Source organism: Rhinichthys klamathensis, unplaced genomic scaffold, assembly GCF_029890125.1.
Source record: "Rhinichthys klamathensis goyatoka isolate OS25496 unplaced genomic scaffold, OSU_Roscu_1.1 h1tg000603l_1, whole genome shotgun sequence".
NCBI classification, from domain to species: domain Eukaryota; kingdom Metazoa; phylum Chordata; class Actinopteri; order Cypriniformes; family Leuciscidae; genus Rhinichthys; species Rhinichthys klamathensis.
The window spans coordinates 1,481,946-1,554,034 of NW_026607058.1; the positions used below are offsets into that span (position 1 = coordinate 1,481,946).

At 38.2% G+C, this 72,089-nt stretch overlaps 4 protein-coding genes across 5 annotated transcripts in view; 3 read left to right on the forward strand and 1 right to left on the reverse strand.

The window, feature by feature from the left end:
* Positions 1-12,849: 12,849 nt before the first annotated feature.
* Positions 12,850-14,865, forward strand: bdkrb1 (bradykinin receptor B1). Its single transcript, XM_056240532.1, has 2 exons — positions 12,850-12,944; positions 13,760-14,865. The coding sequence occupies exon 2, from the start codon at positions 13,760-13,762 to the stop codon at positions 14,837-14,839; it is 1,080 nt and encodes a 359-aa protein (XP_056096507.1). The 5' UTR covers positions 12,850-12,944; the 3' UTR covers positions 14,840-14,865.
* Positions 14,866-17,887: 3,022 nt separating this feature from the next.
* LOC130075803 (ovarian cancer G-protein coupled receptor 1-like) lies at positions 17,888-27,002 on the forward strand. The gene is made up of 3 exons (XM_056240567.1): positions 17,888-17,895; positions 18,393-18,426; positions 25,949-27,002. The coding sequence occupies exons 1-3, from the start codon at positions 17,888-17,890 to the stop codon at positions 26,906-26,908; spliced, it is 1,002 nt and encodes a 333-aa protein (XP_056096542.1). The 3' UTR covers positions 26,909-27,002.
* Positions 27,003-30,611: 3,609 nt separating this feature from the next.
* LOC130075767 (psychosine receptor-like) lies at positions 30,612-32,690 on the forward strand. The gene is made up of 2 exons (XM_056240534.1): positions 30,612-30,746; positions 31,559-32,690. The coding sequence occupies exon 2, from the start codon at positions 31,569-31,571 to the stop codon at positions 32,604-32,606; it is 1,038 nt and encodes a 345-aa protein (XP_056096509.1). The 5' UTR covers positions 30,612-30,746; positions 31,559-31,568; the 3' UTR covers positions 32,607-32,690.
* A 29,948-nt stretch (positions 32,691-62,638) lies between these two features.
* kcnk10b (potassium channel, subfamily K, member 10b) overlaps positions 62,639-72,089 on the reverse strand; it is a 17,806-nt gene continuing 8,355 nt past the window's right edge. For both annotated transcript variants that reach the window (XM_056240529.1, XM_056240528.1), the window contains exons 3-7: positions 67,223-67,340; positions 65,932-66,092; positions 65,644-65,836; positions 64,904-65,046; positions 62,639-63,443 (exon numbers count right to left, since the gene is read on the reverse strand). In XM_056240529.1, coding sequence (XP_056096504.1) covers positions 62,802-63,443; positions 64,904-65,046; positions 65,644-65,836; positions 65,932-66,092; positions 67,223-67,340 — 1,257 coding nt within the window. In that variant the 3' untranslated portion in view covers positions 62,639-62,801. The remainder of the gene's footprint in view (positions 63,444-64,903; positions 65,047-65,643; positions 65,837-65,931; positions 66,093-67,222; positions 67,341-72,089) is intronic.

Consider the following 72,089-nt stretch of genomic DNA (forward strand, 5'->3'; position numbering starts at 1 on the left):
CCCCTGGGCAGCGGGGGCCCCTATAATTGTCACCACCTTTCACCCCACTAGCGACGGCCCTGCTTCTGGATGATTATTTATTGATACACTTATTATTCATAAGTGTGCAGTGTCATAACTAAATCTCTGACGTTTATAACAAACCAAACCGTTTGAAAATCGGTAGAAAATTGAGCAAGTTATTTAAAAAGTACATGCACCATTAAAACACAATGTTACGAGTGAGAGAGCTGCCTGTGACAAGATGGCCGCCAGGTGCGGACGTCGACCTCCATTGGCCAGCAGCGCGGACGAGACATCTAGCCTTTATTATGGATATCTATGCGTGTTTTAACCGAACCAGGAAAGAAAATGCCTCTGCACTCAATTGGATAGACCTACAACCAATCAGAGCAACGGAGTAAATGACGCATGTTCTTCATTCATCTTTCCGATCGACAAATGCCTTGATCGCGGTTCTCTGTTCCTCCCTTTCTTTTACTGTCTATGGTTCCTCCTTTAAAATGAATGCGCAGTCGATATCTTCTATAACAGACGCGATGGCGGAATCTACACATGATGTTTCATAAACAAAGTTCGGGAGGAGCAAGTTCAAATAATCAATCCACTCAACTAGTCATTAAACAATACCATGTCTAATAGGGGTGTAACGATACACGTATTCGTATTGAACCGTTCGGTACGAGGCTTTCGGTTCGGTTTTCGGTACGCATTTTTGAACCGAACGGTTCGTTGGACCATTTTTCCTGGCGACCAAAATTTTGTTATTTCAAATGTAGGCGCGTCACGCGTGGCAAGCACGCTCATAATGTAAGAGACGCTGGCGTGACCACAACATTGCCCAACATCAAATGGCAAATGTAATGTAAGTGGAACGAAACCACTCGTTATTGTGTGTTTGACGGACCGTTTATCAGTTTGGACCAATGCAGCGCGAGCCGATCTTAAATCATCAGCACTGTCACTACACAGCCGAATCCAGTCAAGAAAAAAATTGAATTCGCCACTGAAGTAATAACATCGCTGCGAGATCTAGTGAGAAACATTCGCATTTCTCCGTTATTAACGGATCAAACAGCGCTGACGTGGAAACCAGGAAGAAACATTGTGCCATGAATGAACTATCCAGTGTCCACAGATCAGCAACATTCACCATGGGTTTACTGTAGTAACACTACTAACTGTAACCATGGGAGTTTGGCAGGAATAGTCAGCTATAATGCTTTTTCAAGTAACATTACGTCGGTTTTATTTCGACATTATGAATACGATTGCTGCCCTCAAATGTTAATATGAACTAAAATAAACCTTTGTTTATAACTACTAGCCTACAATATTACATTTAATTTTGTCCAAGGAGCTGTTTTGTTTTATAAGCTCCTAAGAAAAGTCAAGTATAGCTCCATCATTGCTCAAAGTTAAAAAATATCATACTTTATGATGTTAGTTTTAATAAAAATATAATTAAAAAAATTAAATCAAGGAAATTTCTCTGGCATTTCTTTCTTTTTGCTGTATCGGAAACAGTGACACAAGTGTATCGTATCGAACCGAACCGTGAATTTTGTGAACCGTTACACCCCTAATGTCTAACGTTACCCTATCAGCATGAGAGGAAGCATATTCACTCTAACTCACCTAACACTCCTTGACAGTTTTTCAGCATCCCTCCACCACCCCGACTCCTCACTCTTGGCTTGTTCTTTCACAGCCAGGAATACGGGGGGAGTAGCTTGCTCTGGGTTTGGGCCGAATACCCAGCCCTGGCAATCTGATTGGCCCGACGATTTCTGGATCGAGCATAATTACTCCTCAACGGTAGCCTGGCTAACGCCAGACCCAATTCTCGTTGAGACTTGGGTCTGGGAACCACATGTACATTCTCTCGTATTTGAGGCATGGTTTACGAATGCCCGGCGCCGTTTATTGGGTGCTAAGAATGTCTATCAAATGCGCCTGTACGTAGCTCATAGCCAATCGTTTCAATTATACCAGATGACGTATGCAGAGCGACAGAAATTAGACGAGGAAGAAGACGATGGCCGATGGGTCAGAGATTTATGTGTACATGATGGTGTGTATCGGCCGTTTCACACCGCATCCGTGAGCGGCGCGTATGTTAATCAATGAGTGCATTCACACAGGAGCCGTTTCTCAATGTCAAGGAAGGATCCTCGGAAGCCGGAATTTCGAGGATGCTACGTCATCGACATCCGTCGAAGGACTGTTCCAATGTCGAGGATCCTCAGAATTTCAACCAAGGACTGAGTCCTTCGTTCGGAAAATATCCCATACACAGGAAAGGATGCATATGTGTAGACTTCGCGCTCTTCGCGCTCTCAAATCGCCCACAATCCTATGCGCGTAGCTTTGCTATCTTGTTAAAAAAATACACAATGGAGAAGTCGGACGTTTGCGGAGTCGGAGCAATAACGGGGCAATATGCTTTCAAATGTAAATATTTACGTTACCATACATTTGTTATAACCGTCATATAAGTAAAGTTTAACGTTTAAATGCCAGTACAAATTACTACCGTATTGATATTACAAATTATACAAATATATACTAATTTAATACGTTATTGATGGCTAACTGAACCGGACCTGTCATTTTAACAATTGTTAGCTTGTTAGCCGTCACCGGCATTTCTTTTATAAATAACTACTTAAGTTGTACAAAGTAATGTAACGTTAACATTATACCATTCAGAGCGTTATTCATAGCTTTCTCGTCTTTTTTAGCAGGGACCAACGGACCTTTTCACTGACGTAATGACGTAATGACGTGCACTTGCTAGCCTGTTCCATTTACGTGTTCTCCGAATGCTAAAGAGGAGCCTCGCCTAGCCTCTGAAGGAAATGACTTGGAAGGACGAGTCCTGCCAAGGAAGTATCCTTGACATTGAGAAACACCTAGGGAGCAGGAGGAGCGCGTGAGCGTCGAGCAGGAGCGGCGCGTGAGCAGCGGTGAAGCGGGGGTTTCGGCGTCGAATCTGTTTTGCTGCACTTCTCCACGCTCAATTAAAGTGAAAGCACACTTTTGATGGACAAAAATAAATATGATTTCACACAAAAAGTGCCCAAAATGCACAGAATAAGCATGTCTAGTGAGTTTTAACAAGAACTTGAGTAGGCAAATAAAAGAAAATAAAGACTCTAAGATATTTATAGAAGATTTAGGCTACCCGGTAAAAACTTGTTTTTAATTATTCAGTTTGGGTGAAAGTTGTGTAGGCCTATATATATATATATATATATATATATAAAAAAAAACTAAAGTAAATTAGCCAGAAAATATTATATATAAGCGTTCTTTTAGTTTATGTAACACACAGACAGCTACAGGCTAGCACAACCCAAATCAAACCCGAGTGTGTGGTTTATTTGTGTGTTTTGTTTTTTATCCGCGGAGTTGCAGTCTTGTAAACATATCGAAAGTATGAGTGAAACTAATAGTTTGGAGCCATTTTCTGGGTTGTTTTGTTGTTAAACATTTAACTTATATGCGAATGTTGTACACCACAACATTACAAACTTTCAAGACTATCAATGTTATAAAATGACCAGCTTTTAAAAACAAATGTATAGTTGTCTTTGTAAAGAATTGCTCGCTTATATTAGCTTTGGAGCCGCTGCTGTGACACTGTACAAACGCTCCAGTGTGAATACTCTCGCGCAGCTGCAGTGACGATGTAGTTACGCTGACGCGCTGCTCAAGTGCCGCTCACGCTCGCGGTGTGAAACCTGTGTGTGAAACGACCAGGCTGCATCCAAAGGTAACTTCGCGTCTGCTGCCATGTTGGATCCTTAAGTATAAACAAACTGCTTCGGTGTGTCGCATAGAGGTCGTCATCGTCTTGCTGCTCCCTCCCCGTTCTGTGATTGGTTCCCTAAATGAGGCGAAAATCTGGACCATGGTATCCATACTGCCTTTCTGCGGGAAGGCAGCATGGGGAAACCCAGACTACCTCAACGGATCAAGTCCAGACCGAACTTCCCGACCAAAAAATGTTGTGGGCGGGGTTCGGGCTGGCATCCAGGCTAGAATCATAGTCTAAAATCTGAAAACTGGCGGAGACTTTCAGCAACTATTGTTGACTAATCTAGACTGCAAATCAGGGCAGAAATCGTGTAGTGTATCCAGGCCTTTACAGAGAAGAAAACTGATTCGACAAGCGGTTCTACAAGATCACAGCTCTCATCAACCTTAAAGACCTTCACAACATATAAAGACCATTATGTATACAATATTCATTCATAGGCAAATGTTTGATAAATATGTCAGTTTTGATGTATGTGGTGGTACTTATTTTAAAACTGTGTACATTTCTTTAATGCTGTAGGATGCTAAAAAATCTGGGTAACACATTAGTTTAGGGTCCAGCTCTCACCATTAACCAGTTGCTTTGCATGCATATTACTAGGATATTGGCTGCTTATTAGAACTTATAAAAAGCACATATTAATGCCTTATTCAGCATGAACATAATCTACATCCCTTAATCCTAAACTTAACAACTATCCTATACCTTACTAATTATAATAATTAATAAGCAGTAATTAGGAGTTTATTGAGGCAAAAGTCGTAGTTTATATTGAGAATTGGACCCTATACACTAAAGTTTGACCCCCCAAAAAAAAAAAAAAAAAATTGTGACAAAATGTATAAATGTAGATGCTAGTTGTGTTATCCTGGAACATTTTGTCTGTGCAATTCCTGTAAAGTATCAGACAGACTCCAGCAATGATGTGTCTGTTTCCAGCGTCTGTTTCCAGGGTCAGAAAATGACTGGTTGGTCAAATTAAAGAATGTGCGACAGACTTTCCAGTAATGACTCTTCACCCGTTTCTCTTTGTGTGTCTATGAATAACACCGTCCTAAATAGTGTTGATACCTCAGACATGTTTTCAAGAAGACTGTGGTCGGTAACAGCAGTGTGCCTGCACTCTAATCTGTCAGCATTTCCTCAAATAAAGCATATATTTCTGTAAAAGAGTGGTATAAATTCATCATAGTCTTTAAAACAAAACCTCTGCCTTTAAAAATAACATCTCTTGGCTGCATTTCCCGTGCTTGAAAGTATTCATATGCCCCCTGGAATTGATTTTCAGAGGCATTTTTACTTTTTTTGTGGGCATATTTCTTTTCTAAAAATATAAAACATGTCAAATACCTTCAGTTAATTTAAATAATTAAATTATATCTCATTCTGGATCATTCGAACAGTCCAAAAAAACAAAATCCACTTGAGCTTCGCATTAAACAACACTCGCCTCTGGAACTGTAAACAAAATATTATCTTGAAAAAATGAAGCAACAGCTGCAAGCATCTCTAAGTTCACTCAACTTCAGTATCTGTGCTGCCAATAGATATAACTTTTATAAATTCATACAAGCGTCCTCAGAAAGAGCATCTGAATAGTGATCAAGAGTTTGTTAAATAGTTGTTGAATGACCACTTTCACTTTAAGAAATAAAACAACTGTTGTCCCAAGACTCTGTAAAAGGATCTTTCATCCAGATACATGTATCACAACAAGCATAAATGCGTATTAATGTATAACGCTGTTATTATATCCAATAGGCCTATTCAGACGATTTATGAAAAATAACCAAAAGCAACACTAACCACCCTAATGGTGACTTCAAAACACATTTTAAAATAAAACAAAAATTTGAATATTAATTACATATAATACAAAATAATAATAGCTTAATAATAATGAATAACAAAAATAATCATACAAACCAAGGGCGTAGGTTTAGGGGGGGACGCTAGGTACTAGTCCCAATCAATATTTTGAGATGACAAATTTGTCCCCACCAATATTTAGCAAGCTCCTTTGAACTGCTATTTTGATATTTGCGCTGCTATTTGGATCGATTCCAACGGCCAGGACGACGACAGTACAAGATACGCCGTAATTTGATTGGCGGCGGGGTATCTGACAGGCAGGCTACACGCGCGGGCCGGGACTACTTTTTGTGCTTGCACTCACTAGCAGCGAGCGGGTGGTGTGTGCGTGTGTGTGTTTGTGTGTGTATGCGCGCGTGACGACGCCGACGGTAAGTTACCAGGGCTGTCTGTCTCTCTGCATGCCATATACAAAGGCCAGGGTAAAACATTTTAATATTCCGTTTTTTGCCCCTTTTTGTACTTTGTAGATCAGCTATGTCACCCAAGAAGAAGAAAGGGGACATACGAAGCTTTTTCATAAAGCAGAGTGTAAGTAGGCAAAAATAACTAGCCACACAAATAACTAGCAGTAGTAGTGACTGACCATGCTTTCAAATGCAGATTCTACTGTGGAAAATAGTATTAACTGGTGATCCTGGTCAGTGGTTACCCAGGATATTGTTACAGTTAAACCTAGCTTCTGCAATCTTTCAAGGTTAGGAGCATTAATTAGGGGTGTGCAGCACGGATAGACTCATAGAAGTCGCGCTATCATGATAGACGTTAGCAAGTCACTGAATGTTAATTAGCCTACCTTAACTTAGAATCAGCGCCGCCGCTCCCACCACGCGCATCACGCGCTGTGCGTAGGGCACCAAGTGCTGAGGGGGCACCAAAAATAGCCTAATGAAAAACCAATCATCAAACTTCTTGTTATAATCAGATTCAGCGCGTTCTTCCTCTTCATTCCGCAGCGGCGCCGAGCAGAGACAGAGAGCACGTCAGAAACACAGGACAGTGTGTGTGTGTGTGTGTGTGTTCATGTGTGTGTTCTTCTGAGCCTCATTGGTCTGTCACTGCTCGTCAATGTCAGAATATTTGAGATGACCAATCAAATCAAAGTAGGCGGGCTTTATGTTCACAGACGCTGAGCGCGAATTTTTACAGTGCAACTCGACGCTTCAGTGTACGGTCAAGTGCGAGATAAGATGTAAGTAGCTAAACTTAACTTTATTTGACAGTTTTTTTTAGGTCATAAATGTTAAACGAATGACAAAAAATAATTAGGCAAACTAATATAGTTGTGTCTAATTTCGCCATTTTGAACTGAAAATAGGTAACATGTAGCCTAGTGTAATAGTTTAGGCTACTGTCATTGTGAGGGGACAAGAAACATGAACAAAGCCGTTTTCATCATGTTAGGCACAGGATTTATAATGAATGTGTACATATTGAGAATAAAATACAAATTGTAACCTTTAGTAAATTAAAAAAGCTCAGCTTTAGGAGGGGAAGAGACAGGGCAAGAGAAAAACAAAGAGAAAAAGAGTGTGATGCTGATGAGGAGAGAAAAATAATCAGCTGCCCACTGATATGGTTTTAAAGCTGTTGTTATCGAATTTTTTTTCTTTTTTTTCTTCACAACATCTTAAAATGCACATCTGTAGTTCAGAAAAATCCTAAATTTCCCCCGAACACCCCTAACTAACCTGCCTCAAATTCGGGATCCCAGTGATTATAAAACCATGCCATTGCATGGTAATGAAACTAGTTAATAGTAAGCATTAGACCCTAATCTAAAGTGTTACTTTTTAGCTTTTTAATTTTTTTTATAAATCATACCCTCATTGGGGGCTTAGCCCCCCTAAATGAAAATCCTAAATGAAAATGTTTTTTTTAGGGGGGGGGGGGGGGGGGGGGGGGGCATCATAAAGGAATTATGCTTAGGGCACCAAAATGGCTAGCAGCGGCACTGCTTAGAATCTTGCAGTCATAAACAGTGGATCATCTCAGACATTTTTCGTTTCTACATTCTGTTTATGTAATGTATTTGTGAGTGTAGCCTACTTGCTAGACACATGTCTGGAAAAACATGTTGGCAATGTTAAAAAGGCAAAAGTAAACACTGTTGGTTATTCAAATATAATGAATCATTATTTGTTTGATAATATCCAAATAACAATATCTGGTAGGAGGGTTAAACTTGCTTTTTTTAAGGATAGAATATATCAATAGAATTTGATATAGAATAGAAGATACATAATAATTTATGTTAAATAAAATGTTTGGTTGTTCAGCATTACAGTCTCAGGTTTTTATTTTTTGAGAGTGCATTTTTGAGATTATACAGTTATACTAGCTCTTTATTGACAGTATACAGGATGGTGTATCGGGGGTCAGGATACAATATAATGAGATGAGATGAGATGAGATGAGATGAGATGAGATGGGGGGGGGGGGGGGGGGGGTCAGATGGGATGTCTCCACCAAAGCTGAGACCAAACCTACGCCCATGATACAAACCCTAAATACAAAACCTCCTAATGTTTTAACCAAACACACAAAAATGAATTACTTCAGTGCTAGGATTTATGGGTATTACCTTCATTTTGTTGTTCAGTGCATATACAATTTACTTCAGTCAGACTCAGTGTATTTTACTTTAATCTGCTTGAAACATTTGTATATTTTAAAAAAATTCTTATTGCTTTATATTGTATTTAAATGTTGAGTTATTTTAGTTACAAGAAAAAGTTATTAAACCTTATAGTACAACAACACTTTTTTTTTTGCAACTTGTTTCAATATCGTGATAACACCGTATACTGTGATAAAACCTTCAGCAATATCACAATATGAAAATGTTATACCATCACATACAGTTTCAGGTCAGTGTGTGCAGAGGCACTAAACCTCATAACAGGAAAATTTTAATAGCACTTATTGTGCTATTATACAATATGTGTGAGCCATTTTGTCGCTGTCTGTAACATTTGTCTGCCAAGTTACAATTAATCTCTGATGCATCCGCTTCCACACACACTCTCTCTCACAGCATCAGCTTCCACACACACTCTCTCTCACAGCATCAGCTTCCACACACACTCTCTCTCACAGCATCAGCTTCCACACACACTCTCTCTCACAGCATCAGCTTCCACACACACTCTCTCTCACAGCATCAGCTTCCACACACACTCTCTCTCACAGCATCAGCTTCCACACACACTCATCAGCTGCTTCATCTTCCACACACACTCTCTCACAGCATCAGCTTCCACACACACTCATCAGCTTCCACACACACTCATCAGCTGCTTCATCTTCCACACACACTCTCTCTCACAGCATCAGCTTCCACACACACTCATCAGCTGCTTCATCTTCCACACACACTCTCTCACAGCATCAGCTTCCACACACACTCATCAGCTTCCACACACACTCATCAGCTGCTTCATCTTCCACACACACTCTCTCACACAGCATCAGCTTCCACACACACTCATCAGCTGCTTCATCTTCCACACACACTCTCTCACAGCATCAGCTTCCACACACACTCATCAGCTGCTTCATCTTCCACACACACTCTCTCACAGCATCAGCTTCCACACACACTCTCTCACAGCATCAGCTTCCACACACACGGTCTCTCACAGCATCAGCTTCCACACACACTCTCTCTCACAGCATCAGCTTCCACACACACTCTCTCTCACAGCATCAGCTTCCACACACACTCTCTCTCACAGCATCAGCTTCCACACACACGGTCTCTCACAGCATCAGCTTCCACACACACTCATCAGCTTCCACACACACTGTCTCTCACAGCTTCATCTTCCATACACACTCTCCCTCACAGCATCAGCTTCCACACACACTCTCCCTCACAGCATCAGCTTCCACACACACTCTCTCTCACAGCATCAGCTTCCACACACACTCTCTCTCACAGCATCAGCTTCCACACACACTCTCTCTCACAGCATCAGCTTCCACACACACTCTCTCTCACAGCATCAGCTTCCACACACACTCTCTCTCACAGCATCAGCTTCCACACACACTCTCTCTCACAGCATCAGCTTCCACACACACTCTCTCTCACAGCATCATCTTCCACACACACTCTCTCTCACAGCATCAGCTTCCACACACACTCTCTCTCACAGCATCAGCTTCCACACACACTCTCTCTCACAGCATCAGCTTCCACACACACGGTCTCTCACAGCATCAGCTTCCACACACACTCTCTCTCACAGCATCAGCTTCCACACACACTCTCTCTCACAGCATCAGCTTCCACACACACTCTCTCTCACACCATCAGCTTCCACACACACGGTCTCTCACAGCATCAGCTTCCACACACACTCTCTCTCACAGCATCAGCTTCCACACACACTCTCTCTCACAGCATCAGCTTCCACACACACTCTCCCTCACAGCATCAGCTTCCACACACACTCTCTCTCTCAGCATCAGCTTCCACACACACTGTCTCTCACAGCATCAGCTTCCACACACACTCTCTCTCACAGCATCAGCTTCCACACACACTCTCTCTCACAGCATCAGCTTCCACACACACTCTCTCTCACAGCATCAGCTTCCACACACACTCTCCCTCACAGCATCAGCTTCCACACACACTCTCTCTCTCAGCATCAGCTTCCACACACACTGTCTCTCACAGCATCAGCTTCCACACACACTCTCTCTCACAGCATCAGCTTCCACACACACGGTCTCTCACAGCATCAGCTTCCACACACACTCTCTCTCACAGCATCAGCTTCCACACACACTCTCTCTCACAGCATCAGCTTCCACACACACTCTCTCTCTCAGCATCAGCTTCCACACACACTCTCTCTCACAGCATCAGCTTCCACACACACTCTCTCTCTCAGCATCAGCTTCCACACACACTCTCTCTCACAGCATCAGCTTCCACACACACTCTCTCTCACAGCATCAGCTTCCACACACACTCTCTCTCTCAGCATCAGCTTCCACACACACTCTCTCTCACAGCATCAGCTTCCACACACACTCTCTCTCACAGCATCAGCTTCCACACACACTCTCCCTCACAGCATCAGCTTCCACACACACTCTCTCTCACAGCATCCGCTTCCACACACACTCATCAGCTGCTTCATCTTCCACACACACTCTCTCACAGCATCAGCTTCCACACACACTCATCAGCTGCTTCATCTTCCACACACACTCTCTCACAGCATCAGCTTCCACACACACTCTCTCACAGCATCAGCTTCCACACACACGGTCTCTCACAGCATCAGCTTCCACACACACTCTCTCTCACAGCATCAGCTTCCACACACACTCTCTCTCACAGCATCAGCTTCCACACACACTCTCTCTCACAGCATCAGCTTCCACACACACTCTCTCTCACAGCATCAGCTTCCACACACACTCTCTCTCACAGCATCAGCTTCCACACACACTCTCTCTCACAGCATCAGCTTCCACACACACTCTCTCTCACAGCATCAGCTTCCACACACACTCTCTCTCTCAGCATCAGCTTCCACACACACTGTCTCTCACAGCATCAGCTTCCACACACACTCTCACTCACAGCATCAGCTTCCACACACACTCTCTCTCACAGCATCAGCTTCCACACACACTCTCCCTCACAGCATCAGCTTCCACACACACTCTCTCTCTCAGCATCAGCTTCCACACACACTCTCTCTCTCAGCATCCGCTTCCACACACACTCTCTCTCTCAGCATCAGCTTCCACACACACACTCTCTCTCTCAGCATCCGCTTCCACACACACTCTCTCTCACAGCATCAGCTTCCACACACACACTCTCTCTCACAGCATCAGCTTCCACACACACTCTCCCTCACAGCATCAGCTTCCACACACACTGTCTCTCACAGCATCAGCTTCCACACACACTCTCTCTCACAGCATCAGCTTCCACACACACTCTCTCTCTCAGCATCAGCTTCCACACACACTGTCTCTCACAGCATCAGCTTCCACACACACTCTCTCTCACAGCATCAGCTTCCACACACACTCTCTCTCTCAGCATCAGCTTCCACACACACTGTCTCTCACAGCATCAGCTTCCACACACACTCTCTCTCACAGCATCAGCTTCCACACACACTCATCAGCTTCCACACACACTCATCAGCTTCCACACACACTCATCAGCTTCCACACACACTCATCAGCTTCCACACACACTCATCAGCTGCTTCCGCTTTCACACACACTGTCTCTCACAGCAGAAACTGATCTGAAGCAGATCTCACACCGACCTCTGCTGGTAGAAGAGTTGCATTACAAGAGTACTTTACAACGTAGAATAGCTGAAACTTTATACCACTCTATCTAACTATAAAACATGAAATCCATCCTTCTATCTGTCCATCCATCTATATCTATATCTATCTATCTATCTATCTATCAAAGAAAACTACTCCTGGTGTAAAGGTAAGTAAAGTCATATATTATTTATGATTCAAAGTGGCTTCAAAAAGTGCTTGGATGTCTGTCTGTTTGTCTATCTATCTAACACAAAATCCATCCATCTATCCTTCTATCTATCCATCTGTCTGTCAGTTTGTCTATCCATCCATCAATCTGTCCATCCATCCATCCATCCATCCATCCATCCATCCAATCAATCTACCCATTATACCTCCATCTATCCGTCTATCAATCTACCCATCCGTCAATTCATTTATCCATCCATCTATTAATTTATAGAAGTACAAATATTTCATCTCTCAATTAATATGATCTCATAAAAACTGTGTGTATAAAAATAGATTAGAATAATGTAACACTGCTTGACATCGCAACTGCCCAACTTTGTGTCATTTTATTTTCTATTATGTGAAGTAATACTTTCTAATAAGGAAACAAACCAATCCGCAAATACATCAAGCACAATATCCAGAGTTTGGGCCCACAGACGTTGTGTTTGCATTTCTCTGAAGTCTTCATCTATCTCTCTTCAGTGTGTTAACAGTGTTTGTGTGCTGAACTCTGGAAGATGAAGTCTGAAGTATAAACAGATTCTGCCTCAGCAGGAGCTCGATGACTGTGGAGGAATGTGTTCGTATAGACTGAGCCGTTCTCCGTCTCTCACTGACCATTCCTTCAACGAGAACAAGAAGATCGGGAGGATAAAGTGAGGAATATCAGTCCACCGGAAGAACTCGCAAAGAAAACTACTCCTGCTGTAAAGGTAAGTATATATTATGATTTAAAGTGGCTTCAAAAAGTACTTGGATGATTTTGTCGCACAATTAGTAAACATCATTCACTGCATTAGATCAGGCATAGACACAATGCTTTTCGTCTTCGTTTTCAATGAAGATATTTTGTTTGCTTTCAAACAAAAACAAAGTTTCATGAAATGTTTTGCTTGTAAATTGTGCTTGCATTTTATTAAACAATAAATCCCAAAATTTCCCAAATTGGGATTTACATGCTGATCTAAAAAAATAAATAAATAAAAAGATAATAATTGACAAAATCATACAAATGTCAAATTAAAATAAATAATAAAAAAATAAAACAATTTAAATAAATTACCTGCTAAAAAAGATCAAATATTTTATTTGTGTACCTGAGAACAAGCAATGAGTTTGAATGACAAAAAATGGATAAGACACCAAATTTCTACACTGTAAAAATGATAAATAATGATTATTAGAGCATGTTTTACAAGAACATATTTAATTCAATGAGTTACATGCCATTTCTTAGCAATTATTTGTGAAATTTACTAGCAATTAGTAAATCCTACACCAATATATTTCAGTGTAATGTCAGTGCAGAACCACAGAAAGACACCGTAAGCTAGAATTTACACTTATGTACATCAGAAGTATGTTTTCCTTAAAGATTTTTTAAAAAGTTATGAGATTCAACAATAAAGATGTTGAAATGACTTGTAGCCAATGTGATTCAAATGAATTCAAGGCATAATATTAATGGATTTCAAATGTGAACCCAAAGTAAAGGAGATCTGTCTTCTGCAGCTCTTTTATCTTCTAGATGCAGCCGGAAAAGCTCGTGTCGATGGCGACACTTCAGCCTCCAAATGCATCCGTCACTCCATCATATATGGATTCTTTCAACTCAACAGAGTGGCAGCTAGTCTACTCCATTATTCCACCGTACATCTTCACCGTGTGCTTGACGGGAATTCTGGGAAATTCTTTCGTATTGCTAGTGTTCTTGCTCCAGGGAAGCCGATGGTCCGTCCCTGAGATCTACCTCGGTAATCTGGCGCTGGCTGACCTTATTCTGCTAGTCTGTCTGCCTTTTTGGGCCATGAACATCCTTAACTATTTCATGTGGTCTTATGGGGAGGTCATGTGCAAAGTGGTCAACCTCTCCATCGTCGTCAACATGTACAGCAGCATCTACATGCTGGTCATGGTGAACGTGGACCGCTACCTTGCGCTCGTCTTGACCATGAAGGCTCGATGGCTGCGGCGGAAACGCTACGCTAAGCTCATTTGTGTTGTTCTTTGGCTGTTTGGTGTGGGAATGGGTTTCCCGACTGCCTGGATGCGAAAACTGGAAGACATTCCGGCTCACCGAGCCGTCGAATGCATCCTGGATTATCCCAGCAAAAGTTGGAGAGTAGCTCACTATATGCAGCTAAACCTGGTGGGCTTTGCTCTGCCGTTCCTGATCATCACATTCTGCTGTTGCAACATCGTCCGAGCCTTGAAGCGAAGGAGAGACAAGGTGAATTGTGAAGACAGAAACGACAGGAAGGCTACAATCCTGGTGTGCGCCGTCACCCTGTTCTTCCTCGTCTGCTGGGGTCCGTTTCACTTCGTAGCTTTCATTGATCTACTCTGTGATCTGAAAGTTTTGGATGAGGATATGTGGAACCACTTTCTCAATATTGGACACCAGTTTTCCGTATACTTGGCGTTCTCAAACAGCTGCCTGAATCCGGCGCTCTATGTTTGCTCTGGAAACTATTTCAAGAGGAAAGTCAGCAGCATCTATAACAGAAGAAAACACTCCTCGGAAGTGACTACTCAACAGCGGACGGTTTTAACATCTACGACAACTGCCAATCAAATCAAGCCTGTTGTGTTATACGAGAAAGACTAGATCGGGATTTTTACAACACAGCCATGATCAATGCACATAGAGGCTCCAATATTGTTGCAATTATGGTTCCCACTCTTATGTGTGTGTGTGTGTGTGTGTGTGTGTGTGTGTGTGTGTGTGTGTGTGTGCGTGCGTGCGCATGTGTGCGTTCGCGTGCGTGCGTGTGTGCTGCGTGTGTGTGTGCGTGCGTGTGTGTGCGTGCATGTGTGCGTGTGTGTGCGTGTGTGTGCATATATAAAATGCCATATCTAAAAAATCTATGTGTGTGTGAATATACAGTAGCCTATTTGTAGACCTAATCATAATAATAACAATAATCACACTTTTAAAATTCCCAGATTTTCCATGACTGTAGAAACCCTGAATTATGAAGATTATACATGCAGACTCCAAAATTAATTCTAAAGGAAAACAATGTGTCTTAACATTTAACATGAGGCAAGAATAACCCACGGTTAAATGCACAAGCACAACATTGTAGAGAGTCTTTCTGGCTTGAATTTCAACAATATATTATTTTTAATCAATTTTTATCTGCACTTTTCAGTATTGAAAAAAATAAATTCTGAGGTTGTTGCAATGCATTCTGAGATTGTCTTCCCAAAGGACGCATACAATTTTGGCCAAAGATGGTGTTCCTGCATGAGATGCATTTTCTGTAGAGCTCTGATATCTGTACATCAGCATATACACATTTGCTGGTATTGCTGTTCGTATAAATGTTGTGCCACGCAAAGTGAATTACTGTCATTCTTTACCAACACGTCATCTTCAAATTGTTAGTGGTAAGTGGCTACACATTTTCACGTTTCTAAATATTTGATAAGGTTACGCTTACAAGTGTTTACAGCAGTACCTTTCAGCAATGATAAATACTTTTTTCCAATAAACTATTTGGTAAATATTTTAATTTAGCTTTTTCCCTTGCGGTTAATGGGCAGAGCTTGTAATATAAACAGGAAGAGCTGGTTTAGAGGAAGTTCCTGTAGATAATCAATGCTAAGCACAGATGCGCTTACGGTACTCAAACCATCTCTGCAGCTTTAATGCAACTTTGATCAAAGAGCACTAAGAGGTGAACATCTTTATCTTATTATCGAAACAGCAATGTCACCACATTTAACATCATTACAAACACAACATGATTTGAAGGGAACTTGTATGAAATGTGTATGTGCAGCATTTAACCAGCAGATTTATCATAGTTGTCATGAGATTGCTAAACCAAATATGGTGAAAAGACACTTTCAAGCATAATATTTACATTAAACCGGCGATGCTGATAAAAACGTCTTTGGCTTTCTGCCTCTCACATGTTTGTGGTCATTCTGGTAAAGAAAGTGAAATTGTTTAAACAGTCCAAATATCATCAAGTTCATCTTTACAATTAAGCTAAAAAAAAGCCTGTTTCCTTTCTATTACTAGAAAAATAACAGGGACTGCAAATTTGTAAGCTACCAATTAATGAAGCATGTCATAAGTTGACCACTTTAACCAGCAGTGAGTTAGTCTTCTTGGTTTTAACATCATCTATTTTTTCACACTTTTAACTATAATGTTGGGTTATTATCGTTTTCCTGTATCTCAAACAGAAGATAATGGTGCTAGTGACGCCAAGGTCATGGGTCAAAGCAAGAACTTATAAAATACAAATGTGTACCTTGAATGTAATGCGTATAGCTTTGGATAAAAGCATCTGCCAAATGCATGAATGTAACTGTAAATGTACCTTGGTGCTGCTAACTTGTAAATATGCAAATACTCAAACCACTGATAGTTATATTACTTTAGGTGAAGCAAATACTCAAACCACTGATAGTTATATTACTTTAGGTGAAGCAAATACTCAAAGTAATATAACTATCAGAACTGCAACATATTAAAATTACAATAGTCTGTCCTCACTGATGTAAGTGACACCAGAGATTCAAATGAGAGAGATGCAAAACAGAAAACGTGACATGACTCACTCAACATCAACATCAGTGGAAAATTTACATGCATTTTATCTATGTATCCAAAATAAAAGTTTGTGTTTACATAATATGTGTGTGTACTGTGTATAACTATTTTGTATATGCAAATGTACACATGCATGTATATATATTTTAATTATTTATATATATATATATATATATATATATATATATATAGTAGCCTATACATGCAAATATTTCTTAAATATATACTGTACATGCATATGTGTGTATTTATATATACAAAATAATTATACACAGTACACTACACACACATATATTATGCAAACACAAACTTTTATTAATCCCGATATGTCACAGCACATGAAAACTGCAATGAAAAAGTGCCACATAATATGAAGCAATAATCCATTTAATTAAACTTTTACATGGTAACAATAAAAGTATTTAGTATACAGACACTATGCCAAAACTGGTGCACTGTTTTAGATCCCACCACGCTTCTAGCATGCAGAACAAATATGTGAATTAGGATCGAATGCAATAACCACTAGAGAAATGACACATACATACAGTCAGAACATCTACTTTTCCATGCACCTTTTCTTCACATAAACCACTCTTGTTTCACATATACATCACATCTGTGAAGATGTTTCAGTTATCTGGTTTTAATCCAGATGTCTAAACTGTCCATACGTACGGTATGATAACACACGATACATCTGCAGTTCATCAGCCTTAAAGGAATTTGTGCAGAAATATTGTCTGTCGTGAGAGAGAGAGAGAGAGAGAGAGAGAGAGAGAGAGAGAGAGAGAGAGAGAGAGAGAGAGAGAGAGAGAGAGAGAGAGAGAGAGAGAGAGAGAGAGGTTAAGATTCAGATTAAACAAAGATAAACCCAGAGAAAAGGAAAGTTTAGAAAATCTTTTGGACAGTCTAGCTTCTCCTTCAGAGGGGCTACACTACAGAACTCTCTCCCAATTGGATTCAAACTGCAGAACAATATTAACATCTTTACCAGAGAGCTCAAACAGTGGCTTAAATCGGGCCAAAGTTGTTCTCATGTGTAAAATGTGCCTTGTCTTGTTTAACAATGTGTTTTTAGCCAATATGGACAGGTGTTGAAAATTAGCACATGTGCTATAACACTTTATGCATCTGGTTCGTCCAATGTTATTACTATATCCATATTAAATAAATAAATAAAAAATACTATATGGATATTTTTTACAGGTTTTATCATAGTTTTTGTCCAACTCCATTGACTTGACTTAAAAATTACGATAAAACCTGTTGGAAAGCATCTTTTGCAGCGATTTTTGTGTGAGCATATCAGTGAACACCCCTGACCACTCGGTGAGTTTAACGTCTTTGTAAACTAAAGTTTAATGCGTTTTAGGAAGGATTGTTTCTGTGCACCTATGCAACCATTGTGGAGGTGGGGGGGAAATTTCTCAGGACAGCAGCATGTGTCCAAATTTCAATCTTAACCGTTCTATTTCATCAGAAACGATCTTAAAACAGGGCTTTAAGTGTAAAATACCCAACTTGTCCTTTAAGATGGCACTCCTGTCTTAATATTTTTCATAAGTGTTTCCCTTTTGTTTTGTTTTAGGAGAATTCTAGAGAAAATGGACCTGCTGGGGAAGGTGACTCATGCAGGACAAAAAAAATGGAACAACTTAAAAAATATATATAAGTTTGACAGATATTTTGTTTAAATGTATTGTGTCGTTGTTGTTTGTTTGTTGTTGTTGTTGTTGTTAACAGGCATGCTTTATTTGCTCTGCCTCAGGATTGCAAGTGTCCTGGGACAGGTGAGGGTGTGAGTGGGAAACCCACTGCTGAACTCCGCCCTGGTTTGTCCTCATGGATGAGGTGTTGGGACAGAGCCACTCCACCAACCCCCCGTCCTAATCGCCTCCATCCCTGAGGAGACACCAGGGTCGAGTTCAGCAGTGTGTGACCAAGAAGAGGACGAGCCAGCAGCATCAGCACAAGCACAAGCACCAGAAGCACCAGCATCATCTACAAAGTGCTCATTCAGTTCCTGAGAAACTCCAGACTGATCTGAGACCAGCGCTGGCTCATGTCCCACGAGCTCTCTCACGACCTCTCAGTCTGCCGGAGCCGTGAACGTAGGTTGTACAGTTTCGATCCCTGAAGAAGCCAATGGAGGAGTGATCCAGCGCTCAGATTTAACCCTCTGGGGACCAAGGGTTTTTTGAGGCCCTTGGGATGTTTTGACATGCACTGACATTTGTGCTTTTTTCAGTTATTTATAAACATGTTAATGGCAACGGTGTAAATTCACTCTATATAGCACAAACGGGGCTACCATAATCTTTGAGCAACATGTATTTACATGTTTGTATTTTTGAGAGAATATTATTTATGCATGGTTATTGAAAAACTTAAAAATAAAAGTTTCTGAAATAAGGCCACAAAACACATATTGATTATTTCTTCACAAGACTTTTGAAAATTGTATCACATAGTCTAGAATATTTGCTCCAAAACTATGTGAGAATCATCCTGACTACTCATTCAGATAAGTCAATAAAGTATTTTAGAATGTGTATGACGTGTTTAGTGTGAGAAAGCTTTATGCAGGGAGGCGTGATCTCTCATTAATATGTATGGCATTTCACACCTGAGAAAGACAAAGACCCTCCCCATAATGGCCCTATTAGGTGCTATCAGGCCCCATTACGAGGAGCCTTGCACAAAGAATGAGGAGATTTAAAAAAGAATGGCTTTTAGATTGTTTGGATTTATTTACAACACAACATAATCCAAAGATACCCAACAAAGGACTGGTTTCTGGTTAAAATTGCTTTTTAATTATATATATACACACACACACACACACTGCTTAGAATAAGTGAAAACACCCATGCTAAAGTTGACTAAAAAGAGGAATAAAAAATCCTAATGCCTTAATTAAAAAAATGTGGAAAACTCCAACCTTTAGGGAAATGAATAATGTCCCTGAATTCTTTGTGAATGAATAATGTATCGCAAATAATTAAATGTTCTTCTTTAAAATACAGGGTGCATACTCTGGAAACTTCTATCACACACCCTTCACCATATAGACATGATTTTATTTCAGTTCAAAGTTAGAGTTGGAAACATCTTGAAAAGAAAATAGTCTTTTTCCATAAATGTTTTAGTTTGATCATACATATTTCAAAGTTGAGGATTCATTATTTTCATATAGCTTGCATTGGAACAAACATCTTAGTTGATTAGTTTATTGACAAAACATAAGCTTATTTGATGTCTTTATTTTGAAGCTTATTTTAAGCTTATTTGATGCTTATTTGATTTGAAAAACTTTATCCAAAACTAGTCAAAGAAATGTTATTTTATTTCGTCTGTAAGTGCGTATCCCCAGCAAACATTGGTCCGACGGCAACGTCGTGTCTCTGGCCAAAAATAGTTGCGGACAGGACGTCATAAATCGGTAAAAAATGTAACACAGAACATTTCCTAAAAATGCATTCAGATACATTTGTACATGTCTACAGTTGCATGTATAATTGTTATTTTAACTTTTAGCTCGTGTAGTTATGTTTAGTGTATCGGGTGAGAGGACGTCACCTGGCGACGTCTTTTACACGTGCATTTATAGTCCATCATGACCCTCTATGAAATCCTTGTTAAATATGCAAAAGCTGCGCTTAATCCTCGCATGGTTAATACTGCAATAATTAATGTAGTTGCCCATGAAGTTTTTAAGAGGTTGTGAAGAAGACGTCCACTGGCGTCCTTTACACGTCTAGTCAGGCTGTGAATACTATACGTCCACTGGCGTCTTTTGCACGTCTAGTCTAGCAAGACAGAAAAAAATTATCAGGATTTATAATTCTTTATAAAATACACGATTTATATACAAATGAATATATTTTTACTTTATCTTGTTTTTATAAATTATAATCACAAAATGCACAGTATAGTCAAGTGATTGCAAAGCCACTGCATTTTAGTCATTATTTTAACCTGTTGTACCTACGGTGGCCGAGACAGCTCAACGCGCTGCAACTGAAGCAAACACATGCAAATAGAGAAAAACGTGTGCAAATAGAAAAAAACGCATGCAAATAAAAAAAAACACATGCAAATAGAAAAACACGCGTGTAAATAGAAAAAAACACCAGCAAATTAAAAAAAACATCTTCATCAGTTTCACAACACACGTGTGCTCCAAATAAGGAAACGCGCTGCAAAAGTTCACAACACAACCAAATACAGAAAACGCGCTGCAAATAACACAGACCACAACGGAAATGTTTCCAGGGGAACCAAATAAGTGACGGACCCGGCTGAGACGTGCTTATTGCTCGTGAGCTTCCCTATGCCATACTCCCTTCGAAGGGCAGATTGCAGAGCCCTTTTGGAGTGAGCAAGGCTCTAGTGTGCTGTTAGGCAGCCGTGTGGAACGCACTTGATGAAGGGAGCAACTAAAGACAACGTGGGATGTTCCCATGACAACGCAGCACGGTGTCCATCAGCTGGTCTTACGACAGAAATATGATGCTGTTAACATAACGGATGCAAATACATTTTTATTTTTATTTTACAAAAAAAGCTTTTAAAATATGCGTTATATATCTGTGTCTCAACTTTAAAATGTTGGACCCTACATTACCTAACATTTCTTACGAAACTTTTCTTTATGAAAATGTAATAACATGAAACAATTTGTACAGTGTAACTGGTGTATAGATAAATATCTTTCCTTCATGTTTTTCTTCTTTATCTTTTTTATTTATTTATTTTAGTTTCCAGCTCATTGTTCTTTTCTCATTTGTATTCTGATGACATTGAACATATTGTTAATACATTTTTTACATTGTATACAAGTTGTATGTCATAAAAAATTTAATCTCTGTATGTTTTGCACAAACAAATAAATAAATAAACAAATAAATAAAGTATAATTTTAAGCTGTAAGCACCAGCACGCATAGATTTATGGATATATTTACTGTCTATGTATCTATGCCAGCACGTCCCAGCCGGGTTCGTCACTTATTTGGTTCCCCTGGAAACCTTTCCGTTGTGCTCTGTGTTATTTGCAGCGCGTTTATGTATTTGGTGGTGTTGTGAGTATTTGGAGCACACGTGTGTTGTGAAACTGATGAAGATGTTTTCTTAATTTGCAGGTGTTTTTTTTATTTGCACGCGTTTTTTTCTATTTGCATGCGTTTTATTTTATTTGCATGTGTTTTTTTCTATTTGCACACGTTGTTTTCTATTTGCATGTGTTTTCTTCTATTTGCATGCGTTTTCTTCAGTTGCAGCGCGTTGAGCTCTCTCGGCCACCGTATGTACCTGATGTATTCGTTGTTATTTTTTTATGGAATGTATATACATGTAAAACAGAAATATACCCGGTCACCATTTATGTCTGAGTTGGATGTAATTACCCAAACCCTCTGCCCAAACCATAAACTGTGCTGCCAAGATGTAGTAACAAAAGATCTCGCGATATTACAAAATCCTGCGATGGGATTATCTCGCGAGATGTTAACGCGTTCTCCCCATAGATTCTGGAACTGTTGGGTAAGTACATTTTGTATTAGATTAACGTGCTTGAGTTTTACTTGTGTGACATGATTGAACCGAAAGAAATTATGCCCACATTGTCAACTGAAATTTACTGAGTTTGGCTAAAATTAGCCAGTAGGCTAAAAGTAACTTTGAACGTATACAACAACGGTAACGTTATACCAAGTATATTGTTTAATGATACAGTCATTACTGTCACTTATTAATGTAGCCTTTTGAGAGTTTCTTTCAGAAAGTAATGGAATGAAATGTTTAGCTGGATTTTAACATGTATGTTTTCAGTAACTGCTTTAAAAATAAAAGCAGAACATATTTTATACAATAAAATAAAATGTAATGCATGTTGATTACCTTTTTCTAATGTGTCATTCATGATTCATTCATCTTGTTCCATGTTTTTTTTTTTTAATTTAGCTGTAGACCATAAAAATATTTTGAAAATAAGCGCATATCATTTACCTCAAATTTTAATTTTATAATAATTTTATTTATTTAAATATATATATATTCTCTTCCCTTAGATGCTGTGAAGAGGTGGAGCCCAAATGCTACAGACTCTGAAATTGATGCAGCAATGGCAGAACACCTGAAACACGCTCCAGGAACAGCTGGGGGATACAAAAACTGAGCCAAACAATGAGTTTTTAAACGGATAGTTTCCCCAAAAATGAAAATTGTCATCATTTACTCAACCTCATGTTTCAAACCTGTATACCTTTCTTCATTGAATTTTCATTTTTGGGTGAACTATCCCTTTATATAATAATTCAGTATTTTGTAATTGGTATTTTAGTTTGGTTAACAAATGTTAAACATTGAAAAAATATTAAGATACATTTTGGCTGTTCAAGATCAATAAAATGTGCTAAATCAGAACATGCTTCTTTTTTTCTTATGTCCACAAATAATGTGTTCTTGTTTGTGATGTACACGTGATTAAAACGTTTTATTGACGGTCAGGTCTGACTAGACCAATTTTGGACCTTTTTAGAACCTTTGTCAAGATGTGTAAACCTCAAGACTTGATTGCCTTTCACGATGTTACACAATATGTGTGTGATTATTTTAAATGCAGGCTTATATACACTTAAATTATGCAGCAACACATTTAAACACACAAATGACGACGCATTTAGACGTCCAGGGACGCGCTGAAGAGACGTGAAATTCACGGCCAGAAGAGACGTGGAATTCACGGCCAGATGACGTCAAAGACGTCGGTTCAACTTTCATTTTGGAACTATTTTTCAACCATGACGGGACGTGTCGGACGGACGTCTTTTCAACGGTCATTACACGTCCAAATGTTTGCTGGGTCTGTGCGTTCATTCATTCACACACACACACACACACACACACACACACACACACACACACACACACACACACACACACACACACACACAGAAACATGATTCACAAAACAGTAGGCTATGCTATTTTTCCGTTTACAGACACTAACGTTATTCTATATCGCGATTAGAACAGAGCACAAAACACTTACACTTCTCAGCTGAATCTGTTGCTCCTCCTCGAAGTGAAACCAGCACTTGTTCTGTGGTAAATGTCCCAGGATTATTCCTCATAGCCGCGCAAGACGAATCTTAATCTGACTAAAAAATATAGTGCGTTTACAGCATTTGCCTGGGGGCGTTTATCTATTTTGCAAATGGCCTCAACACATTATCTTATGAATAGCGCGCTCTGCGAGTGGGTGTGAACAAATTAACGATAATGAGCTGAGACAGGAGAAACTGTACTTCTCTTTAGTTTCAGACAGATTACATTGCAGGAGAATATTTGTTTTAAATGTGAATTGTTTTATTTAAAAGTAGAAATTTAAAGCGTTCTTTAGACGTATGTTTCATGTTTGTGTGATAAGTATTAGCGGAGTTTCCGTTTATTTTCCAGACATGTTTCAGAAAGATTTTTGCGGAGACAGAGTGAGCTGAAAGCGCACCCTGTTTATTTTATTTATTTAAAAAAAAACACAAGGTTTTGATGTTAATGTGAGTGTACACAAAAAAAGAAGACCCTCTATAGTTTATAATCATGTATTGAGTTTATTTATATGACCATAAATTACGGAGTATTTTAAGTCTATGTTGCTGCTATGTGAAAAAAAAACAGCAAAACGCGCGGGCGCGTTCTTGGTCCCCAGAGGGTTAATAAAAAAAATCTTAATTTGTGTTCTGAAGATGAACGAACGTCTTACGGGGTTGAACAACATGAGGGAGAGTAATTACTGAGAGAGTTTTCGCTTTGGGGTGAAGTAACCCTTTAAATAAGCTGAGACTTACAAGGTAATGAGACACAGGTGGATGCAATCAGGGATGATGAGTCCGGGCAGGGAGTTATGGGAAATGTAGTTTGTGAGGGAATGACGAGTCTGATGTGGAGTGCCCTCTGGTGGCTCTCAAGGGCACTCCAGCTGGTGACCGTAACATGGACCATCTCGCTTTCAGGGGGTCCTTGTACACAACACAATTACACACATTACACACTAAAAGAAACAAAAAACACACATAACTCAACAAATCGACAAACACTCAACACTCAGATTAAAAACTGATTAATACTGTTTTAGAGGGTTTAATACATAATACATGATAATGTAGAGTAGACTAACATGATGTGCTTAAAGGAGAACTCCGGCGCAAAATGAATCTTTGGTCTAATAAAACATTGGTATAGTCAACCGTTCTCTGAGATTTGTTTTCATGATAATCGAATGTAAAGAGTTTTATCTCTAAAAGCTGTTTAGCGTATAACGCTAGTAATGGGGGCATATAATAAGTAAAAAGAAATCGCTAGTTTATACCACTAACAAGACTCAAAATAGCCCCACACGAACACAGTAACATAATGAAGGTCCCTACATGCAAAACGAAGCATTGAGAACTTTGTAAGTGTACAGACCGTTTAATAAGAAGATAAAGATAAAGACAGTCCACTTCGTGTATACAGACAGGAGCCATCTTTGGAAAACAGTCTCGACTAATCAAACCACGAACGACGTGCTAAGACAGCTGAACTGTATGAAGTTCAGTGAACTTCTGAACTGTATAAATGGCGTTCGTGGTTTGATTAGTCGAGACTGTTTTCCAAAGATGGCTCCTGTCTGTATACACGAAGTGGACTGTCTTTATCTTTATCTTCTTATTAAACGGTCTGTACACTTACAAAGTTCTCAATGCTTCGTTCTCAAAGTTCTCCTTTAAAATGATCACTACCCAAACATTTAAATACACGCAACATGTAATATATAAATAATTTAATATAAAATTGTATTGTACTATAAAAATAAAGATTTCTATAAGGAAACTGGGTAGAATTATTTCCCATAAATTTAAAGAATTGAATGACTTAATATATAAATAATAACAACATACATTCTGTTGGCTAATGATTTCCAGGATAAAATGCTAAAGAGGGAATATTGTATTCCCTATTTAGCATTTTATCCTGGAAATCATTAGCCATGCTGAACTAGTTTCTAAAACATGATTTGCATGGCTTATTTTTCCATGAAGGCAACGCCTATACTCACAGTATTATATGTTGAGAGGATGAGAGTTGCACTCAGCTCCTTTAGAAAAATAATACCATGGCTGACAACACTTCTTCAAACTTGACTATCTGCACACATGGCAACACGGTAGAGCGGTACATGTACCCGACGGCTTACTCAATATTCTTCATCATTGGATTTCCAGCGAACTGTTTGTCTCTGTACGTGGCCTGTGTTCTGGTGAAGAAAGGCAATAATTTGGCGGTTTATCTGATTAACTTGTGTGTCGGAGATCTGCTGTATATTCTAACTCTGCCCGTCTGGATCCCGATGGCACTCGGGCAGGCGGTGAGTGACAGTCTGTGCAGTGTTATTGCGGTGGTCATGTTCAACAGCTTCTACGTCGGCTCCGGGTTTCTGTGCTGCATCTCGATGGATCGATATTTAGCCATAGTGTTCCCGCTGCATTTCATACGGGTGCGAGAGGTCAGAACCGCCGTGATGGTGAGCGTCATCGTATGGCTGGTGGAGATTACGATTCATCTCAGTCTTCTGGAGTACACATATGCCATCAGGACCTTTTCTGTCAGTCGAATGTGCGAGGAGCCAGAGATGATGACCAAAGCTGCTGCCAACACGGCCATCACACGAGCCGTCCTGGGGTTTCTCATTCCTGTGCTCATTATGACCTTCTGCTTCATGGAGATCATCAGGGCGCTGAATAAGAGCACATCTACTGTGGTCAGCGAACGGAGAAAGATCTGCTTTCTACTTCTGTTTCTTCTGTTCACCTACTTGGTGGCTTTTACCCCGTTTCAGGTGGTGATGTTCATCAGAGGACTATTGGAGCCCGGAGACTGCAGTGTGGCGCAAAATCTGAGAGGGGTTTACATGGTGTTTGTGGCCACCACGACAATAAACAGCGTTTTAGATCCCATCATTTATTGTCTCATAAGTGACAGTGCCAAAACTGAAATGAAAAACCTTTTCAAGTGCTGTGGGAAACAATTCAGCAAGATTTATTCATCTGTGGTGAAACCCTGAGTTTATAATAACACTGGAAGACTGCAAATATACTGTATATGAATGTCTTGACACACGCATTTGTTAGTATTCACAATGCTTATATACAGTAGCAGCCAAAAGTTTGGACACAAGTTTTATGTTACTCATGATTTTAACCCTGTAAAGCCTGACGCGTGAAAATCATAAGAAAGAAAAATATTTTCAAAGGTTAAAAGTGAGCTGAATAAAGACAAGTTTGCATATGTGTTTTTTGTTCAGGTTTTTATGGCACATAGAGTATGATAAAGTGAAGTAAGGAGGGGGGACTCAAACTGAGCAAAAATAGGGAATTTGGTGCAGATGCTGATATTTATATGGACATAAAGATGAAATTATTTACATATCAATAAGATCTTTATAACAGTATAACAGACTACTGACAAAAAATGCATATAAATATCAGTCGTCACTAGTAAGATGATATTTAAATGCTTAGTTTTATGATCAAATCTCTGTAGTTTTAAAACATAATGCAATGCAATACAATGATGATTGAGATTTGAACAAATAAACCTTCCTCAAAAGCCTGATGATCATATTTGAGACTCACAATTGAGATTTTTTTTTTTTAAATGTGTGAATAATCAAGTCAAATGAAGTTGCTTCCGTCCAGTAAGTGTTGATCTTGAAATATTACAAACAATATCAAAGTTATTCTTATGTTTACTTGATAAAAATGAAAATCTGTAAAGATTTCACAGCAAAAAGACATGTAAACCATGAGCTTGAAGGTGGACGTTTGTACAATTACAAAACACATGTAGTAGATTGAGTGCAACAGGTTTTTATTTTCAGTTTTGATCATATTATTGATAGAAATTTGTCTATCAAATATGATACAGGGTTGAACCTAAAGGCTTCTGCTATATAGTTTGCGGACAAATATAAAATTGCGCATGCGTGTGAACTGTTAAGAAGTGGAAAATAGTCATAATAAAAATGAGCAGGTGTGTCCAAACTCTTGAGTGCTGGATTTCTGTGCATTTGTTTGGTGTGTGTGTTTGTTTTCAGAGAGAAAAAGGCTTCTGTGAAATAGATCTTATCCATTTCACCGCACGCAAACCCACCATCAAAACATCGTCTGTGTTTTCTGAGATTTGTCTGACTCCACACGAGCATTCAGCGGATACACAAAACCCCTGTCATCAAAACAAGTGAATTAAATGTATTATTTATTGTCATATATTGTTGCTTCACTCTCTTTCTTCCAAGCCAAAGAACACAAACAAGGGGGAGTTTATCATAATGATCACGCTGCTCTATTGAAAGATCTCTATATAAAATGACACCATATTGATCAATTGATTTGAATTAGAATATTTGGTAACACTTTAGTTTAGGGTCCAATTCCCAGTATTACTAGTTGCTTATTGGCATGCATTTTACTGGTGTTACGGATGCAGACACAGGAGAGGAAGAATGATGGTGAATGGTGAGTTTATTGATAAAGGTGCAGGGATGAGGTGAACAGGGAAAGCCCAAAGGGTGATCGAGGAAGGCGCTGGAGACAGGGAGATGAGTCACATAACACAAACCAACAAACAAGGTCGGACAAGGAACTGTGGAGAGGAGTGTGTGTTTATAGCGGACGTAATGAGGGTGATGATGAGATGCAGGGGAGTGTGATGAGGAACCAGGATGGATGCTGGGAAGTGTAGTGAAGAGGATGGTGACTAGGGTGAACATATTAATGCCTAATTCTGCATGACCATATTCTACACCCTTTAATCCTACCCCATACCTTAAAAACTACCTTACTAACTATTAATAAGCAGTAATTATGAGTTTATTAACGCAAAAGGTTGTTAATAGTTAGCCTGGTTCAGCCAGACTCTCGTACATTTCATTTGTACAGAGAGTCTGGCCTCTCTCCATTGAGAAACGTTTACTTCCTTGTAGGCGGGTTCTCTGTTAAAGTTCAAAACTATTGGATCTGCCCAGTCACTCAGGATCTGCCATAGCCAATCGCTAACATGTGGTCGTGACGTATGTCATGCACCGAAACCGGCCGGAACAACAAGTCCGAATGATCAGAGGATTATGTTTACAATAAGATGTCTGTCAATGAGAGATGCAGGTTTTGTTCATCTAGGACCAATAGGCTTTATGCACAGCTGCACTACTTCCTGAACTTCAGCCAGCTCCTTTGTTTCCTGTCTGCCATTATTGGACAAACTGATTAATCCAGGTGTGCCTGATTATTGTTACTGAGGCCAGGCACACCTGGATTAATCAGTTTGTCCAATAATGGCAGACAGGAAACAAAGGAGCTGGCTGAAATTCAGGAAGTAGTGCAGCTGTGCATAAAGCCAATTATTAATTCGAAATGTATATTTGAAAGTAAGGACAGTGATGTATTCATTCAACTGTCGAAGCTGGGTCTAATCATTAAAAATGCGCCGCTGCGGTCGTTTCGGATCTGCCGCAAATGCTGTACAGTGAATGATCTGACTCTATCTGCAGATGTGTAATAAACAACAATTTTTCATATTATGTCTTATTGTTTATTAATTACCTTAATTAATTATGGTCTTCAAAGTATGTGTTTGTACATTTTTATTTATGACATTAAAAACATTAGTCTAAAAAAGAAGAGATGTCACGTGCTAGGTTATAGCAAAAAATGATAATTTCCACCAGCTGTCCCTGGACAGGTTGATGTTATACTTGCAAAAATTCATAAAATATATACAGAATAATACATGGAAGCATTACTTCACTCACATCATAAAAAACACTCTACTTCAGGAAACTATCACTCACTCATTCACAGTTTACATCATTCATATCACAGTCATTCAGTGCGTACAGGTTTGCTTTGATAATAACCCCTTGTTTGGTCAGGCGTGTAAATGTACTATAGTTTGTACATAAGATAATTTCGTTTGGAAGAGTGTTCCAAAGGCTCGCTGCTGTATAAGAGAACGATTGTTGACCATATGTGGTTCTACGTCTCGGGACGCTGCGCTCTCCTCTGACTGTCGACCGTGTCTCTAGAAATTCTCTCTGAATTTAGTGAGACAAATTTTCTCAAAGGGGGAGCAGCGATGTTATGGATAATTTTAAATAAAGCAGAAATTTGATTATATTTAATGAGGTTTTCAAAACTCAAAATGTTATATTTACTTTGTACTTTACAATGGTGGTACTGGCGAGGTTTTTTATTATGAATTTTCATAGCTCTTTTATATAATGATTCAAGTCATTTTAACGATGTTTTACACGCCTGAGACCAACTAGACATGCAAAACAGTAGATGTGGAACAATCATAGTATTGAGATATATATTTGAGGCTTCCGTAGTTAATGAGTTTCTAATATGTTTATAGTTCATCAAATTAAATTTCAATTTATTACCATTTTTTTATGTGACTTTTAAAACTGAGATTCGAATCAAGTACTAGACCTAAATATTTTGTTTCATTTACATTTAAATTTTTTTGTCCATTTACTTGAATTTAAAGTCCAGTCGTACAGAGACTAGACTACTCAATCTCATTATCAAAATTACAAACAGTAATCCAAAAATAACAACATGAGTGACTAAAAGACTTAGGCTATATTTGCAGTAAACAAATGACAAATCATGTTTCAGGAAGGCAGGATGTGTTCACTGCAATGACACTTCTTGAGTGTTTTGTGGTTTCTGTCCACTGAAAGTAAAACTACGGTAAGTACAAGGAAGTGATGTTTGCCACTCTTGCTTCCTCTCATGTGAAGCAGATTGTTGCAATGTGCAGTTCCTTCGATTATATCTTTGCAAATATTTATATCATATTTTGTCATAAAAACAGATTCCTGAATTGCTGCACTTATGGTGAGTAGATTTGATCTGAAATATTCAGCACATGGGCTTTTGATGCCGTTGAAACACTTTTGGTTTTCAAAAGGTTTGGTTGGTTGATTTCTAGTGAAAATATTGTATAATAATGTATAGCTGTTGTATATATTGTACACAGTTTTGTCCTTAATATTATGAGTCAGTATATAAATCTGCTTAAAAGGGACGTTTCACTCAAAACTAAAGATCTTTCATTGTTTAATCGCCCACATATGGCTCGTATGACTTTCTTCTGTGGAGCACAAATGCAGATCATATAATAATTTTATTCAACAAGTATGCATTAAATTGATCAAAAGTGATATTAAAGACATTTATAACGTTACAAAAGATTTCTATTCAACTTTTTTAATAAACTTTCTGTCAAAAAAACGTATAAATCATAACCATTTTCATTTTATTTAATTTTTTTCCAGGATTCTTTGATGAATTGAACATTCTGTTGTAATAATATTTCACAATATTATTTTTGCTCAAACAAATGCAGCCTCAGTGACATGAGACTTTAAAAAAACATTAAATAATCTTTATTATTCCAAACTTTTGACCAGTAGTGTTTATTACTCGCATAACTATCATATGATTTTGGTGTCTTCTGACCGTTTTCAATGTCACTGTATATAAAAGAGCAGCATAAAAAGAGCACAGAAGATCTTTTGGGTTTGAAACGATCCTGAATAAACTACAATTTTGTGTGAACTGTTCAGTTAATAGTTGCTATCCTACTGTCAGGTAAAGCTATCACATAACAAAATAACGATGTTTTTATCCCTCCTCATACAAACTAGCTGTCTTGAGATGAATGTAACGGAGAGATGGACGAACTCCTCCAGCGTGAACGATTCGGACTGCCGCCCGTCTGAGAAGCAAGAACAGAAGGTATTCGTCGCGTTGCACTTGGCTGTGATCCTGATCGGCATCCCGTCCAACGTCTTCTTCCTATTTGTGTCATACCGGCTCATCCGTCTGAAGAACGAGTTGGGCGTTTATCTGTTTAATCTGGCTCTCTCGGACCTCTTGTTTATCACGTGTTTGCCCGTGTGGATTCAGTTCGCTCTCCACGACACGTGGATTTACGGAAAGACCGCATGTGTCGTGTGTGTTTTCCTGCTCTTCACAAACTTCTACACCAGCACCGTACTTCTCAGCTGCATCGCTGTGGATCGCTACTTAGCCATCGTTCACCCGCTACAGTTTTGCGAGTTTAGAAAGCGCAGGATTGCAGTCGGCGTGAGCATTGCCGGTTGGATTTTTAGCGTCGTATTCAATGCAATCACTGTGGATCCAGATAGTGTCTACGAAGATAAGGAGGATTATTCAATCTGCTTGGACCTATTTCCTTTGCCACATCTGCAAAAACGGGTCAACGTCGCTCGTTTTGTCGTAGGTTTCCTCATTCCTGCATTGGTGGTGGGTTTCTGTTATTGGCAGATCTATTCAGACATAAAGAAAAACCGAACTCTGGGGTCGATGGAGCGCCGGCATGTGTTCAAGCTTCTCGGAGGCATTTTGCTGACTCTTTACTTGTGTTTCGGGCCTGTGCACATCATGATGGTTTTGAGGGTTTTGCTGGAGGATTGTCCGTATCCCAACTGGCTCTTCATCGGATATAAGGCCAGCGTCTTCCTCTCTACGCTCAACTGCCTTGCCGATCCGCTCCTGTACGGCTTAACGAGCAGAACGGGTCAAACCAGTGCTTCAAACTTGTTACTCGTCTTCAGGAGAATATGGAAGAAAGAGGAGCAAAGAGAACCGCAAAACAACCAAATCCTTGGAACTGGAATGGATTCCAATCACAAAAGCCCTATTTACTGTACATCTGAATTACAGTTGTGATTGGATCAAGCTGATGTTTATATATGCTATAGTGTTTTTAAAAAAGAACGGGACTGAAACCAAGGAGTGAAATGAAAGGAAGACTTATACAGTCAAACCAAAATGTATTCAGACACCTTCAACATTTCTCACATTATCACAGTTTATTCGCTATCGTTTAGAAAATGGTGATAAAATATGACAAGAGTTATCAAATCAGTTGATATTTCACTGGTTGTGTCCATCCTTCTGTTAGATTTAACAGAATTAGAATTAGAATTACACAATTATAATACCAATATAGGTCAACCAATTACCAAGCAATGCTTCATGTTGTTCAGTCTGTGGTGTAAAAAGGTCACATTAGCAATTAAAGACAAAAATAATGTATAGTCCCAAATTTTCATAATTTTTACTGGTAGTCTAGTCACTGTATAAAGAATTTTTGCTCTCCTCACTTACACAAATGAACTATAATGTCCTACAACCACTAGTAAAAAATATTTAAACTTTCATTCAAACACAAAAACTGATCTATGAACTGACTGTCAACGTCAAGACAACTTACGATAATCCTTGCTTTTTTGAGAAATGAGAACAGCATTTCATCATAACTTCCTGTCTGTTAAATAATGCAGTAGGTAACGCACTTCCCCCGAAATACCTGTGAGCTTTCATTTGTACTCCCCCGTCTTCACTAATACTTTGCACAAAATATTATTTTGAGTGTGGTATCTATACAAGGTTGCATCCAACAATGCCTTTTTCATTGTTTTTCAATGGTATTATTGACTTTTTCAATAATACCATTAAACTAATCTCCTATACGAATGAGTACTGTTTTTGTCATATTTAATGCATGCATGCATACATACATGCAAACACATTTATATATTGCACTATTACCATTCAAAGGTTTGGAATCTGTAAGATTTTTGTAACAAAGAAGTCTTTAACAATGTAAAAGGCTTTACTGTCACTTTCTGTCAGTTTCACTGTCAGTTTCTTTTTAAAAAAAATCTTTTTGAGAACATTTTGTCCCCATAGTATACGGTACACCAGGCCACACACACACACACACACACACACACACACACACACACACACACACACACACACCTCAACAGAAAGGGGAAGAGTTCATTCAGGAAGTACCAAACCACAGTCTAAAATTAAACAAATGTTCTCCTTTTAAATGATCTGTTCTTACACTTGATTATGGTTTTAAATGATTGTAAATAGTACATTTATGCTAAAATGTATACCATAGTATTCTGACAATTCTTTTTAAAATTACATTTATCTCACCTAAATGTTTGCTCACTCATTGTATTTGTGTTCTAACAATGGGGTAATTTTATTGCTCAAGAGTTTACATAACATGGGGAAGGTTGAATTGTTGAATTGAAAAAGTAGCACAAAGAAATACAATAGAATAAAGAGAGTTTGAGGATAGGTCTAACACTAGTATTCAGGTACTCGGCTACTACAGAAACTGAATAAAAAATAATCTAATGTAAAATAACACTGGATAGTCTCATGAATTAAATACACAGGCTATGAATCCTGATTCCTTACAATTAAAGCTATCTTTTGCTACTTTATCAACATTAATGACATACACAAGGGGCTTTCGCATCGGAGGAACCTTTTCATTACAAGCGTAAAAATATATCGAGTCACAATATATCGCAATACAAAAACGCATCAATATATATTGTGAATAGTGACAATATTTATTGTGTATAGTTCACAAAATAAATATTACCGTGTGAGGAAAAAATTCAAGTTTACAGAGTTTTAGTGTCTGTACTACATCAAACTTCTATATATATATATATATATATGTTGAATTTAATTTATAATAATGCAATGGGGGAATATTTATGTCCTGATAATGGCAAATTTCTTCTGTTACCAGTAAAAAGTGGTGTACATTATTTTAGACGAATATCCTTGCACTCCTTCACTGACTAGATATATGTAAAAATATCTAGTCAGTGATGAAGTGCAAGGATAGGCCTATTTGTCTAAAATAATTCAGAATCATGAATATTGTTATTCTGTAAGTCTCTATTGTCCTGTGCTTTGGGTTTCCAGTACCAAGTCCAAGTCTATTCATTTACATACACAATGTAATACCAAATTTAGCATTTTAATCAACAGTACATTTTTTGTTAACCTTTTTATCGCAATAATATCGTATCATGAGTTCAGTGTCGTGATATGTATCGAATCGTGACATGAGGGAATCGGTACACCCATACTTTTCATAGATCCTAGAACTATTGGCGGAAATACCCGGATTTTGTCGTGTTTGAACCATAGACTGTAAAAAAATATGGACGTAGTGTCCATGACGTCACCCGTAGGTTTCTGAAGAGCGTTTTTAAAGTGGGCGGGGCCAGCCGTCGCCATTTTGGCAGCGCGTCACCTCTCGTCACTACTGGATAAAATAAAATGGGCAAAGAGGCGGGACGTGGGTGGAGCTGAGGTGCTAATGCTATGCTACTGGCCTCGCACTAAAGTGACAGCTGATTAAAGAATAAAAGCCAATAGTTCATGTTTTTGCCCTTCGAAATATTATAATAGTTAAAAGACGTAACTAAAAGTGAGACTGTGTATGATGTATTGTTATTCTGCTGTAAAAATGTATTATCATGCAGTAACTTACAATATTGCTCTAAACTTGTGGGTGTGACAGTGATTCATGCGCATACATGTCAGTCAGCATGGCATCGCACGTCAAGTTCGTAAAGAGCTTTATTCAGTCCATTTTGGCCGCCTCTCAATTTCTCAAATGGGTTAAACCAAAGATATTACCTCAGAAGTTCAAGTAAATGCACTAGAAATCCGCACTCATTCGAGGGTGTGCATCTAAGTTACTGCATGGACGGAGAGAAAGCATGACACCTGCAGGATTTTATCTGACGGTACTTTTTATTTAACACTAAAAAGTTAAACAAGCATATCTGTTCCGTGAGAGCATTAGTACCGCATAACGAGTGTGGTCTCTATATCTATAGACGTTTTTAGCAAAGAAATTGTCAGACATCCATTAACGTTGGTGCATGCGAGGAAAACAACTGGAAATACAGCGCCTCTCCATTCCAGTCTATGCTCCATTCTTGACAACGACGGAATCCAACGGCGTGGGCGAAGGTATAATGCGTGTATTAAATTGTATGAAATAATCCCGAAAAAAGCACAAACACGGCAGAGATGGCAAACAGCAGCTGCTGAGAGCTGAGAGTGACGTTAACAGACAGCAGACAAACGGCCGCAATCCGCCTGTCACTCAAGTGGCCACGCCCTTAATTATGCAGGCTTAATATAATTTAAACGGATGAGTTGTAAAAAAATTCACCCCCCTCACAGTTGTCATGAAGGGCAAAATAAGCTATAAAGACCAAAACCACTTTTTGCTCCAGGCTGTAAACATGTTTTTTTCTGCTGTAAGTTGGGCATTTTAACATGGGTGAGATACAGATTTGACTCACTTCTGCCTCCAGCCTCAAGCTTCTTTCTCTTTCTGACTGAAGACAGTGACAGGGGTAATTCCAGCGTTATGGATGTGACATTTGAATTCATAATGAGAGGTGAAATGTCTCAGAAAAAAAAAAATTCTTACAATATTTAAATTGGAAATGCATATTCTCAGAGCACCCAATCTGGGGAATTGACAGGCAAAATATGTTTTCCTAAAATATATTTAAGCACCCCCAAAAAAGGAAAATATGCATGCGTTATGGATGTGACGGGAAATGACAGAGTTTTTGGTAATACTGTTCGATTTCCTTTAAAGTCTGTGAACTTTTAAATCCAATGTATAAATATTGCTATCCACATGATGAAGGGGTCTTAGCTGAACATAAAAATATCAATATATTTTTTTTTATGAAGTGTATTATGAGGAAAAACCAACGTTATGGATGTGACAAAACCCCTGTGGATGTGACGCGTCTGAAATACATAGAATCTGTTTGGAAAATCAACAATCAAACATGGCACTTTTGTTGACGCATAATGGCTGTGTTTTCACATTAAGAAGACTGTCTGAAATGATTCTGTTCAGTTATGAGACGCGCTCAAGTTTACGTGTTGCAAGTGATCGCACCTCCATGCTATATTTGCTTATTAATTAAATCCAGGCAATTGGTTGATGAAACTTTGATTTAAAATTAAGTTACAATTTATACAAAACGAAATTCACTTTAAATAAAGTCTTTCTACAAAACAAAACTTGAAATGAAGTGGCCAAAATCATTTCTGTCTTGAAACAGATCACAACAGTCATATGCATGATTTAATATGAAGCATCCGTAACGGTCACGTCCGTAACGCATTATTATGGTTGTTCAGAGGAAAGTAGTGAGATGAATTGTTTATCCTAATAAGCATAAACATAATTTAGCTTTGTAAATGAAGTTTCAAGTTATTTGCATTTATAATTGTCATATTAAATAAACTAAACCTTTAAAACGTTATTGACGTGACAGTGCACTGAAGCGTCAAGACCTCTTTATTATAGCCCTTATAAATTCAACAGGCAGTGCTGTTATGACCAAATTAGTATATTTATTTCTCAGGCATGCCTCCATCTTTCTGCAAAATGCTTACTGTTAAAATAAAGTTTAAAAAGGGGGGTCTTTGATACCTTTTTTTGAAAGCATGAAATATGGCTGGTTGAAAATGTAATTTAAGCATTGTTGCTCACCTCATATCTGGTGGATAAACAAGGCAATTTTCTTAAAATTTTTGTTAAAGCACATTAATACAGTATATTACAGACCTAAATGGATAACTTAAAAAGGGTTTTGTTCTTTTGATTAAAACTTTATTTTTTCATGGTAAAGATGACCTTTGCATGGAATTGCCCACAGCAAATAGCAAGTTTCCAGTCTTGCTAAAGAAAACAATGACTAACTACTTTTTCTTTCTTCTTTTTTTTGTAAAAACTGTGGTTAACATGATAAATTCATTTATAGGTCAGCATTTTGATTACATCAATGTTGTTGGAGTGTGTCTTGTCATATAATTTCAACACACAATACAAACTGATACTTATCTGAAAAAGAAATGACGCGTTTTAACACAATCTTCCGCTTTCTTATTCTCATCCAGTAAACCAAATCCTTCATCATCAGCATCTCTACTGACTTTGAAACCTCTCCACCCACATCGATCAGGTCCGTGTTGGAAACATGATCATGAGGTAGATGCTCTCGGCTCGCTCTGTTGTATAGTGGACTGTAAACGTGTCCCTGAGTTCACTAGCGGTGCTTTTATTGATGGACGTAAATCAGATTCCTAGTTCCTCTATGGAGACGATTTCAATACCCTCTTGCCCTTGTGTTGCCCTTCGTGATCTGTAACCTGGTTAAAAACCCTTCAGAGAATCTTTATCCTCCATCAATAAACCACTAAAACCCTGTCAGGTTCCTACACGCGCCTTGAGATCGAACACTGTAAAAAAGGCTTTTTCGAAGATGTACATAAAACAAAGATTATTGGAGTAGGTATATTTTACAAGAAAATACTATTTCAGGGTTTCTACTCTCATTCTATGTGTTACTTTGTAATTGTTTGAGATTTTTCTGAGTGAAAATATTCCCATTTTCTCTGTAAAACAGAATTATTGCAATCTAATTGACATATTTAGATTAGGTAACACTTTACAAGATCTCATTAGTTAACATTATTTTAAAAAATATATATATATATTTTTTTTTTACTTGTACTATTATTACGATAGTATTTTTCCTCACAGCGTAACAAGACGACGTAGAGTACATTAAAGGTACAATATGTAAGAATTTTGTAATAAAATATCCAAAAATCACTTGCACAGTGTGATATATATTTACTGCAGTTGTGTACTTACAATATCCCAAAAGTCTCCAAAGATTTTTTTATTTCAGAGAAATTCCAATTTTAAATAAGTGCCCGTCACGGAAAAAAAATGTCGCCTGTCAATGACGCAATATCCGCGCTATCCTCGGTTTCCGTTCGTACTGCCATAGCCATGACGTAACCATGGCGACAGACGTGGACAACTGCGTAGTGCGTAACGTTTAGCGGCATGCAGTTCTTGTTTCTTTCAAACATTGACCATGGCAAGCAGACTTTGGGACAAACAAGGAGAACTAAAATGAGGATCAATATCAGCGTGGCGTTTTTGAGATGCCGAGAGCTCCACGTCCGCGACTAACTTGGACTCGACAGAGCTTCACGAGTCACGACTTGACAGCTTTATTAGACAGGTGAGCAAATGTACATAAAACAAATCAATGTTATATAACCAGGGAACTACACTAACATTTTCCACTGGTGGCACTTGCGCTACTAACTTTTTCAGTTACTAGCGCAAAACATGATTTGGTCGCACAAATTATTTATATAGTAAGCCGCTCTGGATAATAATGACCAATAGTGAAACTGTATTGCATACAGATGTGCTTTTTATTTTACTCTCCATCTTTTAAAACACATGCCTTCTTGTTTTCTTTAAAAATGGTTGGGATAGATTTACTGCAATAGAAAATACAGTAGCCTACACAATAAAGTGCTAAATTAATTTCTTTTGGATTTCACCATGCTATGGTTGGCACAGATGGGCAGACTTCTGAACTCTTAAGGAAAAGTAAAATAAATATAATATGTCATTGTGAAGCTTCAATGATTCGTGTTTGAATTGTTTTGACGCAGTTACAAATTTGGACAGTCCTGCAATTGAAGGCCCACAGAATTTACAGTAGGGCTGCACGATATTGGTAAAAAAATGACATTGCGATATTTGATTTTTCTGCGATATATATTGCGATATAAAAACAATTTCACCAGATGACTTGAATAGCTCTACTTGGAAAGAATGAATCATTCTAGAATGACTCTTGAGTTCAGTGTTGGACAGATCAGTTGTTATTTTAACCATTCATTAAAGTGAATCGGTTCAAAGGAGTCAGTTCGCGAATCGGACGTGTCATTAACGGACCACGGCACACGTTGTGTGATTATCCAGGCAGTTTAGGACATCGCACAAGATTTGTCTCAACACAGAAAACATTTCATCACCAGATAGATTTTTTGTTTTGTTTATTGAAAGAGTGGTTTATGCCATCTGAATGTGTGGAAAGCTTTTCAGAGAAGATGAGGCAACGTTATTTTAGCACAATTCACAACCAGTGGTAGTTCAGAAAAAAAAAAACTTCGGTCTTCCGACCTTTTACCATCGTGTATTCTCAAAGATATTCAGTCAACTCAATTCATTATTATGAGCGAGGGAGGGAGAGAGAGCGCGCGCGCGACTGGGGCTTTCACTCTCTCTGCTCGTTCTCTCAGTTAAACAAGCACGAATCCGCGAAGCCAACTTGATGTGTTGAATGCTCAGAGCGCGTTATAAAACGTATTCTTAAAATACACATTTCTGTTTTAATAAATGCTCATAGTAAATCATAGCATATTGCCTAAAACATTAGGTAGGTACAAAAATAATCAAACGGTGATACATTTGCGACCCATTAAAAATTAGGGTCGCAATGGCATTTCAAAAGGTCGCATATGCGACCATTTTGGTCGCAGTGTAGTTCCCTGATAACGTTAGCTCAACATGATGAAATGTTAGAATATGGTCAGTGTGTTATTCTAATGTTGATCTAGCTTACTGATAGTTTCGTATAGCAAACGAACTAACACGTAGTATAACATTATAACTTTCAACACACATTTAAATGCCGTTTAGTGTGATAGTGTAACGTTAGACCGAGTGAAGCAGCGCTGCGTTACCTCACAAGTTTAATTCGTCTAATAAACTGACCTGTGTGAGTAATCCAGCACTTGCGGGTAGTTCGGTAGAATTAAATGTCTTTATTTCTTTATATCCGCGGGACTCGCGTGTGATATCTGCCTCTTTAGCAATCGCGACCTGCTTCATACCACTGTAATGTTAAAAACATGAATGTTTGCACTCATCCATAAACATTATTAGATCCATCAGCTTGACAGCAAGTGAGTCCCATCATTCAGCTCATCACTGCGTCATCAACCTACGCCTTTTGTTGTTGTTGGAAACTGCGCCCTCTTGTGGTGAAAAAACCTACATATTGTGCCTTTAAGCTGATTAAACTTGATGTGTTTTATCGAGTTGATGTGGAAGTTCACAGGTTTGCATGGATTGCCTCAGATCATTTGTGTATTGTGTTTGAATAGCGCACGCTCTCCGTGGGCGTGGTCACATTAGCAGATAATGAGCTGCGAGAACGATAATGAGAATGACTGACATCTCTCTCTTTTCATACAGATTACATAAACAGAGAATATTTGTTTTTTATATAAATTACTTCATTTAAAAGAAGATAATTCAAGCTTCATAAAGACATTTCTCTAGTGCCTGCCTGCCTGTGTGACTGAGTATTCACTGAGTTACAGTTAATTTTCGGACGCGTTTCAGAATGGACTTCACTGACAGAGAGAAGGCAGAACTAGCACCATGTTTATTTTCTTTATTTGGTGAAAAGCACAACACTTTGTTTTTATTGTGAGTATACACAAAAAAAAATAGACACTTACAGGATCGAATGATGTACAGTACAACACTTATAGTTATATGTAAGATCAAAATCAACGTCTAATCTAAACGTGAAAATGAAACGAAGTTACCTCAAATAAAAGAAAAAAAAGAAAAGACGCCGATAAGTATTTGGCAACGCTGCCAAAGATGACAATCTTTTTTACGGCTACTGTTGGGGAAACAGACAGGAACAGTAGTGTGCTACTACTTGCATGTTTCAAGTGATAAGCCATATTTGAGGTCGATGAATGATAGGCGAATCAATGTTTGGTTTTCCTGCCGTTAACGATCTGTCCATCACAGCCTAATGATCAGTCCATGACATCATCCCTTCGCCAATTCCTGTTGAGTTTTTTTTTCTGCAACTAATAAAATTCTGGTCAACTAAGCCTCTTCTAGTCTGTTAGTATAAAGCCCTATAAATAATATTAAAAACTTTTGATTTTAATATTAGTAAATTTCAAAATTGATATTAACTGTAAGATTAATAGGCTAAATGCTTTAGAATTATTTTTCATTCACTAATGTAGTAGTTAACTAATATAATGATGTAAAATATAATGTTTTAATGATATAAAAACAATGTTTTCTTAAGTATCTCCGACTCTAGCAGCACAGACGTCTACACACACCTCCTCAATGACTGTCTGATGCAAACCACACAAGTCTCATCAGATAAACACAACCCTAAATGGCAGTAAAAACAAACTGAAGCAAAGTCAAACGTTCTCTTCCAGTCCAAGTGCCTGTTCTCCCCTAGAATAAGCTGCTTTCATACAAAAGAGCTGTATGGTCATGAAGGCTAAATTCAGAATAACATGCATGAGGACAGAGAAAAAAAGTAGAAGCACAAATTAAGGTTTATCTGCATGCATGCACACACACACACACACACTGAGCTGTTCTTCTACTAGTCGCTGTTCTCAGCCTCAGAAAGTCAAAATCTTTTAGAAGAGAGCAAATAAAAAAAAACAAGTGCAGACATGCTAGTTTGGGGGGGAAAAAGTGATGGCAAAATGCAATGACGGTCTACATTTTTAATACACAAATTAATAAGTATTATAGTCTCAGTATCTAATGCATGCACCAGTAAAGTAACCGCAAAAGGCTCAAATAACATGTACAAATACAGTTAAAACACTGAACATTTGAATGAATAATGTGTCAACTTACACACTGACTAACTTCTCCTTTGTTATTTAGTTTCAGGGTAATTCCAGCGTTATGGATGTGACATTTGAACTCATAATGACAGGTGAAATGTCTCAGGAAAAAAAAACTTCTTACAATATTTAAATTGGAAATGCATATTCTCAGAGCACCCAATCTGGGGAATTGACAGGCAAAATATGTTTTTCTAAAATATATTTAAGCACCCCCAAAAAAGGAAAATATGCATGCGTTATGGATGTGACGGGAAATGACAGAGTTTTTGGTAATACTGTTCGATTTCCTTTAAAGTCTGTGAACTTTTAAATCCAATATATAAATATTGCTATCCACATGATGAAGGGGTCTTAGCTGAACATAAAAATATAAGTGTTTAAAATATATATATTTTTATGAAGTGTATTATGAGGAAAAACCAACGTTATGGGTGTGACAAAACCCCTGTGGATGTGACGCGTCTGAAATACATAGAATCTGTTTGGAAAATCAACAATCAAACATGGCACTTTTGTTGACGCATAATGGCTGTGTTTTCACATTAAGAAGACTGTCTGAAATGATTCTGTTCAGTTATGAGACGCGCTCAAGTTTACGTGTTGCAAGTGATCGCACCTCCATGCTATATTTGCTTATTAATTAAATCCAGGCAATTGGTTAATGAAACTTTGATTTAAAATTAAGATACAATTTATACAAAACGAAATTCACTTTAAATAAAGTCTTTCTACAAAACAAAACTTGAAATGAAGTGGCCAAAATCATTTCTGTCTTGAAACAGATCACAATAGTCATATGCATGATTTAATATAAAGCGTCCGTAACGGTCACGTCCGTAACGCATTATTATGGTTGTTCAGAGCAAAGTAGTGAGATGAATTGTCTATCCTAATTAGCATAAACATAATTTAGCTTTGTAAATAAAGTTTCAAGTTATTTCCATTTATAATTGTCATATTAAATAAACCAAACCTTTAAAACGTTATGGACGTGACAGTGCACTGAAGCGTCAAGACCTCTTTATTATAGCCCTTATAAATTCAACAGGCAGTGCTGTTATGACCAAATTAGTATATTTATTTCTCAGGCATGCCTCCATCTTTCTGCAAAATGCTTACTTTTAAAATAAAGTTTAAAAAGGGGGGTCTTTGACAGGGGCGTCACTGGGCCCTTTTTAGGGGGGCTTCAGCCCCCCTAAAATGTAGGCTACACAAATTCGTGTTCGCTTCAGTCTTGTTATAATCAGATTCAGCACGTTCTTCATCTTCAATCCGCAGCGGCGCCGACAGAGAGCACGTCAGAAACAGAGGACAGGGTGTGTGTGTGTGTGTGTTCATGTGTGTTCATCTGAGCCTCATTGGTCTGTCACTGCTCGTCAATGTCAGAATATTTGAGATGACCAATCAAATCAAAGTAGGCAGGCTTTATGTTCACAGACGCTGCTGAGCGCGAATTTTAACAGTGCAACTCGACGCGTACGGTCAAGTGCGAGATAAGATGTAAGTAGCTAAACTTAACATTTCATATTTTACTTTTTTTAGGTCATAAATGTTAAACGAATGACAAAAAATAATCAGGCAAACTAATATAGTTTTGTCTAATTTCGCCATTTTGAACTGAAAATAGGCCTATGTAACGTGACTCATGTAATGTAATAATTAGTTTACAAGAAACATTAACAAAGCCGTTTTCATCATGTTAGGCACAAGATTAATAATGAATGTGTACATATTGAGGATATAATACAAATTGTAGCCTTTAGTAAATTAAAAAAGCTCAGCTTTAGGAGGGGAAGAGAAAGGGACGAAGAGACTGAGAAAAAAAAGAAAGAGTGATGGAGATGAGAAGAGAGCAGGTATTGACAAATAATCCGCCCACTGACGTGGTTTTAAAGCTATTTCTTATCCTTTTTTGGTCTTCAAACGTCTTGAAATGCACATATCAGAGAAATAAAAAAATTGAACCCCCTACCAACCTCAAATTTAGGACCTCTGTGACTAAAGCCCTGTCTACGGCCCTGTATTAGGCATAAGATCAATAATAAATGTGTAGCCTACATATTGTGAATGCATTTAATAAACTTAATTACCTTTAGTAGCTTTCAGTAAATAAACGCGTCTGAGAAAATGATTCATAGGCAAAATCAACCTATCAGTTGACCCTATGTTTACTTTCTTCACTGACAGACAAAAATGAAAAGCCTATCAGTCAAAGCTCAGCTTTAGGAGGGGAAGAGACAGGGCAAGATAAAAACAAAGAGAAAAAGAGTGTGATGCTGATGAGGAGAGAAAAATAATCAGCTGCCCACTATCCAAGTTTTTTGGCCTTCAGAACATCTTAAAATGCACATATGTAAATCAGAGAAATCAAAATTTTCTCGGGGAGACCCCGAAACCCCTGATTTGCCCTACCTCACATTTGGGACCACAGTTATTATAAAACCGTGCCTTTGCATCGTAATGAAAATGGTTAATAGTGATCTTTAGATCCTAAACTAAAGTGTTACATTTTTTTATATTTAAAAAAAAAATCATATTGGGGGCTTAGCCCCCCTAAAATGAAAATCCTAGTGACGCCCCTGGTCTTTGATACCTTTTTTTGAAAGCATGAAATATGGCTGGTTGAAAATGTAATTTAGGCTAAGCATTGTTGCTCACCTCATATCTGGTGGATAAACAAGGCAATGTTCTTAAAATTTTTGTGAAAGCACATTAATACAGTATATTACAGACCTAAATGGACAACTTAAAAAGGGTTTTGTTCTTTTGGTTAAAACTTTATTTTTCCATGGTAAAGATGACCTTTGCATGGAATTGCCCTTCACTGTCCTTAAAAAATATAGTTTTCCACCCTTATCTCAATATACTGTAGACACGATTCACACGTATAAGTTTCACGATGACAAATGTAAGATTACTTAATGCTTTGTTACTCAGAAGTTGATTTTAAAACCATTTATCATTCTAGTAATCATGTTCTCTTAACCGTGTCATTGCCTTACAACATTGTTTCCATTTGTGCATTAAAAAAAAATTTAACTACACTACCAGTCAAAAAAACATATTTTAGAATAATAGTAAAGTCACTAAAACTGTATGAAATAACATATGTTTGGGAAAATAATGTAGTGACTATAGCATGTGACAAACGAAAACTATATTTAAGGTTCTTTATACTCTCGCTCTGGGCTGTTGTTAAAAAAAATAATTAAACATGCTTGGGTGAATAGTAGGCTACACAATAAAATTAATAATGTGCATTTAATACTTTAGTTTATACTTTAAACACTATTGAAGTAAGAACATATATTTCTCACACCTGTTACTGTTCTACAAAAAAAATAGCATGTGAAAATGAACAAAACCAAGATGCTAAATTAAAGAGCAGGAACTAAATAGGCCTACTCCATGTTTGGCCGTGACAGCTTTGCAAGTGGTTTTAGAAAATTATGGCATGGGAAAGATTAATAAAATGATGGTGGAATATGCAAATGATGTGGTAAATTCAGCTGGCCAGGTACAATAGGCCTTTGATATGTACATTTCACCAACTTTGTATATTTATAGTAAGCCTAACATCATGGGACAGAAAAAAACTAATTTATGCATCCTCAAAAGATTATAAATGCATTTATGTCATATAAAATGAAAGACCAAATGCAAGTCATACAACATCTAAAATGATGAGATCTGTAAGAAATAAATGACCTTGTGCTGTTAGTTGTGCCTTTTCGCTGTAAAACACTGTATAAAGCAAATGTGCGCTCTGCAAGCATAAAAAACGACAGTTTCCATGTCCACTGTATACAAATGAAATAAATAATGCATGTGTTTCCAAACCCCCAAACAGTAATATTTCCAACAATACTCACCACTTTCTGTGTTTGTAGTGATGGCATACTGTCTATTCCTAATAGTCGGATTGCATTGTAAATCAAGCCAAAAGCATACAATTTCACACAGGGCATCGACCATCAAGAAAAACAAAACTTTGAATAAGCCTGCTAACTTTCTATCAACAACACAAAACAGATCCATCTACGCATGCGCACAAACTCAAAAAACTGGAAAAACCGCGGCCTGAGCAACACCAATTATCAATTAACGCACTTCAACTATCTCCAAATATATTACCACAGTAAATCGCCAAGGTTGTTGAGATACACTAAATAGCCATAAAGCATTAATTCATCCAATATTTTGCTATTATCAAGAGTAACGCCGACATTTAGCGTTCGCGAAGTAAATAAATCCCCATAACTTACCTTTTTAAAAGTCAGCGCGTGCGAACCTCCTCAAAGTGTTATCTTTCCATCCGTTCAGATGTAGATTTGTGCGTCAAGTCTATCTTAAACACCTGCCGTGTTCATCATTGAGCACCTATCCAGTGTTTGGTGAGTCGAACTTGAGAAATGCCGTCATGTAACTGGCAGTCGAATAACGGTCGAATTGGGGAGAGACACGATTTCACATAATTTTAATAATAATCAGGAGAGTTTGTGCTGTAAACATCTGGCATTTCCAGCTTCCATTTTCCGGCATTTTCTGTGACACACGGAAGGGAAATCGAGTGATGTTTCTTCAGTACATGTTAAGCTTCTTTTTAACGTAAGATGCATCTGATTGCTTAGCCGCGATTGTTATTGAAATAATTTGAACGTCACTGATTGGCCATTGGATTCATGCACTCAACAGACATGTCTGTGATTGGTTACTTATCCACTGAGGGGGGGGGGGGGGGGGGGGGGGGGGGGCTTGGTGGGGGGGGGGGGTCTGACAACAATATTCAAGATTGTGCGCAAGTCAAACAATTTTAATTTTATTTTATTTTTTGTTAGCTCTGAGTTTAAAATACTTTTATACTGGATCAGACTTATATTTTGCCCAGTGGGTAATTTTTAAAAAATCGCATTGATTTACATGTAATAATGAGGGACCTGAGCCACATCTGACTCTTTTCACTTGTGTAACCAAGACACCTTAGCAATGCCCTTGCAACTACCTGGAGAACCATAGCATAGCTCTAGCCAACCAATGGCAATCAGAACATTATAGCAACCATATTAGCAATGCCCTAGCAACCACCCAGAGCCCCATAGCAATGCACTCTGAACTTCTTTCCAACTACATACAATAGCAACATATCTGCAGTTTAGCTACAATTTTGATAAGCAAGATTTTCATCAAACTTGTTTTGCTGTGTCAGTAGATTACCGAAAATAGAAAGCAATTTATACATTAATGTCTGTTGTGGACAATGTTGAGAATGCAACACATATGCATTGTGTTACGAATTATGATTTTGACATATTTGAGTGAAACTGAGCTTGTCTAGCTATGTGCATTCATGTTCTTGCTAGAATACATTTGGGTTTCGTGTCAGATTACTATGATACCACTTCCCGCCGGGTATTTTAATATATTTCTAAAATAAAGTATACTAGAAATACATTGGTAATGAATGTATGCTTAGTTACACTTTTAAGAAATATGCTAAACACAAGCATACCTTTAGTGAAGTTTTAGGGTATACATTGCTCTTAACCCTCTGGGGACCAGAAACGCGCGGGCGCGTTTTGCTCGTTTTTTTTCACATAGCAGAAAAATAGACTTAAAGTACTACCATCATTTCTGTTCATATAGAGTTAAGAAATATGAGAAAATAATCTGTTAAATGTCTACTTTTTTATGTGCGCACATACAATCGAAATAAAATATTGTGCTTTTGTAAAATAAAGAAAATAAACAGGGTGTGCGTTCTGCCTGCAGTCACCGTGAACTTTTTTTCTGGAGCACGTCTCTAATCTTCAACACAACTCAGCTTATACTATTCACCCAGCCATAAGCAATATATCTTTTAAATCGTTTGAGTTTGTACTTTTAAATGATCCGATTCAAAACTAAAATTAATATTCTCCGTTTATGTTATCTATATAAAAAGAGAGACGTGTCAGCCCGTCTCATTATCGTTCTCTCAGCTGATTATCCCTGGTAATGTGACACGCCCACGGAGAGCACGCGCTATTCAAACGCAAATATGTGAAGCAACACATTGAGACGCGTGAACGCCCATAAACTCTGAAAACACACATTATTTTTTAGTCAGATTAATCTACTGTCGTCTTGCGCGGCTATATGAGGAACAATCCTGGGACATTTACCACTGGGTTTATTTTCACTGCGAGGATGAACAGATTCAGCTGAGAAGTAAGTGTTTTTTGCAAGTGCTTTGTTCTAATCGCGATATAGAATAACGTAGTGTCTGTAAACGGAAAAATAGCGTACTGTTAAATGTGAATCATGTGTGTGTGTGTGCGTGTGTGCGTGTGTGTGTGTGTGTGTGTGTGTGTGTGAATGAATGAATGAATGAACGCACAGATACGCACTGTTACAGACTAAATAACATTTCGTTGACTCGTTTTGGATAAAGTTTTTACTCTAAAATAGACATCAAATAAGCTTTTTTTAGGAGTTTCTGCTCATATGTTAAATATATAGTATGTTTTGTCAATAAACTAATCAACTAAGATGTTTTAGTGTTTGTTCAAGCTATCAAAATAATGAATCCTCAACTTTGAAATATGTATGATCAAACTAAGACATTTATGGAGAAAGACAATTTTCTTTTCAAGATGTTTCCAACTCTAACTTTGAACTGAAATAAAACCATGTCTATACGGTGAAGGGTGTGTGATAGAAGTGTCCAGACTTATGCACCCTGTATTTTCCTTATATAAATCCAAACAATCTAAAAGCCATTCTTTTTTAAATCTCCTCATTCTTTGTGCAAAGCTCCTGTAATGATATGGCCTGATAGCACCTAATAGGGCCATTATGGGGAGGGTCTTTGTCTTTCTCAGGTGTGAAATTCCACACATATTAATGAGAGACCACGCCTCCTCGCATAAAGCTTTCTCAAACAAAACACGTCATTAAAAATGTAAAAGACTTTATTGACTTATCTGAATGAGTAGTCAGGATGATTCTCACATAGTTTTGGAGCAAATATTCTAGGCTATGTGATACAATTTTCAAAAGTCTTGTGAAGAAATAATCAATATGTGTTTTGTGGTCTTATTTCAGCAACTTTCATTTTTATTTTTTTCAATAACCACGCATAAACATTATTCTATTAAAAATACAAACATGTACATACATGTTGCTCACTCATCATGGTAGCCAAGTTTGTGCTATATAGAGTGAATTTACACCTTTGCCATTAACATGTTTATAAATAACTGAAAAAAGCACAAATGTCAGTGCATGTCAAAACATCCCAAGGGCCCCAAAAACACTCTGGTCCCCAGAGGGTTAATGCACATTTTTTTATGTGTACTTTGTGTAAGAAGAACATAGCAAAATGATTAAGCTTTTAGTTGGTTTAAAATGTGCTTTATAAACACTTAGGCCTACTGCAATATATTTCAAATTTTTATGTATTTATCATTTCAATATTTTGAAATACATTTTTTACATTTACTTATAATGTATTATAAACATTTGTCAATTATTATTAAGCATTGAAATAAGCATACTAAAATTAATATGTTGTTCACTTTTACTTGTAAAAGGCTACTCAAAAGGCTGTTGGATTTATTATTTGAAATGCATCATAGATACATTTTCCAAAGATCTTTATTAAAAAAGTTTCATGTTACGAAGCAGACTCGAAGAGATGAAGATGCCCTCAGAAGTTACTGGTATGGTTTTAGTTGCTGTTTGCATAAATAAATAGCTCACTGTTTAGTTTTTTCCTAGTGGATCTGCTGTGCATTTGCTAATATGACTGACACGTGACGTTAACGCTGTAACATGAGGCTGACACTGATTTCTAGCAACTTCAGTACCGGGTATACAGTAAAAGTCTAAAGTCTTAAAAAAAATCTGTTTATATGTGGAGACATTTGTCTGTCTTAAAACAACTATAAAACATTGTCCAATGCATCTGCAAAAAACACAATTAGTCATTATAACATACAATTACATAGCTTCATTTAGCAAATAAAAAGAATGTTAGTGTATTTATTTCTGATTTCCTGAACAATTTGGCTTCATTGTTATGATGGAAATTATCTTTGAAAAGTTTGACAAAAACATGTTATGAACATAAAGTTACTTTGCTTTTAGCTGATCAGCCAATTATGGTAGTGTGTGTTGATTGGTGTTTATATTTGGTCAAGCTTGACAACCTTATTGATTACTTTCTAATATATATTTCTAATTACAGAAAAGTAAAAAGATGAAATTGTTAAAAGGGATGCTTATAAGAGAGCATGCATCTGAAACTGCTGAGTCTGTGAAGGGTTTTGATTATATTACCCGTTGTACTCAGTGTACTGTCATTCTTAAAAAGAAAACAAATTATTCATCATAATTTGCCTATGCCTTATGCCTTACACACACACACACACACACACACACATATATATATATATATATATATAATCTTTTATTTATTTTTTGAAATATTAATATTTGTTGTTTTTCAGACCAGCTTCTTCTATAGAAGAAAAACTGAAATCTGAGTGCGGAAACAAGCGAAGAAGAGAGTAATAAGTACAGTATAGTTTAATCTCATATCATAGATTATAGAGATTTTTGAATCAGGCCTAATGAAAGGTGATTCGGTCAGTTTTGGTACACTGAAAAAAATTTGGAGTAGGATTTACTTAAAAAAAGCTAGGCAACTTTTTTCACTCAGAAAATGCTAGTAAATTTACAACGATTTGCCAAGTAAAAACCTAAACATTTTTATCAGTAGCTTTAATTAGAAATATTTATGTTAAATTTACTTGGAATATGGAATTAAGTAAAGTTTACTTAACCTAGTCAAGTGAAAGTAACAAAGAAAATAAGAAATTTTAACTTGGCTAGTAAAAGGTTGAGTAATATCAATTTAGTTGAAATTTCCTTTGCATTACATTTCACTCAATCAAAAATATTGAATTATATCAGTATGTGCTTTACTTATAACTTCTAAGTATTTTATATTACATCATGTCAGATGTTTAACATCATGTGAATGCAAAGACCTCAATACTTGGTAGAAAATACACAATGACGGTAACATTTGATGGATCGTTTATGTTTGAATGTGTCATTTTGAGCAGAAAATTTACTCGAAATGTCATAAAATGGCAAGTTACTATAATCCTAACAACAAAAGCAATGATAAAACAGTGTAAATACAGCTGGAAACTAGTGAAAAATCAACCTCATTAATTATTCAAGGTCCAGTGCATGATGGGAACCCCAGTATCAGAAAAGTTGAGTAATTTTTACTTAATTTTATTAAGTTGATATTTACGCTTTCATTTCTACTCGCTTGAATTAAGTACTGATATGGAATTTACTTAGTTTTTTAAATTCTTGCCTGAACTAACTTTTTCATGTAAATTACATTGAGGTTTTTTTTCAGTAGTATTTACTTCACCACAAAATCATTTTTTACAGTGTAGGAAAATGTTAGCAACGTGTCCATTTCAGGGGTCTAATCTGTGCCTCTTGGAGTCATTCATGTAAAAATCTGTTTATTTAAAAAAAAAAATTTTTTTTTTTTTGGTAAAGCTGCAAGTCACTTGACTTGTCCTAGTTTCCTGCCATTCTTCTAATTTCCTTAAATCTTTGCAACATAGGTGAAAAAAGTGCATGTTCATAGGAAATACCCTAGGTTTAAATAAACCACAATTATCAATATACAACATAACCTCTAATACTCACAGGTTGCTTTATTGCTGCAAATAACTGTGTTATTATTAGAATATGAGGATATAGTCAAAGCTTTCAAAGGTATACTGAGACGCCAACGAAATTCTAATGCATATCTATGCAAATTATTATATTAAAACATGTATACAAAAATGTTAATCATTGGTTAATTTAATATGCATTCTTCTTCCCTTTCACGGATCCTGTGATAAAGCAGTCTTCAAATACTCTGAACCACAAGCCCTCGGTTGCAGAAAATGAGTCGAACTCAAAGAAGTGATCGTCCACTTGAAGACGAAGATGTCACATTTAAACTCTTCTGTTTCTTTGGTTCAGACATTTGTAGACCTAAGTTATAAATAATGTAAATAATGTGTTACGATCTTTTAAAGTCTAGGAGATGTTACGCAACATTTGTTTTATTAGCACTGCTGATGGAGGAATACGGTGGAGAGAAAACCATGACAGACTCAACTTGAAGAGAAACAAACTGGATTTTATTGTCACAAAGCCGAAGCCACTAGTTCCAGTTTGGAAAAATGAGTGTGCTATTTACAATGTTTACAAATATTAAATAATAAGGGAAGAGAACCAAAAAGTGGCGCCAAAGAAAAGAACAGAATATAACAAAACAATCCTTATACTACACCTAATCCTAACCAAAGAAAAAGGTGAAAAGAAAACCGAATTCTTCGGTGCATCCGGCACCTAAATAAGCTAACTACTAAAACAAAACATACACAGAGTGGCGCTCACTCCTAACCTAGTGTATCTAACAAATAAACACTACGGGCATTATGTATACCGCGGCATACTGACCTGTCGTTCTCTTTCCCAGAGAGAGAGTCGAATTACAGGACCCCACAGCGTCACACTGGGATACACATTGAAACTATGATCTCTACAACTAAAACATACTGAATATCAAGGTACAGATAAACAAAGCATACAGCACCCAACTCATTCCACTACAAAGAGCCAGACATCACTATATGAATCTCCAGTCACAGGTTTAGTAACCTCACAACGCTACACGAGCTCATGGCCGCTTCCGAGAGCTCGAATGAATGAAAACGCCATCCTTTTGAACCCAGCTGGTCAACTCTGATTGGCTCCCGGGCGCCGCCCCAACGATGAGTGACGTCCCGCTAGGCCAATCACAGCAGCCTGCCAGCCAAGAGTGAGCTAGAAACAGAAACAGATAATGAGCATATACTATCAACACGTGCGAAGTATACCAACGTGCACAGACTAGTGAAAACAAAACAAACCCCCACGTGGAACGTAACACTTCCCCCCCTAAGAATCAACTATATGGATTAACTCAACAAATAGTTGATCAAATGCATTCGCTCAAATGCCACCATAGGCAGCTCTAGACAGTGCGTCGGCTATTATATTATCGACACCTTTTTTATGCTTAATCACCAAGTTGTAACCCTGTACAATCAGAGACCAGCGCATCAAACGCTGATTCTGATTATACATGCGTGATAAAAAAACTAAAGGGTTATGGTCAGTAAATACGGTGACCGGAATGCTACTCGATCCGACATACACATCGAAATATTGAAGTGACATTAAAAGTGCTAATGCCTCCTTCTCGATCGTTGAATAATTCAACTGGTGTTTGTTGAACTTACGTGAGAAATAACAGACCGGATGATCAATTCCATCCTCACCCGTCTGAATCAATACAGATCCAGCACCAACAGAACTCGCATCTACATCAAGTTTAAAAGCAGTGTCGTAATTTGGTGCGGCTAAAACAGGTGTATTACACAAAAGATCCTTGATCGTACGAAAAGCATGTTGACAATCATCAGACCATAGAAACGCACGGGATGGACTAAGAAGCGCAGTTAATGGATGTGCAATTGTCGAAAAGTTTCTACAGAAGCCACGATAATAGCCAGCCATCCCTAAAAATCGACGGAGCTCTCGTCGAGTGGTTGGAGCAGGAAATTCAGCTATAGCCGTAACTTTCGCTTCTAACGGGCGCACCTCCCCTTGACCGACTTCCTTCCCGAGATACGTAATAGTGGCCTGCCCAAACTCACATTTGGCTAAATTTAAAGTCAACGAAGCTTTCTCCAAACGCTCGAAAACTGTTCGCAATGACGAAATGTGTTCTATCCAATCGGTCGAGTAAACTACTAAATCATCTAAGTAGGCATTACACTTAGGCACTCCAGACAACACGATGTTAATAAGCCGCTGAAAAGTAGCCGGAGCGTTACGCATACCGAAAGCCATTACCGAGTACTGAAGAAAGCTATCAGGGGTAACAAATGCAGAAATGTCAGAAGCACGACTCGTAAGAGGCACTTGCCAGTAGCCTTTTAACAAGTCTAACTTACTGACATAACAGGCTGAACCGAGGTTGTCAACACAATCTTCCATGCGCGGTAAAGGAAAACAGTCGGGCACCGTCACCGCATTTATCTTTCGGTAATCAGTACAAAATCGCGCTGTGCCATCACTCTTCGGCACTAATAAGCATGGAGAACTCCAGGGACTACAGCTGAACCGAGCAAGTCCATGCTCTACTAGATACTCAACCTCATTTCGCATCACATCTCTTTTCGCTGCATTTGCGCGGTATGCATGCTGTTTAATCGGGGTAGCATCACCCACATTAATGTCGTGCTCCAAAACTGTAGTGCGAGAAGGTACATCATTAAACAAAGCAGGAAAATCATCAATCAACTGCATAATATCACATCCTTGTTGTTCAGATAAATGAGATACATGAGATGTAAGATCAGACAATACCTCAGAATTCTTAAGTCGAGCACATTGTTGATGTGTGTGACGAAGAACGACTCCATCATCCTCCGGATCAGTGATCTCGACAGCAGCACAAGTGAACACAGGAGATGACACAGGAGATAACACAGGAGCAATGATTTCTTCTGCAAGTGACACATTCTGAACAGCTTCCCTACTGTAAAAAGTCTTTAACATATTCACGTGACACACTCGAGTCTTCCTTTTTCTATCTGGAGTTCCAATTACATAATCTGTAGTACTAAGTTTTCTTACCACCTCGTATGGTCCAGAAAACCGCGCTGATAAAGCAGACCCTACCATAGGCAGCAACACCAACACTTGATCGCCCTTATTAAAGGTACGCTGTACAGATTTACGATCATAGAGACTCTTCATTTTACCCTGAGCCACTTCAAGTGACTCTCTTGCCACGGAACAAGCTTGATGCAAGCGCTCACGGAACTTACTCACGTAATCCAGCACGTTCATTTTCGGGCTAGACTCAACAGATAATAGATTCTCTTTAAGCATTTTCAAAGGTCCTCTGACAGTGTGTCCGAATACTAGTTCAGCAGGACTGAATCCAAGGCTTTCTTGAACTGCTTCTCTGATCGCGAATAAAAGCAATGGTACCCCCTCATCCCACTCTTTCCCTGTTTCCATACAGTACTTTCTAAGCATTGACTTTAACGTTTGATGGAAACGTTCGAGTGCCCCCTGACTCTCCGCGTGATATGCACTTGCTACCCTATGGGAAATATTTAAACTCGACAACACTTGAGAAAAGATTTTTGAAAGAAAATTGGTGCCTTGATCTGTCTGCACAATTTTTGGTAAACCAAACGTAGAAAAAAACTTAACAAGTGCTCTAGTTACGACAGGTGCCGTGATCTTTCTCAATGGGATCGCCTCAGGAAATCTAGTGGCAGTACACATTACGGTCAATAAAAACTGATTACCGGTCTTAGATCTAGGCAAAGGGCCGACACAATCGACGATAACGTGCTCAAACGGTTCTCCCAACACTGGAATAGGAACAAGTGGAGCACACGGAATGACTTGATTCGGTTTGCCAGCGATCTGACAAGTGCGGCAAGTGCGACAAAATTGTGTGACATCAGTTTTTATTCTAGGCCAAAAGAAATGTCTCAAAATTCGGTGATAAGTTTTTTTAATTCCTAGATGTCCCGACAGGTCGTGATCGTGAGCTAAAGATAGAACTTGCTGTCGGTAAAATGAGGGAATCACGATCTGATACACACTACTCCATTCAGCATCTCCAGTCTCCGAACACCATTTACGCATCAATAAATCGTCCTCAACGAAATATGCAGTTTTTCTCTCTTGAGCTTTCTCTGTGGAAACAGCAGCAGCAAAGCACTTCTGGAGACTTTTATCCTGTTTTTGAGCCACAATAAGTCTCTCGCGCGTCACGCGCAGCTTTACACTCATAGTATCTGGAACATGCGCATTCTCAACAGCTTTAACGTCATCAGATACAACATCACTGATAAAAATAGGTGCGATAAAAGATGTAGCCAAATCATCAGCATCCGCTTTACGAGCTTGAGCCCGCGTCACTACACAAGTTGAAAATGTTTCTGGATATGACTGGGATAACTCATCAGGCTGTTCGAGCGCCACTGGTTTGTCGAAGACTTCCAGCAAAGGCATAATTTTTCCACCGGCTAAATCATTGCCCAAAATAATTTGTACCCCACTCACCGGTAAACGTTCACGAACAGCTAATTTCACAAAACCCGTACATAGTTCTGATTCTAAGTGAATCTGATGCAACAGAACTTGAACGAGACCCATCTCTATGCCCTGTACTAGAACATGCCTGCCACAAAAAGTTTGCTCCGAGAACGGCAGTACATCAGCACTAATAAAGGACTGCATGGCCCCAGTATCACGGAGCATCTGAACTCTTACCCGTTCCTCAGAATTTCCCGCAACGGAAATTAACCCTTCCAACAGAAAAGGTACGTAACTGGAATCAGGCTTGTCGTTACACTCAATTTTTTTAGAATCAATCCGTTTCACAAAACCAGCACTCTTAGGTACAGAACTTGACTGTTTTCGTTTCAGTACAAAACAATCGGCAATTAAATGGCCAGGTTTGTGACAATAAAAACATTCTCGATCTTCCTTTGATTTTGGAGTACCTGATTTTGGTCGAGATGGACTACTCGAGCTCACTTGAACAGCAGCTTTCTCAAAACGCGCAGCAGCAAACACATTTTTATGCGTCAATGAAAACTCATCTGCCAGAACGGAGGCCTGAGACAAAGACGTCACTTTTTGTTCGTTCAAGTAAACGACAACACGTTCAGGAATACAATTCTTAAATTCTTCCAAAAGAATTAACTCCCGCACGTCTTTTAAATCATTCACTTTACTAGATGTACACCACTTGTCAAACAAAGTGCCTTTCTCCCTTGCAAATTCAACAAAAGTCTGACTAGAATTTTTCTTATGACCCCTAAAACGCTGTCTATAAGCTTCAGGCACCAGCTCATATGCACGCAAAATCGCAGCTTTCACTACTTCATAATTCACGCTATCCGCTAAGGACAACGTAGCACAAACATCTTGAGCTTTACCGGTCAGCTTGCACTGCAACAGCAAAGGCCAAACCTCTTTAGGCCAATGGAGTGTGGAAGCAATCCTCTCAAACACACTAAAATATGAGTCAACTTCTGTTTCTCGAAACTGCGGCACAAGGGAAATATGCTTACTGACCTCAAAGGTGGTTCTCACCGGCCCAGCCCCTGCCGAAGCATCAGCGGGCGGTAAAGGTTGCACAACTGGAACAGGTGTTACTTTGGCTGCATTCAATTCAAGTTCACGCAGCTTAATCTGCGTCTCCGCCTCGATTTCAAGTCTGCGGACTCCCAGTCGAAAATCCAAATCCGCTCGACGGACTTCTGCCCGTTCGCGTGTCTCCATCTGGAGTCGCGCTATACGAACCCTCAGTCGCGCATCACCTCCTATAGACTCATCTGAGTCCGGCGAAAAAGGTTCGAAGGGCGGCAAAACAGCTTTGGCTTCAGAACCCTCTACCTCAGCCGTCTCGCTCTGCTCCTCCTCCTCAAGGCGACTATCAGCACCAGGAAAAACTTCCCCACCACCTGCAGGCAACACTAAAACACCAAGTTCAACCAACCTTTGGGATACAGCAAACTTAATCTCTTTTTTAAGCCGCTGCTTCGAAACAGTAACCTGAAAATGAGCAGCAATCCGTAGTAAATCATCTTTCCTACATTTATTTAACTGCTCAACCGTAGGTGCACTCAAAAAGGTGTCTAAATCAAAATCAGCCATTACTCTTATCAGAATCACTAACCATACAATCAACCAGCCCATCCACTAATCACTGCCTCGCGAATTACCACTCTACAAGGAAAGTACTGAACATGGTCATTCCACCACTCACATCAGCAGTAAATAATAACTCGGGAAACAAATAAAATATAAAGTTATCCCGGACGAGCCCCCATTAAATGTTACGATCTTTTAAAGTCTAGGAGATGTTACGCAACATTTGTTTTATTAGCACTGCTGATGGAGGAATACGGTGGAGAGAAAACCATGACAGACTCAACTTGAAGAGAAACAAACTGGATTTTATTGTCACAAAGCCGAAGCCACTAGTTCCAGTTTGGAAAAATGAGTGTGCTATTTACAATGTTTACAAATATTAAATAATAAGGGAAGAGAACCAAAAAGTGGCGCCAAAGAAAAGAACAGAATATAACAAAACAATCCTTATACTACACCTAATCCTAACCAAAGAAAAAGGTGAAAAGAAAACCGAATTCTTCGGTGCATCCGGCACCTAAATAAGCTAACTACTAAAACAAAACATACACAGAGTGGCGCTCACTCCTAACCTAGTGTATCTAACAAATAAACACTACGGGCATTATGTATACCGCGGCATACTGACCTGTCGTTCTCTTTCCCAGAGAGAGAGTCGAATTACAGGACCCCACAGCGTCACACTGGGATACACATTGAAACTATGATCTCTACAACTAAAACATACTGAATATCAAGGTACAGATAAACAAAGCATACAGCACCCAACTCATTCCACTACAAAGAGCCAGACATCACTATATGAATCTCCAGTCACAGGTTTAGTAACCTCACAACGCTACACGAGCTCATGGCCGCTTCCGAGAGCTCGAATGAATGAAAACGCCATCCTTTTGAACCCAGCTGGTCAACTCTGATTGGCTCCCGGGCGCCGCCCCAACGATGAGTGACGTCCCGCTAGGCCAATCACAGCAGCCTGCCAGCCAAGAGTGAGCTAGAAACAGAAACAGATAATGAGCATATACTATCAACACGTGCGAAGTATACCAACGTGCACAGACTAGTGAAAACAAAACAAACCCCCACGTGGAACGTAACAAATGCATTATTCACTTCTGCACATTGTTTATCCGTAACCTTTCTTTTTTTCAGAAAATTGCATTGTGATGCTTATTTATTTAGTGATGTACACTTTTCAGTAATACAGGTATCACTGAAATGTTCTACAAAAAATATGCATAGCATTTTACACTTTTAATTACACATTTTGAATACTGATTAAAACAGCTTTATAATAAACTATTAGTGTAGGGCTAATACATTTCTAATGAGCTGAAATGTTCTTTAATAGGCTACATTAAAATATACTTGAAGTTGTTTCAAAATAATACATTTAATACGCACTTAGTATAGTATAAGCACAATTTAAATATAATTCCTTTTGACCGGGTGAGGGTGCATATATGACACCATATTTAACATCCTGACCGCTTGAGCAGCACAGCGACTGAAAAGTAAACCGTGTAACGAGATTAAAGGTTAAACCATGACAGAAAGATGCATGTGAACAATCCATCACTATTAATCAGTTATAGACAGAGATAAGTGGAGGTTTCTGCAACCTTGGACACATTTACCCTCTGCTTTCATTATACAGTTGATGGCTGACATGAGTTATTTTTTCAAGAAAGCATGCTTTTCAGAAACCCGCCATGCATGACCTCAGATCTGTGCAAGTTAGCAACTCAGATTTACTGAAATGCTGAGAAACAAGCACCGTACATCACCGTCTTAGTTTCTGAGGCATCTCACCTAAGATCACAGATCAATGTTCTCTTAAAAAGACTAGTTTCCTTCCTCGCTCAATGTTTTTCACACTCGAGGCTGTATGTTCACAGGTTTGATGCAACACTTGTTTGCAACACTGCATTCATTTTATCAGTGTGCATGGGTCGTATTTTTGGAAATTAGTAGATCTCAATATTTTGTTTAATTTCGTATTACCACTGACAATATTTGGAATGTATAATAAATGAAAGAGGTTTCTGCAATAGTATTAACTGTGTTTTAAAGGTCTACATTTTATCAGCAATAAAATCAATTTCTTTCCATTTCATACATTTCTACAACTAAGCATGTTCATGCTCTTTTTTTTTTACTGAATACATTTAATTGTTTTCACAATGAACATAATTATGCTGATTTTAAGTAATTTGAATAAACGCTAAAACATAATTATTTAAATGAAATCAAATAGATGCAAATAGTTGTTAATAACCTATGCATTGATTTCTTTGAGTGCAGGAATCTCATTTCATTTATATATGACTGACAAATACATCCATCACATTAAGTTTATTACAGTAATTTATGTTAAAACTATGCAGTCCAAATGGGTGGATTTTATTTGCAATTCAAATGCATGATTCTTGAGGCCTATATATTTTTAGTGTATAATATTTTGATTTGTTTCATCTTTTTAATTGTACATGTTGTGTAATTGAACATGACTTTACCAGTTCTACCACAGTTGCCAATGCCATTTCACAATGATCCCTGAGGTTTTACGAACCCCCCGTTGGGAAACTCTGCTAAAGCGTGTGAAAACTCTCTCAGAGTAATGATTTTGGGATCTGTGTGTGTGTGTGTGTGTGTGTGTGTGTGCGTGTGTGTGTGTGTGTGTGTCACAGCACATAATGTCACCTGTAGACCTAAAGAGTCTGGAAATCTGCAAAACTATCACTAATGATCGTGACAATCTGAGCAAATCAGACCTGAGAGGTTCAGGCATGAAACATATTCTACACAAGCACATAAACGCAATGTATGTTATGTGATAAAGGATGTCTGATTCATTGATGTGTTTTATGTGCATTTTTTGTACAAGTTTCCAGGTTTTACACCTGACTTTCCAACTTTTTGAAACAAGGCGAAATCAGGAACTGCCTACGACATTTGGATCACCAGCAAGTGCAACAAAGCCAAAGTCACATTTCATGATTTATTTTTGCAAAGGCACTCATTACATTTGATGCATATAATGTGATAACCATGACAACAGAGACCATGACTTTATGAGATGTTCACTCCAGCTCACATCACTGTGACGTTTACATCAGCATTACATGATCAACACCATTATTGCATGCTATTTTACCTGTCTCTGTGTGTGTGTGTGTGTGTGTGTGTGTGTGTGTGTGTGTGTGTGTGTGTGTGTGTGTGTGTGTGTGTGTGTGTGTGTGTGTGTGTGTGTGTGTGTGTGTGTGTGTGTCTGTGTGTGTGTGTGTGTGTGTACCAATGCAATGGGTCAGTAATGTTTTACATGTTTTACATCCACACTTGACATTTTACGTTGGAAGACATTGTTCTGTGGCCATAAAATCAATGTGAAGTTAACTCATATCAGGTGATAATATAACAACAAATCAGGCTGTGTTATGGCAATAACGGAATAATTGTGGCTTTTTGTGATTTACAGCGGCTCCATAAAGTATTTGGACAGTTAAGCCTTGCTTTATGAATGTGATCTGCTTGTCTCAAATGCAGCAGAATATGTCAACTAATGAAATTTTTGTCTTTTTTTTTTATTCACTCTTGTTGTCATCAATATGGCTTTGACTCCAGTCATTTTGTTTATCACCAAAGAGGGGATTGATATGTTTGTAGACTTCAGTGTGAGCAAAGCATTTAACGGACTGATTTGAAGTTGTGTAGAAACTGGCATCACAATCAAAAGGTTATTGAGAACGTCTCTCAACCAAATTTGGAGTTGTGTTCAATAAGTTAGTGTTTCGAAAAAGTTCATGATTTTCCTCCGTAAACATCATAGATGAATGATTCATCTGAGCAGCAGAAGATATTCATGCAGGTTTTTTTTTTTTTAAGACATCACGATTTACAGCATAAAAGGCTTTCAGTGATCCATGATCCACCTGAAAACAGCAAAAGCCTTTCAAAAACTGTCCTGTGAAGAGTCCTCATGTTGTAAAGAATATAAATAACTTATTTTAAAGGTACTGTATAGGTCATCCAAAAACTAAACATTCTGACATTATTTACTCACTTTCTTTTTTTGTGGAACAAAAAGGAAGGCAATTTCTGACTAAAACAGATATGTTGCAGTATGTCCAGAGGGATCTTTTTCATATTAATAATAATGTGAAATAAATCATTGTAAGCTCCAAAAAAATGTGTTCTTCGTTGAAATTTCCCCCTTCCCCACAGCTGTCAATCTCATTCAAATAAAATATGGCACGTCACACCAATGTCAAAATCAATGATTAATAAAACGTCATTTGTTCTGGTGTATCTCGTCATCTAAAAATTAGAGGTTTTAGAGGTTTTCAACGTTCACTGATTCAACTTTCACCAATCTGTTCCTCACACAAAGCAGCATACGACTTGACACATGAGTCATATAGACTACTGTTATGGTGCTTTTTTGCAGTGTCATTGAGTAAACAATGACAGAATTTCCCAATTTTTGGTGAACTGTCCCTTTAAGGTGATGTCAGTCTGTATTCCTTGAGCTCTTTTCACATTTTTTTGGCAACTTGTCATTTGTCACAGTGAAAATCAGCTGCGGTTCATCGTAATGAGTCGAGCCACAGCTTACAAAACAGAAAGGCACATTTTCTGACGTCGGTCATTTGCCTTCCCGTGCGTGTCGTCGCCTGCCTAGGGTTGATGCTCTTTCTGCTCGAGTCTTTTATTTCGCTCTTGTTCTTTGGCCTGGGCCGGTGCGAAACCGTTCTGCTGTTTGGGTTCCTCAGGAAAGTGAGGCAGACACGTAAAGCCGGTGTTCGCCTCGGCTATTTTCTCTTCCTCCACCTCCACCTCCTCCTCATCCTCTCTTCTCTCCTCTCCCAGTGTGACATTGCTGCTGTTACTGCTGAGGATTTCGCCCTCCCCGTTTGCATCCTCTGGGATGTTCTTGCGGAGATCTTTACTCCTGTTGCGTTTGGCCAGTTTGGTGAGCGAACCGAAGCGGTTGAGGAAGTTTTCCTCGGAGGAAACCTGCTGACCGCCGCACTCCGCCTTCAGTCGCAGGTTGTTCAGTTTAGTGTTGATGCTCTCCTGCGAGGACGTCTTAAATCGCCCGGCATCCAGACTAGCAAACACAGCCCGTTTTTCGAGCGACAGCATGTCCAGTGAATGCGCGCGCTGCTCCAGACCCAGCCGTCTGCGCTCCATGCTGCGGATGGTGGCCGCCCGCTGAAGTTTGTCGTGGATCTCGCCACTGAGGCGTCGTCGCGTCTCGCGTAACTCCGCTCGAACGTTTGCCTTCCATTCGGCCGCATGGGCCTTAAACTCTCCAACCTGTATTGGATGATAGAGAGCACTGTGAGCGTGACATTTACAAATGATTCAGTGATGTGCTTCACGTGGGCTTAAAGGCCCTTGCACACTGAGTCCGAGATTTTCGGTGTCAAAAAACGGTGTGAATTTTGTCAAAACACCATTCAAACTGCTTGCTACGGATGCGAAAAACGCCGAAAATCGAACCCGATCCAAATTTTTTTATGACGGACGAGGCAGTGTGCAAGCGTGATTGACATAACGTGAGGTCATATTTATTTTTTAACGTGCGAAAATTTCGGACGCGAATTTCGGACTCAGTGTGCAAGGGCCTTTAGAAGCGAGAACGTACCACATTTCTTAAAGCCAATGTAAAACAGCATTTACCATTTAAAGTCACCGTAAAATGGCACTCGCCATAAATTTTACCATTTAAACCCAATGTACAACAGAATTTGCCATAAGTGTTTATCATTTAAAGTAAACTTAAAACAGCGTTTGCCAAAAATATTACAATTTAAAGCCAATGTAAAACATAATTTACCATTTAAAATCAATGTAAAACAGCATTCGCCAAAAATTTACTATTTCAACCCAATGTACAACAGAATTTGCCATAAATTTTGTAATTTAAAGTCAATGTACAACATAATTGACCATTTAAACCCTATGTACAACAGAATTTGCCATGCATTTTTACCATTTTAAGTAAACGTAAAACAGCATTTGCCAAATCATTACAAATTAAAGCCAAAATTTTACTATTTAAAGTCAATTATTTACCATTTAAAATCAATGTATAACAGCATTTACAACATAAAACAGCATTTGCTATATATTTTACCATTTAAAGGGATACTCCACTTTTTTTGGAAATAGGCTCATTTTACAACTCCCCCAGAGTTAAACTGTTGAGTTTTACCGTTTTTGAATCCATTCAACCGATCTCCGGTTCTGGCGGTACCACTTTTAGCATAGCTTAGCATACATAATTGAAGTGGACAAGACCATTAGCATTTCTAAAAAAAAAATGACCAAAGAGTTTCGATATATTTCCTATTTAAAACTTGACTCTTCTGTAGTTACATCGTGCATTTTTTTTTTTAGAAATGCTAATGGTCTTGTCCACTTCAATTATGTATGCTAAGCTATGCTAAAAGTGGTACCGCCAGAACCGGAGATCGGCTGAATGGATTCAAAAACGGTAAAACTCAACAGTTTAACTCTGGGGGAGTTGTAAAATGAGCCTATTTCCAAAAAAAGTGGAGTATCCCTTTAAAGCCAACATTAAACAGAATTTAACCTTTAAAGTCAACTTAAAACAGCATTTGCCATTAGTTGTATCGTTTATGACCTATTTTGCATGTGTTTTATGTGTAGAAAATGTAAATAAGACTTTGCAATGCTAAATTTTATATTGGACATCATTCTAATCTACTATGATATACCTTCAAAACTCATTTTTGTTTGACATTTCATACCTCCTCTTTTGTTTTCTTGGACAGAACCCTGAGCCAGTCTCCAATCATGCTGAGAACCGCTGCGAAATACGCCAGACCCACCAAAATCCAGAACCAGACCAGAGGCTTGTACCATTTCATGTACTCTATTCTGCGATCTCCACCTATAAAATAATCAAACAGATTTTTACTTTTTGTTTTATAGCCTACTGTATATCAACCAAAAGATCAAGAACTTAGTTGAAAGACACGAAATTGCCAGAAAAAGTATTTTGAGAAGGTGTCAGGTGAAATATGACACTAAAATGTAGTAATTTGGCAGATGTTTTTATCTAAAGCATTTTACAGTGTATTTAATATGAATATATGAGTTCACTACACTTTTAAACATGACGGTTCTTTATTGGCATTGACGGTTCCATAAAGAACCTTTCGCATCCATGAAAGATTTCAAATGCACCAAAGGTTTTTCATATTGAAAAAAGGTTCTTTACATTTTTTTAATGTTCTTTACAGTAAGAAAAAAGGCTCTTTTAAGAACTGATCATTAAAAGGATCTTTGGGAACCAAGAATTGTTCTCCTATGGCATTGCAGCAAAAAAACGCCTTTTTGAAACCTTTATATTTTAAGAGTGTAGGAATCAAACCAATGATTTGTGTGTCTCTAGCACCACACTCTACCAGTTGAGCTATAAGAATTAAGCAACCCTTGAGTTTACTATAGGTAAAATGATGTGAAAAGTCCCAATCGGTGCTCATACCTGCTACATAATCTCCAATGCCGACGGTCGTGAGAGTGATGACGACAAAGTATATGGCCTCTAAAGTACTCCACCCCTCGATGTGTTTGAAAATCACAGCTGGGATGGTGACAAATATAATGCAGCCAGCGATGATGAAGAGTATGGTGGAGGTGACGCGGATCTTGGTCTGACTGATTTGCTTGTGTTTTTGCTGTGAATGGCGGCAGAAGAAATTTCAGGTGAATTAACATATTTATAAAACCAATAAGCAGTTGAAAATCCTCATTCAAAAGTAATTCTACTCACCCTGAAAACTTTTTCCACCTTCAAGATGCTCTTCATAAACATGGTCCCTAGTTGATCACCAATCCCGGCCAACAGGAAGCCAAACAGAGGGATGCCAAATATGGCATAAAGGATGCAGAAAATCTTTCCGCCTTCAGTGCTGGGTGCGATGTTTCCATAGCCTGCAGATGTGGGCGGAGAAGACAAGAGGTTATTCAATGGTTCTGATGCAAGCAGCTCTAGTTGACCCCCTGTATTAAATCTGCATTGATTCACAGATACAGAGAGAGACAATTGGTGGGTTTCATCGAGGGAACATGGCAGTAATTATTGATTGTTGAACAAAAGGGAAGTTAAGACAAGGACAAGAGAGGAGATCTGCGCAGAAAGTTGCAGTCAGTTGCATGAAGGTCTGTGCAAATCTCAGTTCCCATTTTAAAGAGCTTTTGCCCTGTTTACACCTGGTATTAAGATGCGGTTTGGTCGATCGGATCAGCTGTGTTTACCCGTTTACACCTGGTGTTTTAATCCGTCTCTTTTGTCCACTTAGTTTCAACCACTTCTGTCATGAGTTCTTCAAGGGGAGGGTCTAAGGTCAGGTAAATGTATGGGTTTTTTCAAAATACAAAATAAGCTTGAGCAATTTTTACATATGAAAGCGACTAGAGCAGCTTTCGTTTCTGCTCTGACAGCCGCAAGACCAGCTGAACACTGTGAGTGTGTGTTAGAAATCAGGAATGGTGAGAAAATGTTTTTTCATCTTCAAACCAAACTTGGGTCTCCCGCTGACAAAGTTTAAATCCCGTCTGGCTAGCGTTTCCCATAATGTTTACTCATTAGGTCAGGAGAGCACATGAGTGTTTACATTATGAAATCAATCCGGTCGAATGCTTTTTCGACTACCTCTGGAACTGATCAAAAGTGGACAAGCTCACAATGTTTTAGACCCCGTTTACACCTGTATTTAGCATCGTCTCCTTGTGATCAGATCGACCAAAATGCATCTTAATACCAGGTGTAAACAGGGCCTTTGAGAAATCAGTATGCATTGTTGGTCAAGGTCAAGTTTACTTTTATTCTCATTCTAGTTTTAGTTTTGATTCATTTTCAGTTAGCAATTTTAGTGCTTCAACATTTAGTTGGCAATGCAACATTTCAAACATTTCAAATATTTTCTCTAACCCAATTTTGTATAGTACCAGTATGTGCATACTAAGTATGAACTTTACTATTTGATTTAGTTTATTTTCTGTATTGAGTTTGAACTATCAGATGTTATATTTTGCGATGTTTGAAGGTTGGGTTATTTCACCGATTGTGGTGATGACGGTCCCAGCGAAGAAGAAAGCGCTGCCGAGATCCCAGTGGCTCGAGTTATAGGACGTGTCTCCAATGGGACTCACTCCAGCGCTGACCGCGTCGACTGCATGCTGGGGAAAGATACATGGAGAAAAAGACTCAAATGGCCATTTTGTAAGCACTACTATTGTAGTAAGTAAACCAGATACTTACAGGGAATCAAACTGCCCATTTCTAGAATTTGTACAAGACACCAGAGGTGTAAAGTCCAGGTTCAGAAAGTAAAAGTTGTTCCAATCACCTGGATTTGCTAATTAGCACAGTTTTTCAGCCAGGAGATTGAACTAATTAGTTAAATCAGCTGGCTGAGTTCATGGGTGGAAAAAACATATGGCAGGACTTTTACTTTCTGACCCATTGCAAGATGCAAATAGAATTCTCTAAATATGAAATTATTGTTTCTGTATTTTGCTTGTTAATGCCATCCAACAATATTACAACAACAACATTTATTTATAGAGCACATTTAAACACAATATTAATTGATCCAAAGTGCTGTTTTTAAAAATGTCCAATGAAAGGGTAGACCACATATGCTAGAGGAGACCAATCCAAAGCTTGGGCCGAGCCACAGAAAAGGCCCGATCACCCTTGTATTTGTAGCAACACCATTTCACAGTTAAGAGCAAGTGATTAGAAGATCTATGCCCTAACAGGACAGTATGGCACAAGAAGATCGCTATACCTTGGTGCACAGCCAGGCAACGCCTTATAAACAACTATAAGGATTTTAAAATCAACCCTGAATTTAACGGGAAGCCAGTGAAGGGATGCTAAAATATGGTCCCTCTTTTTTGACCCAGTCAAAAGTCTTGCGGACGCATTTTGAACAACTTGCAATAGCCTGAAAAAGAAGATGCTTCAACTTTGCGATATATCTCAAATGGATAAAGCTTCCTCTAATAACAGCACTAATTTGTGTAGTGAAGAGTCAAAGATCACTCCAAGATTTTTAATTTGTTTGCGTACACTGTGTAGCGCCTGGACCAATCAGACACACAAATTATTCATTATATTTAATGAATAATCCAGCAAATTCACTATCCCAACAAAGGTCTGTGAGACTGTTGAGAGAGGACCTAATGGGCTTCCAGAGCAGGGGAGGAATTTGCAGGACAACCTAGTAGAATTAAAACCTGTTTTATCCTCATTTAGCTGCAGAAAAGTATTTGTCATCCACCTCTTGATATCATTTACACATTTCAATGACACATCGAATGAAAGCCTTGCTGGAAGGTGAAACTGAGAATCGTCCGCATAACAGTGAAATGAAATGTTTTTTTCTGAAAAATGTGGGCTGAGGGAAGCATTTAAAGGGAAAACAATAAAGGTCCCAAAATGGATCCCTGGGGCACACAACACAAGACAGGCGCAGATGATGAGAAAAAAAATCCTAAATTTACAGAAAAAGTACTATTAGCAAATCATTTGAAAAAGCCACCTCCTCCAAGTCACTTTGCACAATGTCAGCCAAGAACTACGAATATCTAAGAAAATTATTCACAAAAATCCTGATCAGACTTGCTAACTGCCGGATGTGCTGTAAAGCCCCCCGCTTTGGGTTTCTGTGGCTGAAAAACCTGCATTGAAAATCAATGTGCTCCGTCTGTCAGTAATCTGATCAGGCTTTGTGACTGTTCTTAAAGTATTTTAAGGAATAGTATAAATGGGTTATGCTGAGTAAATTTTGTCAATATATCGGTAAGTCCTGAGCAGACTCTGGTCATGTTGTCTTTATGATATTCACTCAAATCTTGCTTTAATCGTAAAGCAGTACAAGATGTTTTAGTACCCAGAAAAAAACATTTTTTTAACAGAAATTAACGATCAGCAATCAATCCATTTAAAACTATTGCAATAAGTCAGATACACTCTTAAATGTAAAGAGCTGGCATCGATGGTTACGTGAAGAACCTTTAAAGTCCCCCTGTGGTGAAAATCAAGCTTTTAATGAAGTTTATAAGTTTTTAATATGCTTTAAGACAAACCATGTGTAAGTTCATAAGTCGACAGCATTGCTGAGTATTTCCTCCTTAAAACTGCAGTGAACCAAAGACAGTCTCAAAAACACGGTTTAAAATCGCTGGTGTTTCTGACGTCACAAACGACCTTGTAACCAATCAGATCAACGTGTGATCGTCAACCAGTGGATCTCTGAGTGAGTGAGTGGAGGCGGGGCTCATTTGCATATTCATAGACCCGCGTATACTAAATGAGGTGACGCAAGGGTGTCGAGTTACATTCAAGCTATTTTAAGGCATGAATAGTTAATACTACAGGGGCATTTTAACATCCATGGAAGCTTTACATCCCATAAAGGGTCTTTATAGTGAAAAAAAAGGTTCTTTAGATTCTTAATACTGGTTATTTTAAGAACTGGTCACTGAAAAATGGTTCTTTAATGCTGCAAACCCGCTCTTTTGAAACCTTTATTTTTTAAGAGTGTAGCAGAGAGAAACACAACGAGACAACATGCTGTCAGCAAGAAAACAATGAAGTCTGAGTAATATTTCTTCTGCTCCGGTAGGATTTGCCAAGTGTCCTGATGGGAAGATTTTTGAGTCAGTCCTGCTGACAGCCAAGAACAACAACACCTGGTCTCGCATGACAGGACAGAGACATGTCAACATGACTGGCATCTAATTCTGGTGAGATTAAATGCGGCTTTAAAGGCTTTTTCAGACATTTTTTTCAAGCCGAATCTGCAACATTAAGATGCTTTACATGCCCTACAAAATGTTTGTTTTGGAACCACATGGTTGGGTTGATATTGCATTGATCAAAACTTTGCTGAAAAGCCTTTGCACACAATTAACTACAGTCCTTCTGTCCTCTGATTGATAGTTTATACTTTTTAGCAAGTATAAACTTGCTTTTAGTGTACAATTTAGTGTAATTGTACAAACATCCATCTTCAGCTTGTTCTTCACGTGTCTTTCTGCAGTGAAAGTAGATATTTATCAAGTAAACGTAAAAATAACTTATTGATATTGTTTGTAATATTTCAACATCAACACTTACTGGACTGAAGCAACTTTTTTAAGGTTTACTTAATTATCGAAACATTATTTTTTTTTGAAAATCATGTTCAAATTTGAGTCTCAAATATGATCATCAGGCTTTTGAGGAAGGTTTATTTGTTCATCTCTCAATCATAATTGTATTGCATTGCATTATCTGTTTTAAAACTACAGAGATTTAAATATCATCTTACTAAGACATATTATTGGCAGATTTAGAGCGACGACTGATATTTATATGAATTTTATGTAAGTAGTCTGCTATATTTGTAATGTGCATTACACGCTTTAAAAATTTCATCTTATTTTTTGTCCATAAATATCAGCATCTGCCTCAAATTTCATATTTTGCTCATTTTGGGCCTCTGAATAAAACCGAGGTGTTTTTCCCTTCATATTCTAACTATATAATACTATGAGCCATAAAAACATGATGTATCAAATATGATACTCAACAAAAAAATACATACGCAGGCTTTCCAGGGTTTGTGATTGTTCTGTTACAGTATGGACCGGTTTGGACACGATCTGTGTGGACGATGAGGACGACTGAAGGCTTTTCTCTCAGGAGATTCTGCCTTTATTGGGCCAAACAATAAATAATTGATTACCTCAGAGCCTATTCCCTAAACACCACGTCGAGGGGTTTGTTTCAATCGTCTTGGCTGGAAATGGAGAATTGATTTTTTTTTTTATTAGAAGATGTATGGCACATTTGAGTCACAAATGACTCTAAGAGGACAGAAATGAAGAAGGATGTAGGCGTGTATGAATGTAAGATCTGATCACTCATGCATGCAGTATTGTCAGGTTTTTGAGTGAAAACTAAAACTAGGTCAGACTGTAGAATGATCATGTGAGCACAAGGGATGATTTAAACATGTAGGACCAGATTTACTAACAGCTTGCTCCAGCGCAAACCCTCTTGTGCCGTTAAAAAACTACTGTGAGGACATTGACTCGCTGAAAATTTTTGCATCTGATATTATTGCACATGTTACGTATTTGTAGCTGTTTCCCTTTCAGACGCACAATTTATGGAAGGAGAGTATCTAAATAAAGCACACAAGCTGATTTACTAAAGTTTGCGTGAGTCAATTTACTGGTATTTGCGCCATTATTTACCGCCCCAAAAAAGCATGTTGTAAACCAGACGCTAATTTGCGCTGCTCCTGGTAGATTGTGTTGGTCTTCATGGAAATGATCCGGCTGCGTCTGTGTTCGTCAGTAGATCACGTGCAGAACTTTACACTTCCATCAGCTTTTTTATGCTAATTTATGCTTCTCTCATGCTAATTAGCCCTGATGTGGTCATGTGACAGAGCTATTTTAGTATTATTGATATACTATTCTTCATTTTAATTTTAGTGAAAGTTTTTGTACTTTTTTATGTGTTTTTGTCATTTTTATTAGTTTTTATTTTCGTCTATATAGTTTTTATTTATTTTATTTTAGTTTTAGATATTTAAGAACTTCAAGTTGAACTAAATGAAAATGAGGAATGTTGCCTTAGCAATTGGCTGAAGTTTTTTTTTTACGTTTTAATTTATTTCCATTTCAAGTTTTTATGGATTTCGGTTTAGCTAACGATAATAACCTTGGTTTTTTGGCATACAACTGTTTGAAAGATTTACACACTGAATACTGCTGCATAATGACTGGCCAACAGTATGGAATTAAAGGACAACTCTGGCGCAAAATGAACCTTTGGTCTAATAACACATTGGTACCGAGTCGACCGTTCTCTGGGATTTGCTTTCATGATAATCGAATGTAAAGAGTTTTATCTCTAAAAACTGT

Excerpts from the sequence above, each read along its gene's own strand:
- bdkrb1 (XM_056240532.1), top strand. The coding sequence starts at position 13,760 with ATGCAGCCGGAAAAGCTCGTGTCGATGGCGACACTTCAGCCTCCAAAT.
- LOC130075803 (XM_056240567.1), top strand. Across the intron at positions 18,427-25,948 it reads AAATGGACCTGCTGGGGAAG|AAAAATAATACCATGGCTGA; the intron begins GTGACTCATGCA and ends CAGCTCCTTTAG.
- LOC130075767 (XM_056240534.1), top strand. The coding sequence starts at position 31,569 with ATGAATGTAACGGAGAGATGGACGAACTCCTCCAGCGTGAACGATTCG.